Raw genomic sequence first — 70449 nt, forward strand, 5'->3', positions numbered from 1 at the left:
AAACAAAACTCTGTCAAACAATCCAGTAACTGAAAGTAAAAACCAGACCGCTTTCACTGAGCAAGAGAAGAGTGTTGGGCTGCAATTTGCAGTAAATTCAACACAAATTAAAATATAACAAGAAAAGTTTAACTTCTTGTGAGATATTTTTATTGTTTTCAGTGTTTTACTTTTCTCATATTTCTATTTTTGTGACATACACTTTCGAATGATATCTGCCTTTATAGACTCTGTGGAAGAACCTTGAACTAGTGTAAATAAATAGAGAATGCAGAGATTGGAAGAGAGCGAATTAATACTGGTGAATTGTACACCACATGATGACCGAAAGTAAATTGGTCAGTGTTTTTGGTCAATATATTCCACTGTCTGCGTCAATCTTTATTCTTTTTTCATACTAAGGACCAAATGAGTTTATTGCTTCTAATGGAGTATTTTAATCACCGCAAACAATATCATAAGACGGCCTTGATTTTCTGCATCACTGCACACTATTTAAATAAAAAAATAAAATAAAAAAAGCCATAATAAATACACTACATATTTAAATGCGTCTCATCTGGTTGTGCTTCAATGTAAAAGCATCTCTGTATGCAAGTCCTTGTTTGTCATTTCTGGCCTGAGCCATGGGCACAACTGCTTGATCCTGATTTTCCATTGGAGGATCAGGACAGCAGCGCTGCTTTAGGTAGTTGTGCAGCACTCCGATTACACTTATCCACAAGTACTCGTCTGGCTGGCCTCTGTAGTGCATGTTGGTCTTCATTTAGATGTTCCAAATAGTCCATTCTTCTTCAAAAACAGGACTAAGCAGAAGTTAAACCTGCCTCTTTGAAGGATTAATTTAAGCTTCAATTTAGGCCTAGAGTAGCTCTAACCTTCCCTCTTGCAGTCAGCTTAGTTTAATCCAGAACAGGCTAAGTCTAAGACTATTTTAAAATAGGTCTGTGCAAGTCGCTTTTAGTTAAGACAGCTCAAACAGGCATTTTAGTCTGGGACTAGGCTTAAGCCTTGTCTGTGAAACCGGCCCAAAATGAACCTAACCTGGTCGCGAGCAGGATTTCTTCAGGAAACTCAGAGTTTCGCTCTGTCTCCTCCCTCTAGAATATAAAACCCTCATTCGACTTCCTCATTCATTCAGCCCGTCTCACGCGTGGGTTTGAGCGGTTACCGAATTAAAAGAAGAAACGTTGCATCTCTGTGGTGTTCTGACCCCTTTGCAAAAGTATTTAATAATTATAATAAAAACAATCAAAAGACAAATCTGTGTCAAAGTCATCATTTTTAGATTTTCCACCACCACTGCCGAGAGCACTCAAATAAGACTTAGGGTAAGGATTTATTTTTTTTAAACTAACACATTCAGTTTAATCAACATGAATTAAAATGTATGTGAAGTCAGCATCATGTTAGGGATAAAGCTAATGCACATTAAAACAGCCACTGAATGATATTTCATTAGTTTAATATTTAAAATATGATTGAAGTGCTTCCTTGTATGTTTTTTTTTCCGCTGGATTGTTCCTAAATTAATGTAAATTTTAGCTTCCGGTCGTGATTAAGTATTAAATAAATAGACCAGTTCAAACTTGCAAATTTACTCGAGCAGCAGTTTCTTCCCACGCCACTTGTCTCTCTTTTGCAGCTGCAGCCGTGTTACTTTATTTTTCTAAAAACATGCTCTTATGAACGTCCGCATGAGGATTTGGAGCTCCACTGGTGTGACGTAGGAGGACCTCTTTTTGTGTACCGTTGCCACGGTGAATCGTGGTGTCGGGGCTCCATTAATGCTGGTTTTTTACAGTCAGCGTGCATGCACTGAACTCTGGCTGAACCTACTCAGAGTTGATTGAACTAACTCTGATCAGCTGTTCTGGAACCGAAAACTCCGAGTTGATCTACTCTGAGATAGGAAACTCTGAGTTCAGGGTTAGACTCAGAGTTTGTTGAACCTTCTTTGTGAAACGGACCCCAGGACGACAGGTATAATGACGCAGTAAGACGACACATCAGTACGACAGGTATAATGACGCAGTAAGACGACACATCAGGACAACCGGTATAATGACAGAGTAAGATGACACATCAGGATGACAGGTACAATGACACAGTCACACTGTCACTGTTTGGACTCAAACAAAAAGGGAGAGGACCCAAGGTGCAGACAAAACTAAAAGTTGAATAGACAAAAAGACAGAAAGGCAATAAACAAAAGCTTACTGTGAAACAGTCCAGGTACAAATCCAACAAAAATATCCACCTGAAGGGTAAAACCAAAGTCCAACAGTAACATACGGAGCCACAAGAAAGTCCAGGTACAGGTTCAGGAAACAGGATAACTGACAAGGATTCGGGATAAAGACGACGACGAACTGACACTGACACAAGGGAGCACAAAGTCTAAATATACTTGGGAGGTGAAGCTAATTAGACACAGGTGAGACAATCAAGGGCAGGTGAAAACAATCTGAAAGGCGGGAAACAGAACAACAGAGGGAAGTAAAACAAGACATGACATGCAAGGGGCAAGAACTACAAAATAAAACAGGAAACACTAGGAACCAAACTCAGGACTGACAGGACTACAAAGTAAAACAGGAAATTTTAAACAAAACTCAAAGGGCCGGTTTCACAGACTATATATATTATAGTCCTTAGTATGAAAGAAGAATAAAGATTGACGCAGACAGTGGAATATATTTACCAAAAACACCAAACAATTTACTTTCTTTGGAATATTTATCATGTGTGCTCAGGTCTTCATCTGAACTGTCCGAACGGTCATCATGTGGTGTACAATTCACCAGTATTAAATCGCTCTCCTCTGATTTCTGCATTCTCTATTTGTTTACTCCAGTTTAAGGTTCTTCCACAGAGTCTATAAAGGCAGATATCAATCTAAAATGTATGTCACAAAAATATAAATATTAGAAAAGTAAAATACTGAAAACGATAAAGAGATCTCACAAGAAGTGACTGCCATGAACTTTTCTTGTCATATTTTAATTTGTGTTGAGTTAACTTCAAATTGCAGCCCAACCACTCTTCTTCTCTTGCTCACTGAAAGCAGTCTGGCTTTTACTTTCAATTACTGGATTGTTTGACACAGTTTTGTTTTAGTAGAGTTATTTCAGACTCACTAAAGTATTTTGAACAAATTCTCTTTGCCTCTGCCGTTGTTTTATCTCAAGATTCACACCAGTCACGGTGTTTTTCAATTCCATTCCAGGTTTTTATGAGCACAATTAGACCAACAGCATGTGCTCATACTTAACCTAATGAGGCTTAACCCTGGTGTTCTCTTTTAGGCTTACTTACCTTACTCCAGGACTCCAAAGTCACCGACTAACTAAGCTAAACTTAGGCCACGTTCAAGAAAGCCACTTTAATTTCCTGGTTTAACTAGTACACATTAAGGCCTACTCCTGGCTTAATTAAAGCCTTGTCTGTGAAACCGGCCCATAGAGTAATTAGAATTAATTTCAGTCTGTTTTATAACCAGCAAAAAACTCCTCAGAGGAGCTTTAATGAAGTAAAATCATTTATTTTTGAGTCATTTACAGGTGATTAACATGTGACAATGTCTTATTATATAAATAATAACTCTATCAATTATATTTTTGGTGTAAAATAATAAGCAAATACGTTTTAAAGGCCTAAAACAAAGGATTGCATCCTATCAAACTGCAGCAACTGGAGCAGCAGTGGTTACACATTTACCTACTTGTGCAAAATAATATATTTAAGATAAGATGATACAATTTTATTTTGCAGAAAATGTTAAACCTATACTTGACATAAAATGTAAGCTACAAGAACCTTTTTCTTTTACAAAACAGACTCAGACACAATTATAATGCATAGACAAGAAGTTTAATGTAGGCTATGTTTCACTTACATATCTGTTCCAAGCACAAGTCACTGACTTTCACACAGAGAAGTTACCCAACAACCCATGATGCATTGCATCTGTGTATACATTAGGTGCTGTTGTAGCCCAAAACAGCATTTCTTAAAAGGCAACATATTATTGTACATGATCACACTGGTCATCCTCTACAAAGGGTTAATGAGAGATCAAAGAAAAAGCCTTTACAAATCTCTTTCCTTTTGGCCTATGTACTGTAAAATCCATGAATTAAATGCAGGTGCTGTAAATGCGATCATTAATAACTCAAAAGCTGTAGCAACTGATTCAAACAACCTGTTTAGGCGAGTTCAGGATCATTTATTTTTCCTAACTGTGCTTATAGTAACATTCTTGCGTTTCTCCTGCCCAGGTGGTTGAGTGGTGAGGTCATGGGATACTACTTGATTATGTATTTCATCACTTGTTTCATTGCTCCGGAACTATTTCCAGGTTCATTGCCTCATCAGGGCGCTCAATTTCAACACTGTACTCACTTATATAAACTATCCTATACATAGTTAATATTTACTTTTTGCTTTCAGAGTTTATTGAATATTTTTGGGACTGAGTGTGCCGGAAGAATGAGTTGGACAATGTAAAAACCACTGTATATTTATTCAATAAAATTAATCATCATCAGTGGGTAAGGTACAGGAGCTTAATCAGACTGAGAATGAAGGTCGCAATGTGTCATATTAGCGGAGTTGTTTTCGTTAACAGAAGATTAATTGTGATATAGTCAGTCAGCCAACATTAGTAAGAGTGTGTTGGCCTCAACGCCACTGCTTTCCTGTGCTTGTTTTGGTCTTCGTCTGTCACATGAATTTATGAGGCACAGACAGTGTACACTGAATAATCACTCTTTAACTACACTTTACAGTTTGAAACCACCAGTTACACTACTGTCCAAATACACTGCAACACCTACCCAATAGAAATCAATAAAAGCTTGAGAATATGTTTCGAAGCAGCACATTGAACTTGCTTTAAACCTTGTTTTTGCAGCTTTTGTTGCTCTTTTCTTGTCTGAAAGAGAATTTTAAGCCAATTAAGGAATAAAACTCTTCTTATAAAAGCAATTATGTCACGGCAACTTTTACAACATCACAAGTTGTGTATGCGTTATTCATTGTTGGTGAGTGGGTTCACACATTTCAAGCCACATCATGCAAACATTATCACAATCAAATCTTTAAACTGCTGTATCATAGAGAGTTTAAAAAGTAACTGTGGGATAGGATGGAGCGTCAGAGGATGGATGAAGATCTCAGCATCACTTTTACTGCGAGCCATCTGGGACAGTCCCTCACTTTCTGACTGTAACAGGACACAAAGTGAAGTTCAGAGGATTTAAAATAATGTGCATGAAAGTTTCTCTGCGTCTTCTACTCGTGACTGTTTTTTCCTCTGAACAATTTACAGTGCGGGAGTCTTAAAGAGAACCAACACCTGTATGTGTTTGTGAATAAATGTTGACACACAGACAGAGAAACAGCTGATGGGTGAACGTAAAAGATGGAGCGAGTCAATCTGATGCACATTCACACTCTTTAATCCGGGTTCTCTCTGAACAGGCAGCACATGGAGCTCATGTGCCTGTAAAAGAATGTGAAAAGAAAAGGATTGTAATGACGGTTACAGTACATGGTGACAGATGCATACCAAATTATAGCTGCTTTCTTTTTTTTCTGCATTTACACAAACTATTCAATCCCATTTAGTCGGCCTGGACTTGAGGATGGCTTAGCACACTGATCAATGCTTTTTTAAGTTTACAAATTTTGCGCAAAATTTATTGTAGGATTTGTATTAAAATGCAATGATGAGGCTCTCCAGAAAGCATTTAGCCATTTAACCATTGTTTCTTTACTTATTTCGTTTTGTAACAATGATTATTTTTTTATCTATATTAATAAAGAATAACAAAATATACTTGACCGTAACAGCACTGTACTTTACGTGCGCAGGCCTCCCTTCAGAGATCACGGTACTCAACTTTGACACAAAAAGCATAAAACTGCATCTTATAGCTGGAAATGTGAATCATACAAAACATGAAGTCACAGCAAAGCTTAATGCTGCTGAAAGAGACAAAATAAAAACCCCATCACAATATATATATATATATATATATTTATCCTAAAGGCACCTTAGACAAAGATATATCCCTGTGCTCAAGTGGTTAAAGAGGTTTGGGATAAAAAAAAAGAGAGAGAGGGGAGAAGCCTTTTCCTCTCATAAAGCCTAACCTCCGCATGGAAACACTAGAGTGCCACAAGAAAGGCTACATAAGGACTTTTCATTGCATAAACTAATCAGTAACTGATTGTCTAAAAGCATGGCTTTAAGACACAATGCAGTTCTGTACAATTACAAGTCATTTCAAAATGCAACATATAAAAATTCTCTGCCTTCCCACCCGAACAAACTTTGTACACTACTCTCCAGCGTTTGCATCATACTGATGCTGCGTCTCTGCTGTATATATTTTAAAGAGAATCAAACATGGATGGGGGAAACACTCTCCTCATCATGCATCATACAGTGTGAGGTTAAAAAGACAACACAAAAATATGTAAAACAATAAAACAAACAAAGAGACAGGATGAATCATGAGTAAAAACAGAGTCCAACAAGCTCCGTCCTGCTTCTGCAAAAAACAATCCCCCTGACATGCTGGTGGGGTAGGTTATCTTCCCCTCCTTCCTTTGTAGCCTCTCCCTCAATATCAACTCATCCCAAACTACCAGCCCAGTCAGTAAAAGTGATCCGCTCTGGTGCATCATCATTATCATAATCATCATCATCAAGTCTCCCTCATTCTCCTCTTTACATCCCCATTTTATGTCTTCCTTCTCAGGCTGGACAGGCTTGCTCCCCCTGCAGGCGAGAGGCCGGAATGACGCTGTATTCCTAACCAGATGAGGGGGGAGATGGTGCCTCCGGTTCCACCGAGGGGGTTAAAATTGGAAAGTCGCTGGGATTGATTAGACAGGTAAGTGGAGCGGGTGCAGGGATCACACCCTGCTGGTCGGGTGGCAGTGGTAGGTGCAGTTGGACAGATGGTCAACTCCACCATCAAGGTTCTGGGAGCACCCGCCTTCACAACACGCTTCTGGAGGGAGAAAGAGGACGCACTATTAGAACTGTAGCCACACCTTTTCCTGTCTAATTGGCTTAGTGGTTACCTATTTAAAGTCTTTGTGTGTGAGGGAAATTAAAACTCCTGTACCTGCGTCCTGACCTGTGCCCAGCTGGAGACGCCTCATGTGACGAACCACTGCTGTGGCGTTGAATGCTTGCTGCAGAAAGGAAGACACAAATGCATCTGAGTAAATTGTCGAAACACATTCATCAGGAACTGATAGTTGACCTACTGGGACCCTTACAGCAGCCTAAAGCAGTGGTTTCTGACCCTTGTGGGGGGTCCTTAACCCTTGGGATGAAAACCACTGGCCTAAAGATTTGAGGTAGTCCCAAATATTTAATGTTCCTAACAATTTAAAGAAGTTATTTTCCCAGTTAAATCAAAGAAGGCTGTCCTGTGGAATGATTCCTGCAGTTCAGACCATGACAAAGCCATGTCATTTTATTGCAGCTAAAGTGTATTCTTTTTGCACTACAGGGGAAAAAGGATATGATATAAATCATGCATAGAAGAAAAACAAAGCACATTTAAAATAAACTAGAAGTCTGACTTACCTTCCACTTGCTCTTAGCAAAGTTTTTCTTGATCTGAGCACTGACAGACTCGTGGATGTTCTTCTCCAGAGCAGTATCTCCCGCAATCCTGCAAACAGAGTGTGAAGAAACATACGATTTTTACACTGGATTACTATAAAGTGCTAAATCATTGAAATTGGAGTCAATCATCTTTGCAATGTGGGTACATCATGATGGAGGAGTACAGGATCAGTACCAGGGGTGCTGCAGAGCTTGCTCACAGGTGTAACGTAAGTTGGGGTCTTTCTCCATCAGGTGGACGATAAAGTCCTTAGCTGGAATGAAAAGAAAGGTGATATATTAAAGTCTCCTGTTGGAGAACAATGGTCTAGTCTATTTATTTATGAATGCTTAAGCTACAACATCAGTTTCAAACTGGAAACAGCTTATTCACGTCATAATCACTGTAAACAAGAGAAAACAAATCTTGAGTTAATTTCAATATGCCAGAAAAATAGGCTGCTGCTCCAGTTGTATAATTTGTTTTGAAAGGTGATCCTTGCCTACAGCAGGGAAACAGAGACACAGGCCGAGAGCCAGGAGTGGGGAAAAAGAAAAATCAACATAAGTTCAGTGTCTTGGCTTGTGGGATGAACACCTGCAAGGTGACAGGTAAGGATCGGGTGGAAATATTTAGGGGAAAACTTGAGACATTGCTCTCTATATATGAGAAACAGCTTGACTCGGTTATGGAAACAAATCCTTGGATAGGAGTTGCTCTCTGTCTTGAACTCTTGACTTGCTCCAGGTGAGGAGCGTCTACTAACAAGCCCTGGCTGGGGACTTCAGTGTTGGAGTTGTTCCTGCTGGCTGAGAGGGTTTGTGTTTTAAAAAGGGAGGGAAACTTGATTGTTGTACGTCAATAAGCCGCACAGCTGTTGAGAGAAGATACAGGAGAGGACTTGTATTTGATTAAGAATGTCTTATGTGCAGTCTTTCCGTCCTTTGATAATTTATAGTCCGATGAGAGACACTTTGGCAGATACCATTGTACTAGAAAATGTTCTGATCAGCACATGCCTAATGAGAAAACAGATAATCTAATCTAATTTCTGCAGAAGTGATGTTTTGTTTTTTTGTTGCTTTCAATGTCATTTTACATTTTTCAAGGATGCGTGTGGACTCTGGAGTCTACAGCACACATAATCAAAAGCTTTTGGATGTGTTGTGTACTTATCTGACCTTTCATTTGGGCACTCACTGGGTTCAACTTGATCTTACTAGAAGGAGTATACAGGGCCGACCCAGGACAAACTAACAAAGGCTCAAAGCAAAAATGGGCCCTTTGGGTTTCTATAAGGTAGCAGTGGAAATAAAACTCCCCACAGCCACCTGCTGATTCTATTAAAATGATAGATGAGTGAAAGAATTAGACCCTTAATAAAGAAGTGGGAGTCACTGGACAGGAGGGAAACAAAATGAATGGGCACAGAAATAATACCTCTTTAAACACACACTCAATTCAGACTTTAACTCAAACAGAAAACACAGAAAGCCAACTGAAGGCGTTGACTCTCTGGAGACAAAAAAACAACTGGACAGAGAAACCCCAACCTCCTAATGTAGCCTCCCAGCCGGGCCGATTGCCATCAGCTGAGGGAGAACATCACAGGTGCACCCAATAGCTTCTGATGAGCAAGGAAACCTGTGACCTAGATCCATAACATGTCCAATGTGTCTCTGTGAAAAATCTAAACTGTGCTGTTGTGAGAGGTCTGCAGAAAAAAAAACTAGCTGGGTATGTACTGTACCTGATTCAGAGATATCATCCCAGTAAGGGGAATCAAACTCGTACTCTGCCTTCAGGATCTGTTCAAACAGCTTGGCATCGTTCTCGTCATAGAACGGAGGGTAACCGCACAACCTGAGACACACAGCAGAGCACAGACGTCATGTTTCCTCACAGACGCGCTGGAAATGCATGAAATGTACAGCATGCAACACAAGAACAGGATTAACTGACTGACTAACAAGATACAAAGACATAACAATTATATATAGTTTCAAAGCAGAATCGTAATAACAAAAAGTATGCATGCTGTGTAAGGTTCATGTCATAAATAAAGTACACTCACAGAATATAGGCTATGACACCAATAGACCAGCAGTCCACTGCTTTACTGTAGGGTTTCTGGGCCAACACTTCAGGGGCTGCAAGAACAAAACCAGGTTATACAGAAATATAGGTCAGGCAAACATTTAACAATGTTTGACACAAAACTGGTTCTTAGAAACTCTAAAAATGGCTGCCAATTATGTGGAACTAACCTGTATGTGCTTTTTTCCTCAATGATTCACAAGATTGCATTTTAAAACTGAATTAATGAGACAGTATCTGGCGTCTTTACCGACATATCCAGGTGTTCCACACGCTGTGGACATCACACTGCCAGAGCCCTCGATTTTAGACAGGCCAAAGTCACTGATCATGATCTTGGAGTCCTCGTCCATGCTGTAGTAGAGCAGATTCTCAGGCTGCCAGGACAAAATCCAAACCAGAGATGTTATTAAAGTACCGTCATGCAAATCATGCAAAAAAAAAATGAACACACAAATGCAACCTCCATCTGCTAATCTCCATAATAGGATTATATGGTTGTACCGAAGGGGATTACACCAAAGTCAACTTTTGTTTTGTATCAGCAAAGCCACACTCAAATGGAAGATTACAGATACCCAGAAGATGAGTTTCCAGTTCGGAAAATCAGGGATTTTGTTTTGTTTATGGCTCTCTGTCACGCTTATGTGCAGACAGACTTTTCCATCAATTCTCTGACCTTGAGGTCGCGGTGCACGATGCCCATATCGTGGAGGTATCTGACCGCATCCAGAATCTGCTGAATGAGTTTGCTGGCGTCTTTCTCCGTGTAGAAGCCTTTCTCTATGATACGATCGAAAAGTTCCCCGCCAGACACCCTGGATAAAAGGAAAGGTTCACTCATTAAAGTGAAGTGAAGCCTGTGGAATATATAGAACATTAAAGGAGCAATTTGTCCCTGGAAAAAGCTGCTGTCAGTCAAAGCTGGTGTTCTCTGTAATCGATAGAAGCAATAATATTTGAAATTGGCGCCAAAGCTGTGGAGAAAGTTGTACAAACAGCTTGTGGTTTCGGCCATTCTACATTCCTACAACACCCAGCGTGCATTGCACCCCTCCCTCTTAAAGGAACAGCCCATTCAGAGACGCTGGAGTGAAATACTACCATTTCACTGCAGGCAATGGCTCAGAGCGGGACAGAATCCGAAATCGTCTAAAAAATCTTCAGTTCTGCAGTCTACATTTCAAACCTGATGATTCTGAAGGAGACATGACATCGGAGGCAGGCATCCTAGATTGAGGAAGTGTAGTTTAGCAAGCTCCCTGGCCTCCGCCAGATGACGCGTTTTACGTAGTCTGGCGGAGGTTTTCTACCGTAATGGCATTAGCTCCCCAAACCAACTGAAATATGTGGAAATAATCAAAAGAGTTAACTGATTTGTCAATACATCCAATGATTTTACCTGGGGATGGTTAAAAGACAGGAATAATGGGTTAAAGTTTGAAAGTTCTGAACATTTTTATGAATAAAAGACAATGGGTGCTGGTTTAGCACAGTTGATACAGCAAGCGCCCCATATATCAAGGCTACAGTGCTCGTTGCACTCATGGCAGGTTCGACTCCACCACAGTAATGGATGTAAATATTCAATAAGAGGAAAGTCAGTTAGTTTTTTCTTTACAAACACCTCAGTGCAAAAATACAGGCTCCAATAGTACAGATTTTTAAAGTTTTACTTCTTAACTTCATTTCTTTTTTCTGTTTTTTTTCCCATCTGTCCATCTAGCGCAGTTGATACAGCAAGCGCTCCATATATCGAGGCTACAGTCCTTGTTGCACTCAGCGGAGGTTCGAGTCCCTGTCTGCCAATCATTTGGTGCATGTCATCCCCCACTCTCTACTTACCAAATTTCCTTTCTCTCTTCAGCTGTCCTATACATTTAAGGCAAAAGCCAAAAAATGTATCTTTTTTTAAAAAACAGAAAAAGAAAAACTGCCTGACTTTGTGAGGGACAGGGCCTGAGAAAGATGCACCATAGGGACATTTGTTTATAGATCAAAGAAGTAAACTTCTTTAATACACCTTACACAATGTACATTAAATATCTCTCATAAAAAATGCACGAAGACAGAAAAACCAATCCCAACATGACACACAGTGTTATGACTTCTGCTTGGTGTTAGACTCAAAAGCCACTAGATGGAGACATCACTCTGTCTACAGAAAATCTGCAGCAGCTTGAGCCTCCAACATTAGCACACACGCACACGCACACGCACACGCACACACACACACACACACACACACACACACACACACACACACACACACACACACACACACACACACACACACACACACACACACACACACACACACACACACACACACACACACACACAGAACTTGGGAAGGCAAGATTGAAAGATGAAAAAAAGAAAACAGAAAAAAAAGTTAAGAATGAAAAATCTGTACTATCTGAGGTGTTTGTAAAGAAAAAACTAATTGACTTTCCTCTTATTGAATATTTAAACCCATTACTGTGGTGGAGCACTGAGTCACGAAGCAGAGAGAACACAAAACCATTTATGAGGGAAGGCAAATATATTGCCTGGGAATCCAATAACTACTGAGAAGGGAACTACTTTTCCCTTTAGTTTTCCCTTTATAGACATAAACCCTCCCTCTCTCCGTACTGAGTGTTTTTTATCCCTCTGATTTGCCATTGACTGGGTTTAATGCATTAATGATTTATATTTTCTGGAGCCTCTCAGTTATTAGTCCTCAGTCCTCTTTCTCTCTGCTGTGACATTTCAGTGGTTGAGGTGGGTGGGGAGGCTGACAGGCTGCAGGTGTGAGGGCGAACTCCCCACTGGTGTTCATGAGTCGGCAGAGTGCAGTGTTTGCTTGTGTGTAAACGCACATGCAAGTCAGTGTGTTACAGGGTGAAATTAATGGCATGTGACACGCAGTGTGTAAGATGAAGCACGAGCAAGGAGTTTGAAAAACTCACTAATGAATCACACAGGCCCACACGTGAATACTCACAGTTGCATGACAAGGTAGAGGTGTGACTTATTTTCGAATATCTCTTCCAGCGACACAATGTTGGCATGTTTTATCCTGCAGAGAAGGAGAGAAGACAGATACAGAAAGAAGTTGTTTGTTTTATTCATCTTATGATAAAAATAATTCCACTAGTTATTTAGTTAGTGTAGTATTCTACCAGATCTTTCTCATTAGGTGTGTTTTGGACAGTTGGTGTGTGACCTCTGTCCCACAGTCACATCATGTGCTTCTCGCTGACAGTAGAAGAGGCTACACTGTGGTGGCATGCGGCCTTCTAATTGGCTGATCTCTGTGCTCTGCTGCCCCTTGAGACCCGTGGGTGCCGTGACAGAGGTGTGAAGATGACTCACTACAACTAGATTGGTATTGTACTCTGCCTGACCAGTGTGTACTGTTGCCATACCTGTATTACCCCACATACATGCTGTATTGTGTGTGTATAGTATAACAAACTCTGTGAGGGGTTACATAATATTAACATCCAATACTGGATGATACAGCAAACCTTTGTTGTCTCTTTAGAGACTGGTTTGTCTTTCTCAGAGTGACTGTGCTGTATATTGAGCAGCTCATTGCGTTTCAATGTAACCTGTTTTCTGACAATTGCTGTAGTAATTAGTGGCTGTTCAGCGTATTAAATGTGAGGTTTGTAATTGAACCTCACCACCGAAAAAGAGTGTTTTTAGGCTTGATTCATGATGACAAGTGGTATAAGATTTAAAGGTGGGATACTATGCTAATTTCAAGCTTCATATTTCACTCTGTGGTGTCTGTGGAGTAGCTTAGCATAATTCACAGTTAAAAAAAACTCCTCATTTTTCTCACACTGGTGCTCAGTGCAGGCCCTCACACAGCCTCTGCCTGAAACAACTCAGTCAGCTCTGACCCTTTAAGAAACCCCGCCCCCACAAGCCCACTTTCTTCTGATTGGCCAGCTCTCCGAAGCCTGCTGAGGCTGCACTATGTGACGTCACAAAGTGCAGCGTGTAGAAAAAACTGTGTGAAACCTGGCGTTCGCAGCAGCCTGCAGACTGAGCTGAGAAGCCCGGGGATTACTCCGACATACTTTTACCTACAGATTTGAAACTTCACCCATGTTTAGTCTGGACATCCAACATTGTAACATTGTGTATATGTATATATAAAATGAAATGTGAAACAGCACAATACCCCCTCTTTAACTCATTATTTTGGTAATTTTAAATAACTTTATTGAGACTATTTTATTGTATTGCAGCTTGTGTTTAGCCGTGTGGCCTATTTTGTTTAAAAAAAAAGAAGAGTTGGTAGAGCAGGTGCCTCATATACAGAGGCAAAGTCCTCTATATATCAGCCTGTGGTTTGACTCCGACTTCGGCCCTTTGGTGCATGTCATCCTCCCTCTCTCTTCCCCACATTTCCAGTCAATCTTCACTGTCCTATCCAATAATAAAAATATAATAAATAATCTAAGAAATAATCTAAAAAAAGACATGAATGGACATAAAGAAAACATGTCAATATTTCTAAAAGTGAGGTAGAGTCCAGGAAAAATGAAAAATTCGAAGGTCCCCTCTCGAGTCAACTTATGTTTACATTGAGTGTGTTCTTGGGGGGGAAAATTGTTCAATGAAATTTCTCATTAGCATTTGAACAGAAGATATTTAAACTATTTAAAACTGTATAAACTCATGCATTGTTCACATCAATGTTTGTTTACTAGCAGTTCTGTCTTCACTGCCTTTGTTGATGTATTACTGCTGCTGTTGTCAAGTGACTGCCACTAAGTGTGGCTCAGGGGAACACCTGTGCACTTATTTGACCTCAGTACCTGAACTCTGAATGAGTGTCTCAGGATTATTAAGCAGGCTTGAAGGCAGGAAGACAAAGACAACACAAAGCCATGTGTCTGAGCCGTACCGGAGGTAACTGGCTGTGTCATCCTAAGATCATGCTGGATTACCACAATGACACTTATCCGGCTTGTAACAATGCACGGACACCTTCATTCATCTGCTTCGCCCAGTGTGGAGGAGAGATTGACCCAGTTAAGGGTGAGTGAGGTATTAAATCTGCAGAGTGAGCGGACACGTGGGAGAGCGTGTGAGCTCCAGCGTGCACTTGTACACACAGTAACAGAAGGTCAAATAAGCAGTAAAGGTGCTGTGTTTAATTCCTGTGCAGGTGTGTTTGTGCGGATGATGACCTTATGATGGACACTGGTCCTGGTGATTGTCAGAGAGCTGAAAAGTCTATTGAGGGCCGGTGAATCATCTTCTGACCTCTGTCAGCAGCTGCGGGTCTCACAGCTCATCAGAACAGAGAAGTCAGCAAATTAGACACCAGAGTTTCCTCCCGTGCAGCGAGTAATGACTTCAACTGACATCAGGGCGAATCTGGCAGATCTGCTGGTCCTTCAATCAATGTTCTGATGAGTTTCTCAGGATTAAGTGAAGGTGTATTGACTTATATAAGGATCCCTTTGGATAAATGCCTACCTAAAACTCTTCTTGACTCACAGTTGTAAGTCAAAACAAAGCCATGAGTCCTCTGGCATCACTCTTCTTCTTCTTCATATTTTTTGTGCATTTAATTTTGTATTTTATTGTTTTTCTCACAGCTGTGACACAATTTTATGTGTTTATTCTTTTAAAAAGCACTGTCCGAGCCAGTCATAAATGAATGGATGCTTTTAGAATATTTGAAGGACCTTAAACTGACAATCTCCAAGATTTCAGTTTTGTTCTTTGGGCGCCCCCTAATAGAGAGATATATATATATATATAATTGCAGGAGGATACTTCCCAATATAACCAGATGTCCACAGTTAGCTCCCTTTGATACAGTTGTAACTCTTGACTTTCCTCGCTGATGGTCGCTTTCCTTTTTCGACTGTTTGCCTTCATCTGAGTGTCGAATCTGTTTCTTTGGGTTTTCACTTATTTTTGAAGATGTATCTGTTGTCATCGATCTGATTGTATAGCCACAGTAGACTACTGTTTATTCAATTTACAGAAACCAGAAATGTATCCGCTTAGCTCCGCCTACCCTCTCCGGCAGACCAACCACTGCTGGGTGATAGAAATCGTGTCACTAACTGCCAGTTCAAGGCGGGATTATTACGCCTCTGTTCTGCCCCGTCTTTGCATTGCGTTGGAGGTAGGAACAGAGGTGAAACGGCGACAGTGGAGCCAGCAGGGCAGACGGTGCCAGGTGTGTTTGTTTACACAAAGCCCCCTTTTTTACTTTAAACAGAAAGTACCACACTGACTTGCTGTGCTCTGTCTTACACTTATGGGCATGTCATGTTTCATCAAACACTAATTGAAATGGATCGACTTGACATTTCTAGAGACATGTTTCAGGTGTATGTCATACAGCCATGTTAATGAGTCCTGTAAGACTTTTAACAGAGCCTCCACATCAACCTCACACCACCTCCTCTGACTGGCAAGACTTAGCGGAGCGAGATCAGTCACTGTATTTGCACACGTCTGTGTGTGAGTAAATATTTGGTTTAGATAAACGATGGGAAGAGGGGGAAATTAGAATTAAAAAGGCAGTGGCATATAGTTGACTTTTAATCAGGTACATGATCAATTACATGATATTAGGACTGTTGGTTACATCTGGCTTTTGTGTTTAAAGCACTGGCTGTGATGACACCAAACTGGACTGAATAATCCAATATTATTTAAGTTAAAAAAGCTGAATATGAGACTGATAAGAGAAGAGACAAAAATGTAAACGTTAATGTTGCAAATGGTAAAACTCAATCAGCTGACAGACTGACGAGCTGAAGCGGACCGCAGCTGATGAGTCACACCTTTCACATTACATGTAGTCATTTGAGCCATTGTTAACAAAAAGATATCCATTAGCTTATCTTTGAAGTAATGTGTATTTGACATCCCCATGCTCTCTGTACCGAGGGGGAGTTGAAATGAGTAATGAGTCGATACAGACTTCAGACGGAGTGAGTTAAGCATGATTTTCAGGCCAAGTTTACCTCAGTCTGCTCCATTTGTCAGATTTTGCTCTCATTTCTCCATTCTCACCTCAGGAGAGATCATAGCGGAATATTGGCTAGAGTTGTGTCTCCTGTAACCCAGGCAACAAGAGCTCTAAAAATAACTTTAGACCCAATGTAGATCAGCCTTTTTCACTGTGGCCTGTAATTCCCCACAAATAGAAGTGTGTTTTAACCACTCAAAAATGTAAGGAGAGTTATTGTCTCTGGTCTCTGTCTGGTCCTCTTTTTGTAGACACACCTGAGCATATGACATATATCACAAGCAAAACCACTTATATTTGCAACAATACAATGGATGTGCATTTTATTGCGCCCCATCCTGGAGCCCAATACAATGGATGTGCATTTTATTGCGCCCCATCCTGGAGCCCCTCAACTATAGTCTGATGACGATGTAGCCTCTGGGGACAACGATGAAAATGCCGGGCGTGTAGCCAGCAGTTAGCCATAAACGACTTCCTAACTTAATCATGTTCACAGCATTAGCCATTTTTACTCTGCGGTTCCGCCTAAGCGCCGTAATGAAGCTCCGTCCTCATGCCACACTGAACAAAGCAACGACGGACGTGAAGCTGCCCCAGTGTGTGTTTTAAAATAGCATTCAGGTGTTGTGGAAGCAAAACGTACAGCACATGCTTCAAATATACAAACACAGCGCTGTCCCGTGTTAACCCACAGGACATGTTGTCAACCGATTTCATAGGGACTATTTCTTCAGTAGAAAGCTCTGTAATTTCTCCTGTTGGGAAAGTATACAGCATATATGATATCCAGTAATGTGATACAACTTACATGATGCAGTAATGGAGACACAGTGATGAAAAATTAACCATCTCAAACCTTGAGGCTAGGATTTCAGATACAGATTGCTAAACATATGAAGGTTCGTAGATGCAGTACAGACTGGCTTCAACGTAATCATGTATATAGTCCACTTACTTGTGCAGGACGGCTATCTCGTTCTCAATGCTGTTTTCTTTGCCCTCTAACGCCTTCTTGGGGATACACTTGATGGCCACCAATCTGTGGGTCCTCTTCTCCTCAGCCAGGACCACCTCAGAGAACGCTCCCCTGAAACACAAACACACAGGTCAGTCCGTCAGACCTCAGAACATTTATCTTCAGCTGTTTAGGAAAGGCTCTGTGACAATGTGGAAGATAAAAAAAAAAAGAAAAGAGTACTGCTTTGATGTTAAATTGTCCAAACTTTTGTGATAACTTGCCTACTTTGGATTTAAGTGCTGCCAAATGGTGTTTATTTTTAACTTCAGCCTCCTCCTGAAGTCCTGGCTGGCAGTAACATTTTCTTTATCTATGATATGCAAAACACTTTCACATAAATAAATAGTGCTGTTTTTTGTCATGTCTGTGCAGACACTACAAAATGGTTCACTGCTAGGTATTGACATGCTAAAATATGCACTGCAACTAAATCTGCCCTGACACCTTCTAAAATAAATTATATTTCCTTCTCTTTTTCCTTCTGTCTCCCTATCATAATTGAAAACAGGCCAAGCACCAGAACTCAAACTATCAGAAATGTGAAGCATTTTCCCATGACCCGTTTAACAGTAGACGCAGACTTTTCTTATGACCTCTGGCGTTTTGGCTGAGGACCAGAGATTTTTCACAGAGATCCAAAGCAGCACAGTAACTATAAGAACTCACACATATAGGCTTGAACTGAACATTACATCACTACCATTACACAGGAAGGAGGTATGGTACAGGAAGGAAGAGAATCTAAAATTAAGACTAATACAGACAGCAAGGTGTGAAAACAATACTGAAGGTAAAGCTGCATAAGAGCCTACAATACACACAGGCTGCATTAGATCCCCTGCATGCCAGAATAACTTCTATAGTGTCTGATAAAACTGATTAAATGGTGAAACAGGTTTTCAGTGCAAGTCCCTGGAGGATTGCGGAACAGTTTCTCTTAAAGGGCCAGTACGCCAATTTTCAACCTCAGTCCTATCATGCTATTATGGGGAGCTGATGCCATTATGTTAGGAAAAAATGCAATTTGGCTCTGTGCCTTTGGAGGGCGCTATCCGCTTCTCCAATGGGCCCTGGAAAACCTCCGCCAGACGACGTAAAATGCGTCGTCTGACGGAGACCAGGGAGCTCGCTAAACTACACTTCCTCAATCTAGGACGCCCGTCTCCGATGTCATGTCTCGTTCAAAATCGTCAGGTTTGAAATGTAGACTGCAGACCTGAAGATTTTTTAGACGATCCAACGGTATGTTCTCGTTGTATTTCAGATTCTGTCCTGCTCTGAGACATTGCCTGCAGTGAAACTGTAGTATTTCACTCCATCGTCTCTCGCTGGGCTGTTCCTTTCAGAGGGAGAGGCGCAATGCATGCTGGGTGTTGTAGGAATGTAGAATGGGCGAAAACACAAGCTGTTTGTGCTACTTTCTCCACAGCTATGGCGCCAATTTCAAATATTATTGCTTCTATCGATTACACAGAACACCAGCTTTGACTGACAGAGGCTTTTAAGAGGGGCAAATGCTCCTTTAAAGATTTTCTCCTTTTCTCCTTTAAAGGCCCTGCAGGCCAGACTAACATCTGTAGTGTCTGATGTTTTGGTGTGACACACATACTGCTCCATAAAACTGATTGAATGGTAAATATGATTAACAGTGTGAGTGATTAGGGGACAGAGTTTCTCTTAATATCACATTAATATTCCGATTAATATTACAAAATTATTCAAAAATAACATCATTTGCACTTATTATTGTCTATCTGATGCATTCATGAACCCTAAATATCATGCTTTACTACACAATAGGGGAGGCAAACACTTCATCCTTACTTTAAATTGACTTGTACGGCCATCTTTCCCAGACGAACACTTAATTAACATGCCCTTTGGGTCATATAGACACAAGGCATACAGAACTATAACAGAATTAAGGAGCACTCAGGTGTTTACTGTATAAAAGCATTCGAGTAATTAGCCCACAAACATGACTTTATGCTGCGTTCAGGTTATGTGGTAAAGATTGTCATGTGTGTGCAGGTGTTCACTTCAGAGCCGGCCATGCGAGGGTTAAAAATAGCGAAACATGAAGTGGGAAATGAGCAAACTTTTTCTTGATTTTACTCAGAACCAAAAAGTTGGTATGTTATAATATCAAGGAACGAAACATAATTTTATTTGTAAATCACAATATTTTAGGCTGCTAACCGATATCTATTCTTTAGTTGACAAGAAGACGTGCTGCTGCATCAGGTTCGATGTTTGAATTAACTACCTTCACCTGACTTAAAAAGTGTCGACTACAAGGCCAATGAAATCTTATTTAAGATTGTACATTTAGTTAAGCCTTGTGATATGAATGTGCCGGATTTGATTAATATATTTACAGAACTTAGATATTGCCACATTAAACTAACTACAGAAGGTAAACACTCCTTGCTCTTATTTAATAGCTCAAATAATGGCAGTAGTTTCACACAAACCTTTATTTTTACAACCATCTTATTCTCATGGTTCATCTCATCAGAAGGGAACATTGTCCCTGCATGAGTGCAGTTTCTGTTTTTACAGGGAAGTTTGCTTATCAGATTAAACTGGCACTTCCTGTAATGTTTTTTGTGATTCACTCTCCATCAACTCGTGATCAAGTGTTTGTTTTGGAACAACTGTTATCTAATCAGTGTGCGAACAGTGCTGCCAATAAAGGCTGGCAGTATCGACATGTTCAAGCACATCTCTGTCTCCTCAAAACATGTGGCAGGAGGGTAGAGGGAAGGTTTAGAGCTGCGATATGAACCCCAATGCACTGATACAAAGACACAAAGACAAGGCAACGATACACTGGATCGTGTTGGTACTGTACATGTGGTATGTGTGTGAGTGGTTGGGTGAATGTCAGCTGTCAGTTTGTGCCTTACAGTATCTCTTCTGCCACATATAGCTGCATGTGTGGGCAGAGAGGAACCATTACTGTCCAGTCACAAGGTTTGCTGATACTATATCAGCTTTGCAAACAAGGAAGGACTGAATAGCGTTGTGCCAATGTGACCACAAAAGAAAGTGACATAAGGATGACAGCTTCTGCTTTAACAATGTCCTCTTCAGGGTGTTGAGGCTGCTTCCTACAAACAAAGTAGAAATCAATGAGGGTTAACTCAAATGTGTTTGTTTTTACGACTTCAGTATGTAACCTGAACACTTACATACATAATGGGAGTATTGATCCAAAGCGATCCATGCAAATGATATTTCGCCTTCCACTTTATTTCTGCAGGAGAAAGTTCTCCTCAGGCAGAGCTTCTGGGTGCTTTCACAGGAAAATAAGTGTGTATTTTCTGAAAGCGCACCACGCACACAGCATGTGCTTACTTACTTTTAAAAGTGTATTGTAGTGTAAACAACATAAAACTTGCCTTGTGTGCTCTTGAAACTGCTTCTGCGTTTACACTGGCTCCCTGAGCAAACAACTAAGGTGGGTTTGGCTGTTCCATCCATCAATGAGTTTCAGTTGAATGTATGTGCAGAAGAGCTTTCTGCCTCTGAATCTTTTTTGCACTTTATTTTGAAGGGCACAACAATATCCAAGAAAACAAGATAATGAGTGTCCCTGACCGAGAGGTCCAACAAGGGGTCCCAACCATGAGGTCAAGATACTCAAGGCATGTTTAAAACGTGTCTTAGGGAGCAAAGAATGATATGGCATATGTGAACCCATCCCTGATCAAAGTAACCATTATCCTGGGAGTGAGGCCTCGTGGTGACAACTCAACAAGAAAGTAAAAACTATCACAGAGAGAAAGGCCATCAGCTTTGGCAGGAGTCCAGCTGTGTAGAGGAGGCTGTCCGTGCAGCAAATTCCTCTGCAGCATCTGGAGGATTTAGTTGACATTCTCCATGCACCCACTGACAGGCTACAGGGCTCAGGGGAAGTGTCACACAGTGGTTCACACAAACACTGGGAAAATCCAAGAACACTAACGTGTCTGTGACTATGGATAGTCCCTTTGTCTGTTTGTTGTTTTGAAAGCAAACTCTCTTTCAGACCTTCTTCTTTCTGATGTCAGTGAACTGTAGGGTAACATTTTCATTGTGTCTACCATGGAGTATGTAACACTTAACATAAAAGCCCTTTTTGCCTACGATGATGTTTATTCTAGGCATGATAGCAGTAATTATATCACCATTGGCTGGCAATGGTCTGTTCTGTTCTCCAGCCAAAAGATATATTTGCTTACAATAACAACTCACAGTTGCATTATCCAAGCGATAAATTCTGAGTTTAGAGAGGTTTTTACAGACACTGATGAAGAGGAGGCTGCTTCCCTTCAGCCCTGTCCTGTCTCTTATTTGCAGCGTAGGGCATTTCATCCAACTGCATTTCTACAGACCACATTGTGGACAGCCATTATCTCGCTGCTGGTAAAAGACCTTCTGAAAGGCGTGCTTTCAGCTGTGGGTCGGATGTAAAACTAACCTCAATAGATTACTTTATATCTCAACATAATTTCCCAGCAAAAAGAAGACAACATTGCTCGTAAAAGCCAGAAAGACGGGGCATAAACTAGCTTCAAGTGTCAAAAATGATCCCACTGAAATGAGCACGTTGATGAAGGTTTATTAATGCCGATTGTCTCTTTTCCCATTGCCAGTGGAGTATACCGTCGGTCTCTTTTCTGCTGCGTCACCGTCTGACGTCACAAACGCGCCTGAGACAGGGTTAGTAAACAGTGAGGATGTTACAGTGGTCAGGTCTTTATTGTATCTATTACTCATTAAGTCTGTGTATCAAACTGTGTGACAAATTTGGAACGATGTTCGAGCGCTGCTCGGACGGAGACAGGTTGAATTTGTAGCTGAGATGACAAGGAGTCGCAGAAGTTACAGACGGAGCATAGCATCGCACCGGAGAGGGGGCGGAGATTAGCGTGTTCACACGAGTTTTGTGTTCCCATCAATGCCGATTGGAGCCAAGGCGATCATTTCCTGGGACTACTGCAGAGTCATGTGACCTGGGTCTGAATGCAGATTGTAACCGTTCCCCTGTTTTTTTTGACCAGTGGGAAAGCGGCTTCAGTCTGTTTTTTAATTTTGCCACTGACTCAGTATAAGCATATTTGTGATGAATATTTGGTGGGTGCTGAGAGGTGTGTTGGGTTTGCTGAGAGCTTAATCCCTGCGTTGGTTTTGACTGGATCATAATATACACAAGTGTGTTTACTGAGCTGTTCCTGTTCCTAACAGGACATTCTTATCACCACCATGGGACCTGTGTCCAGGAAGAGGATACACACACACACACACAGCACCGCGCTGCTAATAGCCACGCTTACTTACACTATGCAAACATTAGGTGTGTTCTCCACTGTGCAAACACTTTAAACAAGAGTTAATATATAGACAGGCACGGCATATCATTTACATGCGTGCAGCTTCTAACAGAGTAAATATTTACCTGCTGATGAAACTAGATACACTGAACAAAAATATAAACGCAACACTTTTGTTTTTGCTCCCATTTTCATGAGCTGAACTCAAAGATCTAAGACTTTTTCTATGTACACAAAAGGCCTATTTCTCTCATATTGTTCACAAATGTGTCTAAATCTGTGTTAGTGAGCACTTCTCCTTTCCCGAGATAATCCATCCACCTCACAGGTTTGGCAAATCAAGATGCTGATTAGACAGCATGATTATTGCACAGGTGTGCCTTAGGCTGGCCACAATAAAAGGCCACTCTAAGATGTGCAGTTTTATCAAACAGCACAATGCCACAGATGTCGCAAGTTTTGAGGGAGCATGCAATTGGCATGCTGACTGCAGGAATGTCCACCAGAGCTGTTGCTGAATTGAATGTTCATTTCTCTACCATAAGCCGTCTCCAAAGGCGTTTCAGAGAATTTAGCAGTACATCCAACTGACCTCACAAACGCAGACCACGTGTAACCACACCAGCCCAGGACCTCCACATCCAGCATCTTCACCTCCAAGATCGTCTGAGACAAGCCACCCAGACAGCTGCTGCAACGATCGGTTTGCATAACCAAAGAATTTCTGCACAAACTGTGAGAAACCGTCTCAGGGAAGCTCATCTGCATGCTCGTCGTCCTCATCGGGGTCTCGACATGACTGCAGTTCGTCGTCGTAACCGTCTTGAGTGGGCAAATGCTCACATTCGATGGCGTCTGGCAGTTTGGAGAGGTGTTTTCTTCACGGATGAATCCCGGTTTTCACTGTACAGGGCAGATGGCAAACAGCGTGTATGGCGTCATGTGGGTGAGCGGTTTGCTGATGTCAACGTTATGAATCAAGTGGCCCATGGTGGCGATGGGGTTATGGTATGGGCAGGCTATGTTATGGACAACGAACACAGGTGCATTTTATTGATGGCATTTTGAATGCACAGAGATACCATGACGAGATCCTGAGGCCCATTGTTGTGACATTCATCCACGACCATCACCGGAGAAATAGGCCTTTTGTGTACATAGAAAAAGTCTTAGATCTTTGAGTTCAGCTCATGAAAAATGGGAGCAAAAACAAAAGTGTTGCGTTTATATTTTTTGTTCAGAGTATATTTCAGTGATCGCCTTTGTGCTGCTCTGCACAAATGTCTTTTCCAGACGCTTTGTACCATGCCCAAGCAGAGGATAAAAGGCAGCCGTGTCTATCCATACCGAAAAAGTTCAAATATTAGCACAGTTCTTTCACTCAGTTCATGTCTGTCTCTTGTCTGTCTCTGAGTCAGCTGTTTGCTTAAAATACACACTCGGTGTTGCTGGGTTCCTGTCGCTACAAGCAACCTTTTCATGTGAGCATCCCACGACGCCTCGCTCGGTGCTTCAAAGGAATTCAAAACCAAGGAATTAGGATCTCAAATGCCATCATGCATGCATCTGTGCTCATTTACACACACACACACACACACACACAGGCACAAAGCATAAATGCTAACATGTACTTGCAAACCACTATAGAAGGCCGTGGGTACATCTCCTACTATAAACATATTTTTAATTATCACTGCCACTTTTACAATAATCACATTTTCAGTCCTTCAGTCCTTTCTCTCTTTATGAACATGTTTTCTTCCTCGTACGCTGAGGTGTTTGGAGAACACAGAGCTTCCTTGACTCTCTGCCATGTTTTTTTTTCACATATTAATCCCACGTTTTTACTGCTCCAAACAATCGGGCCATCTGTCTCCTGCTGAGAAGATGGTGAAAAAGGTAGAAAAGCTGACGACAAAATGGTGACTGTGGAAAGGTCGGAGGGACATAGGGAAGGACCATCTGGTCCAATCAGAGCTGAGAGATGCCCAACTGAGATACTGGCCCAAAAACATAGAAAGACCATGTTTGCTCTGTGGGCCGTCCAAACACAAAGATCTGTAAAACCACAACACAACATAGTGCATTACAACTTAGTGTAAGCAACCACGATGAGCTAGATTTCATTCTCTGATACATTACTTGGAGCATATTTTTTTGATTAATAAAGGGAAATTCAAAACTGTAAGCTCATAATAATTCAATTTTGTTTCTCTATGTGAAAAGATGTGACCTTAAAGGAGCAAAACTCCGTGGATTAAATGACTGCGTGCTTTGTCAAAGGGGTAACTGTACACTGTCCACTAACTGCCAGGCATCAAACTAGAAAAAAATCTAGTGACAACCTCCTGAATATAGTTAGTATTAAAGACCCCCCCCCAAGGACAGGCTGAACAACACGTTTTCAGATTGGCAGGTTTGAGACGTCACAAACCTAAGGAGCCAACTAATTACTACATATCAAGCTGGCTAAGTTTTAAAGTTTTGCGACTTAACGATGGCAGACGTGTTTTGTTTTTGTGATAGAGGGGCTGGTTGGAAACTTGCATAGTGGGCGGGGACCAGATTAAGGACTTTATAATGAGGGAGACAGAGGAGATGCTTTGGGAGGATTTTTACAAGGTAATTAAATGCTGAAAAAAACATATCTGACACAATTTATTATTTCAAGCAGAGCATTTTATACGTCTTAAAATATCACTGGAGCTGGTCTTTAAGCTGCTATACCAGATTTCCCCCTTGAGTTGGTAAAAAACAGAAGTGTGAATATTGGACTTGACAAAAAATATTGGACATGTTGCTGTGCTTCCAAATATCTGTGTTAAGACAGTAAAAAATAAAAAAGACGACATTTGTTCAATTTGTGCTGATGACAGAACAGTATACTGCTGCTGAAGCACTTTGACGTAGGCTTTAATGCTGTGTGTTCCTATAAACATCCATGTGCTGTGATTGTTGCTTTGATTGTGCTGAAAGTTGAAAATTGATCCTATTACATAAAAAATATCACAACTATAAAATAAGAGGGGACACATCTATTCAGCTTTTATCAGAAAACAAACCGCCGTCTCACCAGGTTTCGTTCACTTTCATCTTAATTATCCTTTAATATGAGCGTTGCCATGGTGCTGCGGTGACTCACTGAAAGTAACTGTGAGCGCTGGCTGACGACTTCAGTGCACTGAAAAATATGTCTCACAGAGAGGAAGAGTCAGGAGCACGGACAGAAATGTGAGCATATAGAGCTGTACGGGTGGCAGTGAAGTACCTTCAGATAAAGATCGCCTCTCGCATGCTTGTGTGCCGTTTTCAGTTTTTAAATGGGGGCTGGATTTCGACCTTTGCGCCCACTCTTTCTCACAAACACTTCCGTCCATCTGTAAATCTGAATGTGGAAATGACTAACAATTTACATTTGGACATCTGGTGTGTACATCAGATACCATGAACTATTAACAACATCTGCTTTTACACGTTATTTGTAGCGCAAATAACCTTCAAAATCTATATGTGTTGAACAGTTTTGACTTTGTTAATGACCAGCGTGTGGCAGGATCTTAGCTTGAACTCTCTTAACTGCTTGGGATAGTAACAAAATTTGTGACCTAGTTTGAGTCAGAACTATAAGTGGAAAGAAGCTCTAGTAAAGAAAAAATCCACTCTGCATCTCTTCACACATTCTTCGCCATATTTAGCTCATTGTTCTGGTATCATGTTCTGTCAATTAACTAGTTAATTCCAGCAGCAGGTCAGTCATTTAGCAAAAAAAAACCCTGTCGGACATACTTAGGAATTCGCTTCTAAAAAATGTTGAAAAATCTCAGTCGCTAAAGACAAACATTTTGCTCAGGAGTTTGTCGAGACAGAATTGCAGCTAAATGCAGAGCAAATGTTTGACTATCAGGCGGCTGAAAACACCAAAGGAGGGTAGTGTTGCTCCGTGGTGTTAGCAATTGTGTGCCAACAAATTAGCCGCTTAGAAGGCTTAGCTCAATTAATGCCACCTCAAGTGCTCTAGAATAGATGCCGCTCTGCATTGTTTTAAGTCCACTTAAAGAAGGGAATCCTTTGGACACACAAACTTTAAAAGACATTGGGCCTCATGCAAGAAGCGATACACGAAAAAATGTCTTACTTTTGATCTTGTACACAATTTTTTTCACCAATGTTTTCTTATTTTTGCTCTCCTCTTAGGTAAGACAAAGTTTTACGGTTGGTGGAGAGCACTCTTACCAAGATAAGAAAAAAAAACAGTTGAGAAACTTAAAAAATGCATCATATAATCAAATTTAGATGACTTTATGTTTGTAGGGGAATTATAATGATTGGAGTTCCTGATGTGCCCGGCAGTGGATCTTCGTCTGTGTCGGGGGCTTCAGAAACTGACATACCCGGAGCATCACTGTCGAGTGGAGCATCTGACTGCACACCTTAGAAACATGATATCCCTTGGATTTTTATTTGTGTCTTGATAATCAATTTCCTGTCACTGCCACCTCTCCAATTATTTCCTGGATTCTTTGGTCTGTTCCCGAGATCACCACCTCCTCCTGTCATCCTCCAGTTGTCGCCATGGAGCGCTGGGCTTGAGCAATACGCGTTACTGCTTCCATCTTTATATCAAACCACTTTCATTTCAGTAATGGTGCGTCCCTCGACACGGCATTCACAGCATCACAGATCTATACAGAATGGCACTACTTACGCTCTGGAAGATGACATGTTTACTTTGTTTTAGTTGATTTAAAAGAAGTACTTCCGTTTGGCTACAGCTGTAGTTCTTCTTCTTCTTCTTCTTACTACCCTTTTTCTGTGGCATTTCATCTTCTCCTTGTGCCCGATTTGCACATGGCACAACACGCACCTGCCCTTATATAGTGTTTAAAGGCCGTTACCTATGCTAATTACAAAAAAACTTGACTTGACTTCTCTTATTTTTTCTCTTCACAGAAAATTAAGAGAAATTTAGAAGACTGTTGCTGCATGAGGCCAAATATCCCTTACCAAACCGTAGTGATTTGTAATCAAGCTTCAAAGCAAAGCTTCCCTACGGCTCCCTAAGAGCTAAAAAGCAATGGGAAAGTGTTCTGAAGCCAGTGTGCTGATATGTGGACAGCTTGTCATGAAGAGGGTTATGGGAAATAAGGGATTATAACAATGAAGAGTGACTGTGGGAAGATGGACATGACATGCCTGTAGTTAGAATTGTTAGAGGGGATATATTGCTGTGAGCACATGGGGATTCATAAGTGGGCCAGACAGTGGGCATACATGTGTGTCTGTGTGTGCGCGTGTTGGTGCGTGTGTATTCCAGGAGCAGCAGGCTATGCCATGCTGAGCTGTTCTATGCTGAGACCAAGGCTTCTGTTTGAATTAGGTCAGGCCGGGGCTGAAGGGCTGAGGGTGCCATAAGCGGGGATGGATTTTCAGGATTGGGCTGGGAGTTGGAAACAGTCCCAAGTTGTCACTTTTCAAAAGAAGGGATAAACTCTCATCGCTTAGATTGCCAGAGTTGCATCATAAATCTGATTGGGTCTCAGAAGCTGATTTATTTTCATTGCTGTGATGTATTTGGACAATGCTCGACAGCTTAAAAGGTGACCAGAAGGGCATCTGCACGCAAATAATATCTGAGAGCTGAGTTTAAAAAGATGCAGAGAGAAGACATGAGTAGCCCATGACTATAGAGAGCGAGAGAGTGAGAGAGAGAGAGAGAGAGTAGCATGCCACAGGCCTTACTCATTACTCCTGTACAGTCTTAGCAGTGGCTGAGACGGAATAACAAGGGCAGACACCGTAACATGTTGTCCTGCGCTCTGAGATCCGCAGGGCACCGTATAATGAAGGAAGGTCTTAGCTCTCATCCAGCAGCTTAGACACTATCAAACCCTAATGACAAAAGAAGTGATAAGAAAAGCAAAGCAGGGAGAAAGAGAAGAGAATACAAAGGGATAAATATGGTGATCAGTAGTAAATGATGAGCAGAGAGGGAGAGTAAGTGCAGAGACAGAAAGAGAGAGGCATGGAGGGAGATGAAAAATAGATGAAGTGGGACAGCTCTCATGCTGGGAGACTCATCTGCTCCATGAAGGTGGCTCTTTCCCTTTCTTCTCAACTACTTTGTTAATCACCAGTTTGAATTCATTTGATTCTGGCTGCGCATACAAACACTGAATAATGAAAAAGGGACAAAAATAGCAACTAAAAAGACAGTCTGGGCTAAAATTTGCTCAAATCTCATTTCTGGTCTCCTCGCTGTGCGTAACATCAATAAGATGTTAGAATTGTAGCTGACACAGAATGATGACTGGGCGATACGTACTTTTCCTACTCACTATCTGGAAATCAAGAAGATAGGCATCACAGCAAGGAAGCAAATGAAGTTTAACAATAGGGATGCAGAGTCCTCGGCACGTAAGCTGCATATACAGAGCTCTCTGTGTTAAGGTGCTTTTTTGTTTGCTGAATTGTGAAAACAGTGAGATTTAAGAGAAAGATAGAGGGTTGAAGGGGTGTCATCTAAAGGCAACAATTTGACGTGCACTGTGTTTTTTAGCTGCGTCACTGAACACAGACCGAGGCAGGAGCAACAGCATGGCAGCAGGTGAACTTTCAGACCCATCAGTTTCCTTTACGAACAAGGTTTTTAACAGTTAGAGTTTTATAATAATAACAACTGTATTTATAATGCACCTTTAAAAACCAAAGTTACAAGGTGCCTCACAGGCGGACATTAAAATACAAGGAGTAAAAACAGGCGGAAAAAAGATATTAAGATGTTAAAATAACCTTACTAACCATAAATAAATAAAAAAGCACACCAGTTAAGAGAAGGCCCTAAGATAAAAGAAAGTCTTCAGTTTAAAAGAGGACAATGACTTAGCTAATCTGAGATCCTCTGGCAGGGATTTTCCAAAGCTTGGGGGAGGCCCCGTCACCTTTAGTTACAAGGAGAGATTCAGGAAGTTCCTGCTGCCAGAGGATTTCAAACAGCCATCAGGCACGTAAAAAGTTAACAGATCGAAAATATAAGGTGCTGCCTGCCTGACCACGTACGGTTTTAAAAACAAGCGCTAAAATCTAATCTATTCTAAAATGTGCTGGTAACCAGTGAAGTTCAGCAAGAAGTGGAGTAATGTGCTTCTGTTTGAACCAATTAACTTTGTGAATAAAACACTGAATTAAGCAGTTTCACATTAAAATCAAGTGTTTCTCCAACGTTCTTCTTCTTCAGACACAGGAAGTCAAGGGGGTCTGGGAGCAGAGCTGCTACTAGCTTGTTTGATGGTGCTAAGCCTGTTTTTATGTTACGATTCCCTCAGTGCTCTTGCTCCAACAGGTTTACTGGGAGCCAAATAACTGCAGAGGCCTCCACTTCTCCAAAAACAAGCAGATCTGATTATTGAATTATTGAAAAAAGCAGTTTCAGGTTAAAAATAAGTCTCCAACACTCTTTGGTTGGGCTAGCTCAGCATCCAACTAAGCTGTCGCTAACTTTAGCTCACTAGCAGACTAAAACCCTTCATCATCAAGAAAACTAGTCAGCAGGAAACATTTTAATTTCCAGTAAAGAACCAGCATGCATGCTAACACATCCCACACGTGTCTTTCAGAAATGCATCAGCTCATACAAGTGCACGCACGCACACACACACACACACACACACACACACACACACACACACACACACACACACACACACACACACACACACACACACACACACACACACACACACACACACACACACACACACACACACACACACACACACCAATGAGTGTGGAGTTATTGAACCTTTCCACTCAAAGCAGAGAGCCCTCAGAGCCCTAAAGCAGTTTAAAACCTGTGTAATGTAGCACAGAGGGAACAAGTGGAGCAAAAGGTTCCTCTTTTAACCGGACTATAATGTGTGTATCACTAAACAACAACATCTAGGTGGATTATCAGTGATTCTGACACATTTAAAGCATGTAAAAAAATCCCATTCAAACAGAGCCTGAGCATACTGGACTAATAAAACAACATGCAACAAAAAAAAATGCCTGAGAACGTTTTTAATGAGAGCTCTTCGGTCAAAAACAAAAATAACATGGCATGGGAAAGAGGGCTTGTTGTTTTGTAGAAAGAACAGGATGTGTGATGATGAATGGGTGCTATGTGTTCATTCAGAGGCGAGCAGAGAAAGAGGAAAGACATACGCAACTTTTTCTTGAGTCAAACTTTTTTGCTCATAAACATACGAGACCAAAACAGGTGTTGTTGCTGTTGTTCACCCTTTGCCCTTCCCTCTTTCTGGCTCACCCAAACACACATCCCTCTTTCCAAATAAATCGTGGCCCACAGCTGATCATACAACCAGCGAGGGCAGGGTACTGGGTCACTCTTCGACCTGAGTGAGAGAAACAGGCGAGGGCCAATCCATCAGCCGTAATGATTTTAGATGATTACACCACGCTCCCTTACACTCGCCCTCCACTTCCTCCCATGCCCAGTCGCTTGTTGCTCTATCCACTCTGTGTTTTGCAATGTATTCTGGGCAGAAAATGCAGAGAATTTCCCCTCTTGCTGCTCACGGCATGAGAACCAGTGCAGACTTTAAAATGGAAACATGGCCCATACGAGCAGTTAGTCATCATTAGAGAAAACCTCTCTGAGCGTGGAAACGATGACGAATATCCCCAACAACAACAATAAAAGAGCTGCTGTTTGTTGTTCTGATTTGTATAGTTTTGTAGGGTCTTCAGCAACATATCATATCATGTTAATGGTTCAAATATTCTAAACAATGTTCCTACAGACTTCATCCACAAGCTGTTCAAGATAAAAATGAATAGAATTCGTACAATGCAAAAAAAAGTCCCTGCTGTCACGTTACAGAATTGCAGCATTTATAAAGAAATAACAAATTCCCCTTATTGGACCAGTGAATCCATAATCTGCCAGGTTTGAATGATGACATACTGAACAACATATGTGAGAGAGAGCAGGGGAGTCAGTGTTTGAAATACAGCCAAGGAAAGCGCCGCAGAAGCCAAGGGAATCAAAACATTCCAAGAACAAGGTCTGGATGGCTTTTTTAGTTTGTACGGAGTATAAATATGATTTAACTTACATCTCTGATTTGTGTTTGTAAACAGAGCTAGTTTTGGTATTGCAAATGGTTGTAAAATTGAGGTTTTTTAATTAAATAAACAATGTAATTGTGAGAGTATATTGTGATTTGTCTCAATACTGGGGATGGGTATTTCAAACTAAAATACTGTTCAATATTCACTGGGAATTATTCAACTTTTCTTTAAAGATCGCCCCTCCCCCAACCGTGCAAACACATAAGAAGAGAGAGAGCGTTTACTTTTTCACACCTCTGTTGGTTTTAAGTGTGTACTGAAAAAAATGCCATTAAAACACAGGGTATAATAAACTGTGCATCTTCCCTACATAAAGCCCTTTCCCACTGGTCAAAAAAAACACTAACACCATCGAACACCCGGCCTTTTTGCCTAATGGGAAAGGCTACAATCAACATTCAGACCCGGGTCGAATTACTCTGCAGCAGACCCAGGTAATTACAGGGCGTTCCATTTACCTCGGAAGTCGGAATTTGGAGCTGGGAATGACGTCACACTCGAGTTGACTGCGTTCCAGTACAACAAGTTGGAAAACCAAGATATTGACCCCTCCAGTAAAACTGTTGTTGTGCTTGTGCTCTCGGACTAGGACAACTACAGAACGAATATGAGATAAAACTTTACACATTTTTTTAATGACTGTTCAAATATTCAAAATTCATGACCCATCCCTACTGAATACCATGTCTTATTAAAAATAACTATGAAGACTTAGCTCTTATGCTGAACACAAGGATCCCTATGAAAGCAGAGAGCAGGTGAGAGGGTTAGGGAGCCAAAATGGAGCTGGATTTCTGACAGCAGGCATGTGGTTTTTGTTGGGTTGGGTTGGATAAAAATAAAAACAGGAAGACAAGAGAGAAAGAAAGAGAGGAATAGATTAACGTAAGTCAGAGGAATGAGAAAAGAAGGAGAGCTAAAGAGGATTTGAGTTGATTACAGTCAAAGTGCGGTTGCCTGCTTGTGCATTATTAATTCCCATCTGTTTTGATTGCAAAGACATGTGGCGGCAGCTGGAGATTCACAGCACAGAACCATTAATGCCTTTTGTATGAGTGCACGGTTATTTTTAAAGAAGTAATAAGAACTATTTGTCATATTTCACATGCACTTAAAACGCATTTATGAGTGTACATCTAAAAATAGAAACAACATAATGAGTTTTTAACTTTGCATGCAGGATCACATTTTAATACAGTTTTTCTTAATAACTTCTACTAATATGCTGCAAAGTACGCCGTTTTGAGACTGCATAATACTGTTTTTTAAGTATTCTCTACAATATTCTGGAAAGTTAGACGTTTTAAGTTTGCCATGTGATCAGCATCTACATTTGATTCCCTTCATGTTCAAAATAAGAGCGAGACATGATTTAAATTCGACAGATCTGCCTGTATGTGTGTGTTTTCTTCTAAAAGACACAGCGAGTTTATTCCTCGCACAACACACACATATGCGCCCGGTGAGGATTATTAATAGCAAATCAAAAAACTTTGTTTCCATAGTGACTGTTTGAGTCCCTTATGGAAAGTGTTCCCTGTTGTTACCAAGACAACAATCCAGCAATGGCAAACGAATGTGGCATGCAGCTGAGTGATGCGGTGAGCTGGTGATCTCTCCATAAACAAGCTCAGCGGCAGACAGAGGGCAGGTGGAAAACTGGAGGGGAGACAATGAGAGGGGTGAAAGGAGGGGGAAATATTTTCATGTCAGTTGTTCTTATACATCTTTAAAGTGGCTTGATGTTGCAATATTTACCTGAACAGAATATCTCACTTTTTATATATATATATATATATATATAACATTACAGATACTGCTACAAAGGCTAAATAAGGCTGGTTCAGCATCTGATCGCTGAACCCCTGCACCTCTTTTTGGACCTCGTTATGAGAGTGTTTATCGGAGAGATACACAGGAAAAAGGGGAAGTGGCCAAACAGCTTCTCTGACTACTGTGGTTGACTTACTTTAGATTTTAAGTCCTTGTCATTATGTGCTTACAATAGTGTTCAGCTCTCTCTACATCAGTGACTAAAGAGCCTGCGGATGGTTTCTTAAACGTAACAAAAACAAGCTTAGGTTTCACCTTGGTTCACAAGGTGTTCACACAACATCATCCTGGACCAACAAGGATGTGGGTGTGTGTAAAAAGTGACACACCTTGCCTAAACATTCTGTCTTGTGACTCTCAGCATCCATGATGGAGGATTATATAACAAACAAAGTACTAAGGATTAAGAGTTACGTTCAGCTGCTGGCTACTCTCGGTGCAATCTATCTCTGAGAACAAACAGAGTCCAAAGTGCCTCCGACAGTTTGGAAGAGTCGGACGAACGCTTCACTCGGGATGGAAAGCAGGAGCGTTCACAACACAGGAGTTAACCCCTGGAGGAACTCAAGAGGACACACACACACATATGCTGTGACAATGCACATAATGTTCTCCAAAGTTTAGATGTTTAAGTTTCTAATACCAAGTAAAGCAGAACAGCAAACAGGGAGACATCGGACAGACACATCGGACAGAAGTCAGGACAAAATACCCCGACAGTATTCCTCTGCCCAGTAAGTACAGCTGATGCTGCCAAAGTCCTGTAACAAGCCAAGCGCTATCATACACTGAGGCAAAAAAAACAGACAGATGTGCCTCCTCACATAGACTCAACTTGTCCTTGTCCTTAAAATAAAAATACACTCATCCCTTACAGTAAAAAAAACAGCCCCACCCCCTCCCCGAATGTCTCACACTCGCCAGATATGCAGACATAAACACTGTGAAAGACAGAGAAGCTACAATCCAAGGGTAGAGCTCATGTGTAGTAAAATAGTGCAAACACTGTAAAGACTCTTTGTGCATGTTTTTTTGGACGTGAGCAACAAAAACGCGGATATTCAACTAAGAAGTTTGACTAGTTTGACCTCAAGTACAGGTACAACAGGATTATCTATTATTGTTTAATATTAGGCCTAAGAGTATGGTGTCACTTTGATTCGTATGGGAGATCCTTGAGAGGTCATAGTTTCCTGTACAAGCTCTACAATCTGATGTAACCTGATCCAGCAGCCGAGCAATAACGCCTATCTTTGCGAAGCGTTCGTGTTCACCCTCAGTGTCAAAGGTGTTGACTTAACTCCACAGTATTTTATGGCAGCTGTATATTGAGTGGAGCTCTTTCATTGTGAACGGCATTTCCTTAAGAGGTGTTCTCTAAAGTTCTGTGTACAATCATTTACATGCAGAGCCATCAGCCTCTCTGTGTAATAATTGCCGGCTGGTTTGTTGACGCTGTGTCCGAGAGGTATATTAAGCGTGTGAACATAACGAGGTTCTCAAAGATGTATCACAAAAAGGAGTGCTGTTTTATTACAAAAGAAATAACTGCAAGGTTATTGAATTAAACAGCATTAGACTGCACACACTGTACACTCCCGATTCATCCTTTTGGTTTTCCAGAGAAATTGTGTTTGGAGTTTTGCCCAAACAAACGTGTCACATCCTGCAGACAACTCCTGCACACACAATGGTTTACTGGATAAATGTTTACCAGCAGGTCTGACTGTCTGAGTTGCTTTAAAGGTGGTGTTAAAAAAAATGTCACGCCAAAACAAATACTAAACCTCACTGGTCTGCATTAGTACAAACTTGTCTGTGCCCCTTAACCTATCGTGTCGTGAGCAGATTGGTTTAGAGTCATTAAACTACTAAAGCTGACACAGTAAGTCTAGTATACCTGGCCATGCACATGTGTGCAGCTAGCTCCACTTCTGGATAACTTGTGAGCCTGTCATGTCTGATTAGGCATCAAGCTGTTTATATATGAATATTGACTGGAGCAGCACCACATAATAACACTTCAAACAGTGTCACATTGACAGAGTAAACAAAAACCTTGTGAGGAGGCGAGTTTCACAGTAATAAATTCAGATCCAATAACACCTAAGCAAATATTCAGTCATCGTGTAGCCAAACTTTCCTTCAAAAATACTTGCATCAGTCTTTTGTCCATCTGAGAGAACAGCTAATATTAAATGTCCCATTAAAAGTGGACAAACCCACACCCATGTATTCAAATGTTTCGCAGTGTGTGAAGAAGCCATCATGCAAAGCTGAAACATGAGCGGTTTTGTTTTTTTGCTGTTGAATCTGCGACACTTACGTTCCCAGGACCTCTTTGAAGTCGTACTGATCCCTCACATCAGTGGTCTTCTTTTTCCAGGCATGGCAGTCGTCACCGAGCGGCATCTTCTTGTTGTTACGGTCTAAAACAATGCTGGAGGAGAAGAAGAAGAGGAAAGGAGGAAATGCTTATTAACGCCAACAGTTTAACTGCCATGCTCAGTGCTGCTCACTTTGTTTATATGGTTGATTGTATTCAAGGGAATATATTACAGGATTTGTAACTCCAATAGTGGAATAACTATACCACACATCTGACCAATTGTGTAAGGACAGTCAGGTATATTTGTAAAGCACCTATCAAACACAGAGGTAGGTTTCATTGCTGTCTTTGTCCGAGTGTTGTTACAGCTGGGATTTGGGTAAATGTCATGATGTAAAAGGATAAGTCCTAATTCACACATTCAGGCTGGGAGCTGCACTAACCTAAACAGTGACAATTTTACAACCAGCTCGACAAAGAGACGGTGTCTCAGATGACTAAAGAATGTGGTAAACCCTGCTTCTTCCTCTACAAGTATTTTCACACACAAAACATATCACATAACACAGGGGTATTGAACACAGGCACAGGCTGCATTTGATCCACTATAGAGTGCCTTGTCACTGGATCATCTATGTTAATGTGACTCCTGCATCTATACTTCAGGGTGCGGCAGCGTCATTCAAAAGCTGTGGTTATTTTGAACATGGCACACAGTGTACAGGATTCGATCTCAACGTAGAGAACATCTTTTTATTCCCACCAGCAAAGAAAAGTTTTGTCCTGCAGTCGTGTTTAAGTATCTTTATGGTCTAGAGTGGGATTTATGGTAGGGCAGGGTAAAAGTCATATCTTTTAGGTTAATAAGTAAACTTGAAGTTCAGTCTACAAACAAATACAGCGGTTCCTATTCTTGTGCAGCTGAGCTGTCAGACCTGCTTAAAGCAGTGGTTGTGAGCTGTGCTGTGGATGCTGGTCACATAACTAAGGTTGACAAATTCCTATATGAACAAGAAGCAAAGGATTTTCCCTCGTGCCTACTTGCTGTAACAATAATATTGTTCAACTAACAGTAGTGTGACAAACTATAGGATGTCTGAAGACACACACTGTCCTAAAGGAGCTAAATTTAGCAGTCTGTGAAATAACAGCTTGTATGTAATGCAACTTAAAGATGTTATTGCAAATATATCAGTTTCATTCTCTTTGGTGATAAACAGTAAATGAAGGACCACGCTTCCCAATTTAACCAGACGTCCACGGTTGGCTCCATTTGTTACGGTTGTAACTCTTGATTTTCCTCGAATTTGTTTCTTTTTCGTTGGATAGTTTTCTTAGTTTCTTTCTTTGATGGCACTTATTTTTGCAGTTGTATCTGTAGTCATCGATCTTGTCTTTGTTTGTTCAGCCATAGTAGATTACTGTTTACTCGCAACACTTGCAGAGACCGGAGACGCAGCCGCTTAGCTCCGCCTACCCTCTATGGCAGACCAACCACTGCTGGGTGATGGAAAATGCGACACCCAGTCCATAATAATACTATATACTGCAAATACAAAGGCTTTCATCAGTGGGCCACAGGCTCAATCACCATTGTGTTACCTCATTCGGCGATAGATAGTGACTTAACAAACATTTATTTACAAAAAATGTTCGAGATTATATCTTGAACTAAGCTTGAGTGAAGTGAGCCAAATTAAATATCCAAGCTATAGATTCTAAAAACATTCCCGCCCATAAGAGTCAGAAAAAAAAGGAACAATGTTAATTCTTTTTTAAGAAGAAGTTAACATGCAGATGTTTGTCTGCACCATAAAGAGGATCCTGATTTCACAGCTATCTTCCTCTAAACCCAGAAAGTGCCTTTAACTCGAGACCTGAAGGACTAAAATAGCCCTGTTCATATCAGCATGCCTCCCTCCTCTCTGTTCCTGCTGCCTGTCTGACGACTTCACAGTCTGTCTACAGATGATGCAACAATACTGTTGTAGGTTGTAGAGCTGTTTTGTTCAAGACAATATGATAGCACGGTTAATAATTTCACTATCAGGAGTCAACCCATTTAAAGGCTAAATTGTGTGTATTAGTAGCATTAAAAGACACACACACACACACACACACACACACACACACACACAGAAACACAAAGTCTCGGTCCTCCTGCTGCCTTCACTAATGTCAGAAGTCGGCTTCATACCTGTTGTCATGGAAACCCAAAGGAGCTGCTATGGTATCTGAGTCTCTGAATTGCTTTAGTGTCTAATGGCAGGTGGCGGCTAAGGTGGGATTTATTCTGGTCACTTTGATGCTGGCTGCAGGGTGATATGAGTATAAAAATATGCACATCCGGTGTGTGGCTACTGAATATTGATTAGAAGGTTACATCACACACATGAGGCAGCAACCTGATCAGGCATACATACAGTATTAACAGTAGGTATGCTTCTGTTTGACCAGAGAGGAGGTGCTGTATGATTTTAAACGCCTTATTTATTCACTTTACTTAGCCACGAAAAAAATGTTCCACTACTGGATTGAGGTAAAATCTGGCTTACTGAACAATATGAGCATAAGTCCAAGGAACAGTTGAACATTTAAATCTACATCTCAGTCATTCATCGTTTCCTCCATTGCATTTTGCATGCCATTTAAAGCAACTGGGGTAAAAGGAAGTTTCACTAAATTAGGCATGTAACAACAGCACGCAAAGTAATGTGCTTTGGGGAAGCAGTAAAGAGGAAGTCCAGTAAAATTTGTGTAAAAGCTTTGCCGGTAAACCTGTCTTTTTTGGAGCGTCTGTTCCTCAAGTCTTATCACGACTGTCAGGGGACAAACAAACAATACACAGCAGACTGTAACTCTAGTCCTGAGTACATCTTTAACTTGACACCAGGCTCTTTCTTTGGATATTGAGGATCCATTACAGAGCATGATTTTTTTTACCCTCAATGTTTTCATGGAAAAATCATCTGGAACACGTCAACACGTACTGATGAAAAAAGAAAAGACATACAGGACAGTATCTGTGACAAAAAGGGGATTTTTTCCCATATAGTTTGATTTTGAAGAGAAGATTTTTAAAAAGTGATTTGTATACTATATATTAAAGGGCCAGTTCGTCGATTTTAAACCTCAGTCCTATCATGCTATTATGAGGAGCTAATGCCATTATGGCAGGAAAAAAAATCTACTTCTCCAATGGGCCCTGGAAAACCTCCGCCAGACGACGTAAAATGCGTCACCTGGCGGAGGCCAGGGACCTTGCTAAACTACACTTCCTCAATCTAGGACGCCCGCCTCCGATGTCATGTCTCGTTCAGAATCGTCAGGTTTGCAATGTAGACTGCAGACCTGAAGATTCACCGGTATATTCTCAACGTACAGTATTTCAGATTCTGTGTCGCTTTGAGCCATTTCCTGCAGCGAGCAATATCCTTGACTGGAAAACGGTAGTATTTCACTCCAACACTCTTGCTGGGCCGTTCCTTTCAGAGGGAGGGGCGCAATGCACGCTGGGTGTTGTAGGAATGTAGAATGGCCTAAACCACGAGCTGTTTGTACAACTTTCTCCACAGCTATGTCGCCAATTTCAAATAGTATTGCTTCTATCGATTACAGAGAACACCAGCTTTGACTGACAGTGGCTTTTTCCAGGGGCGGACTGCTCCTTTAAAAGATGTATCAAGAAGGATAAAGTAAAAATAAAAATAACAGCTCTACTGAGTCTCCTGATCAGCAATATTTAAGCAGGACATCACGTGTCCTGTTTAAAGACAAACAACCTTTAGGTTAAAAATAACTGCAGCAGCACTAGCCCGTTTTGAGGACACAGAAGCTGGAGAAAGAGTGTAAAACCCTCTCACGCTGCTTGTTTGTAGCATCTCACCTTGCTCGTATGGAGATTCATGGAGATTCATGGTAATTCATGCACTGAGAATGGGTGATACTCAACATCAAAGTCCTTTAAAATCCATGAATGCAGCAACCTTTTCTTGTCACTGGTTATGGTTTATTTTAGAAACCTACAGGAAACCAACATGCATCTAAATGCACTTTCACAAACAACTGTATGTGTTTTACATGAGGCATCTTCACATCACATTTCAAATAACACATTTTCAAGTAATGGGACGTTTAATGACATTGTCAACGTTGAGCAAGGGGCACTGTTTTTCAAACAGGAAAATGCTATAAACAGCAGATTGAGGTTCAAGTTCAGGACACGCAGGGGCAGACGGGGGCACGTTTTATCAATATGTGGGAGAGTATAGAGGAGAGACACATGCAGGTATCGGGTGAGCATGTAGAGGGCGAGGACAGCCCCTCCATGCCCACTGATGACATGACTTTTGGCTAATGGGTGAAGATAAGCTGCTGAAAAAAAACCCAGGAAGCAGCAGGATTGAAGAGGCTTGAGCTAGGGAGATGCACTCTACCATGACCACATTCCCTGTATAGTACGTGACATGCAGCATTCACCCTCGTTTAAGGTTTTACACAGAAGAGAGCCGCTGTACTCACTGGTTTCCCATTCCTGTGATGTGCAGTGGACAGAAGAAACACACGTAAACACAAACACACATATACACGGCCAGAGTCAAACGTGACGAAGTGACATGTGGTTAGGAGCTTTGAGCGTGAAATTTAATTTGCAATGGTGTGAAAACTTTTAGCAACACTTATATGCACATGCACGCACAGAACATCAAACAGACACATTTTAAATCACAAACACATACCGGAAGTTAAATTAGAAGTGGACCAAACACATCTCTGCACAAGTCCACTGTGCCTTGATAAAATGGCAAACTAACACACTGACAAGGAGGTTCTCTTTTGTCTTTAAACACTGGCAAATATTGATTTTGGCTCATCTTTCCTAGCAGCTCAAAAACTGTGAGGACTCCTGCTGCCAAGTAATAAACAAAGACTTGAGCCATGCCAAAGATTGCCTTCCCATTAAGGCAGATTCACTACAAGCCAAATGGTTTTTATAATGATTAGATTTTCCTGCTTCTTTGTAGGGATGCACGATATTATCGGCACCTTATCGGTATCTGCAGATTATGGCTTGAAAACGACATATCAGCATCGGCAGATACGTTGTTTTGCTGCTGATATTTTCCGCCTTAAAATAACAACGCTTTAATTCTGCCTAAATGCTCAATGATTGCATAAAAAAGCTTGATGTAATGCTACGACATTAACTCGGCGCGAGTGTGCGCGTGCACTGCATGCACCGCGCCTCTTCCATCAAGCGTGAAGAAGGGTGCCAGAAGTCTGCGGTCTCCGAAAGAGACAGCAAGGTTGCTATTTGCAATGGTTGCGCAGCATCGGTGATGCGAGGAGAGGACAAATCTCAGCATCCGAGCCCGTCTAAGTTGTAGGAATATAACAGATTTATTTGAAAGAAAATGTTACATACAAATAAATATGGCATTTTGTGCATAACCTAAGTTTACTTTTCTTATACTGCCCAGTGAATGTGTACATTTAAAAAGCACTGTTTTATGTTATTTCTGTATGTGCCAGTGGACCACTACAATAAGAGTAGGCATGATATCAATTCCACTACAGGGGAGACTTGATGTTCTCTGCAATTAGGTGGAAACATGTGCCTAATGTATCGGTATTGACATCGGCAATCGGCAAAAAGGGTTGGAAAATATCGGCATATCGGACATCGGCAAAAAATCCAATATCGTGCATCCCTGCTTCTTTGCAGGGCTCCGTTAGGTCAGGCACATTCATAGCCACAAAAATGTATGTATTTAATTTATTTATAAAGGGACATACACAATGTGAAATATAAATGTTGGTATTAGAGCTGCAAAAGGAAGAACCCTTCTGAGGTATTAAATGTGATACAATACAATGCATTCCTTAATGACAGTAACCCTTTTCCACCTGCCAACATTTCTCCTTGTTAAGCTTAATGGCATGTTTCTTTGGAAACCTGGAGTATCGCAGGAACTTGTAGACAAGTAGAGAAAGGTGTGTTGACCTCATTTAAAATATGCACAAATAAAGAAGCTAGGAGCAAACATAACAAATCTCTATTCACACATTTAGTTCATCAAATAGCAATGATTCATTGAGTCAAACTCTGTGAGCTCTTGCAGTGGTAAGCGAGCGCCTTTTGCAAGCCAAGTGCAACATATTTAAAGGTAGATCCACAGAGGAAGCCGTGGAGAGCCAGTTCATGATTCCTTGATTCTGGTCTTGCTACGTCTCTCAACATAAGCTCCTAAGGGAATCAGAAAACTATCCAACTAATCTGCCCAGCCTATCCAGAAACTGCATGCCCCCTCTATCAATCGACTGCCCTGCACCCATTGGCTGGCCGGCAAACACAGAGAGATTTACTAACTGTCTGATTGGTCAGCTGGTGTCAGTGACGCACAATAAATCGCCTCTCAAAGTGGGTTAATTAATTGATAAGCAGACTAACTTCTCCTTACATCATCCCACTGACAGAGGAGGCAAGGAGGGGTGTGTGTGTCTGTCAGTGACTGAGAGAGTGGAAGAGAGAGAAAGGGAAAGAGACACAGAAATGGGGAAGGAAAAGGAGGGAAGGGGTAAAAACTAAAAATACTAAAGCAGTGGAAAATTACACATCCCTTCATGTTTACTGAGAAAACCTGCTGGTGTAATGATGAATAAAAACATTGCTATTGCCTGTCTTTAGACACAGATGAGAGTTATTTGTAGGGTAGACGGGCAGACAACTGCCTTAAAAGAACTTAATTACAATGACTGATTCACAAAGCAAACTCGTCGTACATTTTTTTTTAAATATAAATAGACAGGTAAGCTTTCACTTCAGTATCTCTAAAACTGCAGCTTCAGTCACTTGGGTCATGTTGATGTGAATGGGGTTATACTTAACGCGACTGACGGGTGCCAGAAACTTCAGCATTGTACCTTATAGTAAAACGACTCACAGTATTAAAGTCATTTAGCTTCCTGCAAGAGTTCCTTTAAACCAGAAGTCCCGTCCCCTGAATGTACGTTAAAGCGACCGTAAACGTCAGCTGAACGTTGCTTCAAAACGAGCTGCCAAAAAAACACGCGCCAACATCTATCTTGCCATTTGACGGAGTCAGAGTTAAAAGTTTTTTTGTCATGACAGCGTGTCAGCTTTCAGTCCTACCTGAAATGTAGCAGTCAGTGAGGTCCAGCAGCCGAGTCCAGTGTCCGTCAGTCTGTCTCTCTCTCCAACTCGGAGCGCTCTCACCGGAATCTGTACTTGGCAACCCCACCAGCAGCAGCGCTCCTCATGACGTCACCTCAGGGCGGGACCAGGACGGCTGACAGACCAATGAGCGCCCGTGCTGCGGCTCAGGTAAACAGTTCTGCTACGTTATTGGTCACCTCTCAACACCCGTGACTCTCATGCTGTGCTTAGGGTAAAATGCTTGGAGGTATTTAAACGTGCAGCTTTGACAGGCTGCAGGCTTATACCCTCCTCGGGCATTTTTGTTCATTTTTGTCAACTTTTTTTTTAATTTGGTGATCATTTTGGCTGTGTTACAGCTTTTGGCATGAATTTTTGCAAGACCTTTTCTTTTTAGTCAAATTTTTTTGAAATCCAATGTCTTTTACTCTAACATGTCTTTTATACTCTCTTGATGCATTTTGCTCCCTCTGGACACCTTCGTGGCAAAAATGTACATATACAAAAAACTGCTATTAAATCATAATACATCAATATTTTTTTCTGCTTTTTTCCCATTAATCACTTAAACAACTTCAAACCTGCTCAAAACTACCAAACATTCAATCATTTTCAGGATTTTAACCCTTTAAATGCCAGTTTCATTATTTGAATTATTTATTACAAAAAAACACACAAAAAAAAATATTTTCCATATAATAGACAGTCGTGGAGTTGGGCTTTGGTGGTGATGAGAGTCTTGGATATGTCAAAGATTAGCAAAAAAATTTTGATTGCATTTTTTATGTAGTGTCAGATACTCCCTCTGGACACCTTTGTGGCCAAAAATGCCCCATTAACTTCCATTAAAACCACATTTTTTAAATCTCACTGCCATTACAAAAAAAACATGCATTCTAGTGATAGTGATATTTGACACGAAGGTGTCCAGAGGGTATTTCAGGAGGGCACAATGTAGGTATGAAGATTTTAAAGGAAGATATATATATATACACACACATATTTCAAGACATTAACATATTATGTAGGCTATGTATATGTATGCAAAAGCCAAAAAGAGCAACAGTGACAAACAGCATACAATGTCTACAAGCAATTGTATGAACATGGAAACATACAAACAATACAAGGAAATCATTAACTAATATAAGAGAAGTACATGACGGTGTCATTAAAAGTGGTAAACTTCTAGTGGTTGTACAATGTAGAAATGGATACTGGGTATAGTAGTCACATTAACAATAGCAATGGACTTGCAGCTCTAGGTAGTATATCCTTTAAACTCTGGACCACATAATCAGTTATTAAAGACCTAGATTTACTATCAGCCTCTTTCAGTTGTGGACTACTACCAATTTTAGAATTGTTTACATTTAGGCATATGCGCCCTGTGTTTTCTCTTGTTGATTTTTTTGTTGTAACTTTGAACAAGTGAGTGAGTTGTAGTAATATTGTTTAATAACAGAAAAAAGCTAAACCAAACCAATTTGGACTTCGGTTCAGAATATAGGCCAGAACAAAGTCCACACAACTGACTTCTCAGTATCCACAACTGTATTCTTAGTATGTGGTGGTCCAGTGCTCCATCTAGTGGAGCGCATGACCAAAAACAGAGAAGTAAAAGTTCAAGGCAAGTTCACAGAATTACTACTTCCAAAAATCAATTTTGGTCATTGTTTTGGGATTTAAAAGCTAAGACATTACAATGTTACAACAGTACAATACATTACTGAAATATCATGCCAGAAAATTGAATGAATGAGGTTGCACCAATTCGAGGGTCTGGTATTGTTTGTGCTGAATAAATGAAATGGGGAAAAAGGGTAAATTACATATATGTTATGATGATACCCAGGTTTCTTATAGCCTAAATAAAGACTAATCTCAAATAAAAGCAGAGTATGAAGAGGGAATGGCCTTTAAGGGGAGGAGAAACGGAGCTTTTAATTACGATTAAGATACAATTGATATTAATATTAATGCTTTACTGATATTTTCTAAGGAGTAAAAGTGGCAATTTTGCAATAGATGCATAGTCTATCAATTAAAATTAATGTATTTTCAAAGCTGTTAACAATGAAGAGGTAGCAGCGCCCCCTGTTGACTGTAAGAGGAAATGAAAAAGCTTACAGCACCTGGTATTCCCAGGCGGTCTCCCATCCAAGTACTAACCAGGCCCGACCCTGCTTAGCTTCCGAGATCGGACGAGATCGGGCGTGTTCAGGGTGGTATGGCCGTAAGCGATTATACTGTAAACAAACAAGCTATTTAAAGGTGCTATAACATAATATTTTTTGTGTAAATGTAGCAACTGAGTAATGTCAAGAAAACAAACAAACTGAGCAACTTGTCTCTGGTCTTGAACTGTTGAGGGTTTACAGTAAATTAAACATATAGAGAGTAACATATAAATGTTTGCATAGCTAATATTCATAATTGTTTGCTCTCTCATAATATACCAGTTTTAAATAATGCAATAGCCAGTCTTTGCTGCCGTGGCTGCGTTCTGTGTCCCTGTGATAAAGTGCAGTGACTTGATTTAGCCGCTGAGTGGCGCTGTGCTGTAGACGGCGCTGTGTTTAGGTCCTGTTGGACCCTCTCTCCATCGTTGACAGTGAGCTGCCAGTTGCCTAGTGACGAAAAACTATCGATCGCTGTTAATTTCCTGCGTTTTCAAAATCTCTTCGCTGGCACTGAGCTAGTGCGAAGTTTTCCTCGCCTCTAAAGCTGTAGTATGGGACGAAATAAAACCATCAGTCTTGATGGGGATGTCTTGTAACGTTTCAGCGCTTCAGGAATATGCTAAATGATGCGTTTTAAAGAATGATGAATAATTATATTTTCATAAGGGTCGTTGGGAAAGGCAGCTATGGAGAGGTTAACCTGGTGAAACACAAAACAGACCGAAAACAGGTGAGAAACGAAAACTATGTGACCAATTCAGTACAGCCCACAACCGTTAAAACTAGCATAGTGTAGCGTAAGCAAATGTGGCCGCATGAAATGTTATAATCAGCAGGCTCCAAGCTACAAGACCCGCTAAGGCTTAACTAGCTTAAAGTTAGCTAAAGTCGGCTAAACACTCACAGATTTGTAAACGCTCTTGTACATTCTTGAAAGATTAATGTAGTGATCATAATTATATGAACACATGTGCTAGAAGACATTAAAACAAAGACGTGTTAGTAAAGGTAATGTACGTTGGTATTTGCAGGTCAATAACAGCCACTTTGACAGTTGATATAAGGAGCATCCTACATGCAGTTGCGAATCTAATTAAACCTTACACACTCAAGCTACTTTATTAATAGTCCTTACCATAACTGTTATTGAAGAGGAGGTTTTCCAGTTGTAGTTTCATTGTCTACATCAGCTACGAACTCACATATACAGGGTAATAAACATTGCAGATTTTCCTTCATTAAAAAGTCCTCACATCTTTTTTTGCCAGTATGTTATTAAGAAGCTGAATTTAACCACCTCCTCCAAGCGGGAACGTCGAGCTGCAGAGCAGGAGGCGCAGCTTCTGTCCCAGCTGCGACATCCCAACATTGTGACATACAGGGAGTCTTGGGAAGGAGATGACTGCCAGCTGTACATAGTGATGGGTTTCTGCGAAGGCGGTGACCTTTATCATCGACTCAAACAGCAAAAAGGCGACCTCTTAGCTGAGAGGCAGGTGGTGGAGTGGTTTGTTCAGATAGCCATGGCTCTTCAGGTATGTTGAAAGATTTAATGTGAATGTTAGATGCAGTCAAACATAATTTTATTTTCTTTATAAGACTGCAGGACATCCAACATCACTGTTCTGTTTTGCAGTACCTGCATGAGAGGAACATTCTTCACCGGGACCTCAAAACACAAAACATTTTTCTGACAAAGACCAACATCATTAAAGTTGGGGACCTTGGCATCGCACGAGTATTAGAGAACCAGAATGATATGGCCAGCACACTCATAGGGACCCCTTACTACATGAGTCCAGAGCTCTTCTCTAATAAACCCTATAACCACAAGGTAATGTGGTTATTTCTTAAGCTGTGTAGTTTATTTGTAAATGCTTATATGCATTGCTTTACAAATGGATGCTGTTTTTCTCCAGTCAGATGTATGGGCCCTGGGCTGCTGTGTGTATGAAATGTCCACACTAAAACATGCCTTCAATGCCAAGGACATGAACTCACTGGTCTACCGCATTGTCGAAGGAAAGGTATGTTGATCTTTTAACCTATATTTTGTGAGAGATTCTGTTATGGTCAAGTGTGAACAGCTTTATTTCTAATAATTTCAATATTTTTATGCATTTTCTGGTGACAACAATGTTATTTAGTTGCTGAATTTGTGAGTGTGTCAAAAACACTATAATAAAATGGTTTCACTATGTTTTAGTACATTTGTCTTTTCCTCATCAGCTGCCACAGATGCCCAGCAGGTATGATCCCCAGCTGGGAGAGCTGATCAAGAGCATGCTGTGTAAGAGACCTGAAGACAGGCCTGATGTCAAACTCATCCTCCGGCAGCCCTACATCAAACGACAAATTGCCATGTTCCTTGAGGCCACGAAAGAGTAGGTGGCGCTGACAGCAGACCTCTCTGCTGTTATTTCTAATTTCTTTATAGATATTAATTTTTTATATACAGCTTACTGGTGCTTGTTTGTTTATCTTTTGCTGTCATTTTTTTTTTCTTATATGGCCATTGGAATCACTTGCGACAGTCAGTGTTTGCATTAAGTTGAATAATACATATTTTCTACATTTGTTTTGTTCTTACCAGAAAAACGGCCAAGTCAAGAAAGAAAGCTGTGGGTGGCGGTGGTGATTGTAAGGCCAACAGTGCGTCACCGTCTGTGATGTCATCTCAGCCAAAACCTGAGAAAAGTCCCCTGCATGAACCAGCCAGGGGGAAACGGGTGAGTAACTGGAGATTATCTCAGCTGGTTTAACACACACACCTCATAGTAACCGATTTTTTGTTCAAGTCAGTCAGTATTGAGCGATTGTGTTGTCATAATTGAAATGGATTCTATGCTTTCTTTTAAGATCTTAAATTAACCTAATAGTAACATTCTGTTTTGCTGTTCTACTCAACAAATATGTTCATCCATGAGGAGGAAGACGTCAATTTACTTTAGCAAAAAAGCCAGTGTATTTATCCTCAGTATTTGTGTATAATGATCCTGTAATCAACGTTTTTTAGATGTCAAAAACAGTGAATTATTTATTTTTAGATCATGGTTTTTTTTTCATCCTCAGAAAGAAGAGAAATCACGACAACAGAAAGTTCAGAATGGCGTCAACTGCACCCCTGTCCAAACTCCTCCGCCTCCCAAACCCTCCTCACCTGATGCCCTCAAAGCCAGCATTGTATCGATGGCAACCATCAGCAACGTAAATATTGATATCCAACAAGAGGAAGAGGAGGATCTGGTAAAGAGACGAGAGCAGGGGCCCGACTCAGTTGTGTCACATCACCGTGCAGGTAATGAACCTGTGACTCACAGCGTGTCCAATGAACGCAAAGGAAGAGGGAAACCAGATCCTTCTCCTCCTCTGTCCCCCGTCAAGCCCCCTCTGAAGTCTGTATCAGGTGCTGGCAGCAGAGGAGGAGAGCAAGAGAGGAGGGCCTCCAATGGAGTGTTGGACATTCATCCACAGGCCAAACCGAACCCTGGGGAAACATTTTCTCTCTGTGGAGAGAGGCAGGTGTCACCTGTGGATGAAAAGGATGACACCATGGAGTTACTCAAAGAGGCTGGCATGCAGAACCCAAAGCTAGAAGTGGAGACAGATGCAGATGTTTACACCTCTGAGAGGAGATCTGCACAAAAGTCCAATGTAGAAAACAGTGGAATTGTTGTGGGAGTGAAAACAGACAATATAAACGACACTGTTACCCTTCTGAAGGGAGCTCCGACTTCACACCATACCTCAGACGTCCAAGTAAGTGCTTTTAGTTGAGAAATGGTGTTTGTGGGTTTTTCCTCAGAAGTATTTGTTCATGCGAGTTCATTCATGTGTTCATAGGACAACCTAGAATCTACTGAAAAGCTGTTAGAGCCGTTCCCTCCAACACTGGTAAGCATTAAAATTCATGCTCTCATTCTGTGAACTCTTGCCTGAATAAAGCCCCTAAGCTTTCTATGGAGAACTGCAAACATCCAATGAGGTGTTTCTCGTTTTTATGGGAACATTTTTCCATAGTGTAAAAAAATGTAACTGTTTCTATTTAGGAACCGGTTCAGGAGGAATCTCCTCAACCAGCCAGGAAGCCTGGTCTGACCACTCCAAGCCAAACTCCCCTGTACCTTCCTTTAGACTCGTCTGGATTACAGCAGCACAGAGGGAAGGAGAAAAGATGGAGACATGAGGAGCAAGACAAGGTAAAGATACAATACTAAATCAGAGGTACATTAAATTCAGGACCTTGAAGTGCAAAGATTACTGGGATATCTATCAAAAATACAATACATTTGAAACAAGTATTTTAATTGATCTTAAAGGCTAGTACCTAATGGAGAGGCGTTGTATTGCATTTTTGAATGGATAGTCAAAATGATGCTGAGATCTAAGATGACGTCAAGATACGCTTATCCTCTTTTACAGCTACATCTTAATGCATGTTGGTACAGCCAGTAAATATGACAAATATGAGGTTTAAAATAATTAATTGATAATTAATTGACTCCTATTCATCTTTTTTGTCTTCTGTTAGTCCAAGGGGGCTGCTCCTAGGCCTTTACCTCCACCTCCTGTTGAGAGCTCAATCATAGAAGTGAGGAAGAGGAGCAAGAGGAGCACAGAGAGTAAGAAAGCTGGTGGAGATGCAACCTCGACATCAGTGAGTTCCTGTAAGGCCGGATTCTTACCCCTGCCACTGGTGAGACTCCTCCTCTTTTCACACTATGCATACAGCCACATCTATGTGTTTTTGCATGTTTGTCTATTCTCAATGAAATCACCAGATTTAGTTTATTAATCTCTGAAAATGTGGTTTCCAGGAACGTCCTCTGTCTGCCAGAGAGAGGAGAAGACTGAGGCAGTCCCAGGAGAGCGTCAGCCAACCAGGTACTTACTGCCTTTGTCTGACTGATACCACAATATTATGATTGAGAGTAAAACTAAGTAGTTTGAATGTCAAAAGAAGTGGTAGGTAAATTACTCTCCTGCTACATCCACAGGTGTTAATGTTGTAAGAAGGGCATCATATGATGTCACTTCTACCAAGGATGAGAACTACAAGACCCCAGTCAGCAGATCTGTTTCCGACACTTTCACTGAGATCAGTGGGAAGGTACTTATTCTGCATGCTAACATCTGATAACATCAGAATTTAAAACACAAGTCTGTGTTAAATCTTCTTAATGTTCTGTTCTCATTCTGTGTGATGTGTTTCTTTACAGCAAGATAAGCTGCCGGAGCGAAGATCAGATGAAGACGAATGCAGCTCATCCACAAGTTCCACAGAGCGTTCAGAAGGAGACTGCAGGGAAAGGTAAGAGTCCACAAGACAGAAAACAACTGGCAAGTCTATGCTGACATACTGTATGTGCTGTAATCCACGACGTGTTATCTGCAGGAAGACTGAATCCAACGACATGCAGGATCTAGTCACCATGATGACCCAAACCTTAAGAATGGATATTGGAGACGGCGTGAGTGAGGTGGACAAAGGCAGATTTGGCTCCACTGCTCTTCCAGAATTTAAACTGAACAGGAAGTACAGGGACACCCTGGTGCTTCATGGGAAGGCTCGAGAGGAGACAGAGAACCTGTCAATCGGTGAAATACCAACAGGTCAGATATTTTGACAACACTCAATGGTCATCATTCTGCCAGTGGTCTTGTGCTTAACCAGCATGTGTCTCCAAAAGGCTCCACGTCCGGTCCAGCCAAGATCAGGAGAGCCATAGAGCACCTGAGGACGGATGTGGTGAAGGGCCTGGGGGTCAAACTGCTGGACAGAGCCCTGGAAATCATGGAGGAGGAGGATGACACTAAACGAGAAGTATGAGCACACCAAATTGTGCATATACTGCACCTATGGTATAATAATTCGGATATTTAGGTGTTTGAAAATGTTCAAAACAGTCTATGTGGAACTCAAACAGAATTAACACATCTTTTGTTTCCAAAATTATAACATGTTTTCTTTTCTCTCCCTGCAGCTGTGCCTTCGTGACCAGATGGGTGATGAAAAGTACCAAGCTTATGCTGTGATGGTGAGGCAGCTGAAATTCTTTGAGGATATTTCCTTTAAAGTTTAGAGGGAAATTTAGAGGGAGAGATCTTGCATAACAGGAAACTTTATCTTTGAGAAACTTTTTTCCTTTCAAGTATAAAATTGTCCTGAAGAGAAAACGGGTTCACATCGTCCACGAAGATACGTTTGTTTCCTATTAAATGACATTGCCACATTCTTCCTGCTGTTTGTATGCAAAGTACCATCTATGCTCAAAGGTTTGTAAATGTATGTTTAAAGTTCTTTTTTACCTCATTGAAAGTACTTCTGTAATTTTCAGGATGCCTATGCAAATATTTCTTTTAGCATCATGTTTAAGCACTCCATATCCTTCTTTTCTTTGTTGATAGTTCTTTATTTATGATGTGAGCCAGACTTTCTGGAATTGTTTGCTGTATCTTTTGAACCCTAGACCCTTTTTCTGCTGCATTTTATTTTCTTACACACAAAATAATGTAATATTGATGCATTGTAGATACTAACAATATAATTATTTCTAATAAATCCTAAATGTACTTTCTTGTGTTTACACCCATTATTTTAACAAAACACATTAAAACAAACATTTCAATAACGTTAACAACAACAAAAAAAACAGATGTTTATAATTTGGACAGATAAGTATTTTATTATTGGCTTATAAACACTGTAACAATGTTTCTTCCCAAAAGCTTCAAATGTGAAATGTATGGAAAAACTAAAAATTAGTCCCAATATAAAAGGATGTATTAACAGCAGGGTGGGGATTGTTCAGAGTTACTTGTGCTTTTTCTTCTTGAGACTTTCCTGAGGTTTTTGGCTGGGCTCTCCGCTGCTCTCTGGTATAGCTGGCTGCCAGGACAGAGGATTCTGTCTGTACATGGGCCATGGAGGCAGGGTCAGCTGAAGTCAAGGACAGGAAAGGAGGAACATTTTAAAATGTTGGATGCTTCTCTTGAGGCATACAACCTCAAGAAAGCCATTAATGTGCAAAAAATGTTGTCTAATCAATGGCTTCCTTTTGTTTTAAAGAAAAGGGTACAATATATTCTTGGCTGCACTACATATCTACATATTGTTCGTTCTCCACATATAAAGAAGAAAACAAACTTACCACACAGGACACAGCAAAGCCACCCAAAACTATGTACACTGTCCACCCAAACTGTTCAATGATCAGACCATACACGAATCCAATTACCTAGAAAGACAATATACATGGTATCAGGGAACCTGACATCAGAAAAAGGCAATTGTGTTTTTTCCTGGAGGATGTATGAATTGGCAGTTTGCGAGTGTCATGGTTAGTTACCGCTGAGATTAGTATTATTCCCTGGAAAATCTGTTCAGCCAGCTTCTGGCCTTTGTAATCCTGTAACACAAGGGGTGGGGAATTGGCATTTGAAAGGTTACATTACCAACAAAGAAATAATCAGTACAGGTCATCCATCCGTGTAAAGTAAGTAAATGGAGAAACTATAGCCCGACAGCTTTATTTAACAGAACAGTAAACTCAGCGAGAATAATTAAATACAAGCTTGTAGTATTTAAGTAACAACAAGCTAACGATATCAAAGAAATAGCTACTTCGCATTTTATTTGTTACACCTTACAGGGGATCAGAAAACTCCGTTGTGGCATTGGACGAATGGATGGATCATAATGTTAGCTAGCAGCTGTTTGCAGAGCACTTGCTAGCTAGGAGCTGACGTTAGCATGATAGAAACGCATGGATGCATGGTTATCTGGCAGATAAAAATCAAATAAGCAAAATATCCCTCACCATATGCGTCGGAATGGACTTGAATATAGACAGCATCGTTCCCCTTTATATGAACAAGAATAAACGGACTGGACCACTAAACCGAGGCTATTACACTTCCGGTTCCAAAAGATACGTCGTGTTGTGCAGGACCCCTCCAACGGTTAGCTGCGCAGGTTCACGTATCTATAAGCAATAGGGATTGGGTTAAGCGCTGACTCTTGGTGACACATTTGTTCGAATATTAGTGGAAATCTTTGCCTGCCTAAATGACTGCCCGTCTATACATTTATTTGATTTTAGCTGTACTATTTCAAGCGTACAAATTTAACTTTGTGTCTTCATCAATTCAACCATATAGACATACTCAAATAATCTATTAACTTTTTTAAATTAGTTAGAAACAGCAAGTTTATTTAGTTTTACAATCAGGCGGACGCACGGGCATCTATTTCTACGTGCATTTGGATAAACTTATTGATGTTGAGTTGGCAGTTTGGCTCAAGCGTATATTACTTTAGCCGTTTTACGTTGTCTCTGTTTAAAGTCGGCTGCACTTGAGCGTTTTATTTATTTTTATTTTTGGCATATAAACACACGTTGAACGCCATCAGTTTGCTGACGGTCCCGTTGTGTTTTTACTCGGTTGCCACGCAGCGGTGCAGAGACAACTCGGGTTCACCCCAGTCTATTAGCTTGCCTGGTTTTACATATCACGCTGCACCTAGATAAACTTTGAGCTTTTTACGTGTTTTTATTTATATTTTTTTTAATCAGACGTTTGGAGGGACGTATGAGGTCGTTACCATGACACTGAGGAGAGGTGAGTTATTTTGCATGGAATCGTTGTTTATTTGCATCTCTATAACATGTCTGTTTTTATATTTAGATAGAGTACAGAGTTAATGGAAAACAATCGTTAAATATGGATTTAAAGTGGACTAACACTGAGACAAACTGGCTTCTTATCAATTATTAATTTCCAATATATATGTGGCTTTCACAGTTCCCACACTGAGACTGTTGCTCTGTGTATATTAATATCAGCTGATCATTTCAGTAAACGTGGTCATCCTTGTGCTGCTGGCTGTGGCCTTCCTGATCATAGTTCAACGGAATCTCCTTAACCTCAGTGACTTTTTACACAAGGAAAACCCAGGTAAATTTATCTTCAGATGAAAATATACTGCATAGTTATCTGTCTTCTGAGACAAATTGAGTGGATTCAAATGAAACAATGGAAGCAGTTTGTGAAACTCAAAGTATGTCTTTATCCAGATGCAGGGATGATACTTCCCTTTGAATCCGAGCTGTCTCCAGACCTCAGACTGGAGTCTGTGAGAAAAGGAGAGGAGATCCCTGTTCTCATCACTGCTGCTGAGGAGAGACTCGGGGCTGTGGTTGCTGCCATGAACAGTGTCTACCAGAATAGTAAAGCCAATGTAGTCTTCACCATTGTGACCCTGAACGACACAGTGGATCACCTGAAGTAAGACAATGGAGCACGTCTATCCTGCTACATCATGCATACCATTATAATGCATAGGGCATATTAATGAATAGTCTCTTTGTTTTTACAAAAGCTAAGAGGAATTTGTGCAGTTGTATTTGATTTAAGAACCCTTTCTCCTTTTTTCCACCTACAGAGTGTGGCTCAGTAAGACAAAGCTAAAAAACGTCAATTATAAGATAGTTATTTTCCAGCCTGAGCTCCTAAATGGGAAGATATCAAAAGATCCTGAGAAGCTGGAGGCTGCCAAACCGGTGAGACAACTACATGTTTTGTTTCAGTGGCAGAAAAAATGCATACTATTGTTAACCTGCAATTGTCTCTTACAAACATTGTTTTAACTCTTCTATTGTGCAGTTGACTTTTGCCAGGTTTTATCTACCTGCATACATACCTGAGGCAGAGAAAGCTATCTATCTAGATGACGATATCATTGTACAAGGTAAGACACCAACATATAATATGAGACTTAATTTGGGTACACTTTATGAAGAAAATTTTACAGCTACTTGTCATTGCAAAATATTTTTTAAATGCACTATTTAGGCCATTAACTCACAAAAATGTGTGTGTGATACCAGTAAGAGAAAAGGTCCTCTGCTAGGGAGTTAATGATGGGATTTGTTGTTCTGTTGGATCACAGGGGACATTCAGGATCTTTATGAAACCAACATGAAACCTGGACACGCAGCTGCCTTTTCAGACGACTGTGATTCAGCGTCTGCTAAGGGCATCATTAGAGGGGCTGGAAATCAGGTGGGCATCTCTTGCACAAGATGACTATTTTAAGTTATGGTTTCAAAACATGCTTAAATAATGAATCTTTCCCAATAGAATAACTACATAGGTTTCCTGGACTTCAAGAAGGAGGCTATCAAGAAGCTGGGGATGAGGGCGAACACATGCTCCTTCAACCCCGGTGTCATCATCGCCAACCTGACCGAGTGGAGGAACCAGAACATCACCCGGCAGCTGGAGCATTGGATGGAGCTTAACACACAGTATGTTACTCTCACTGGCTTAAAGATGGCTGAATATGAGGCCTTTTTTTTGGGCTAAATACACACAAACTAATCAATTAATTGATTTTAATCTGAATTTGTTGGTTTCCTCAGGGAGGATCTGTACAGCAAGACACTGGCAGAGAGTATCACAACCCCCCCACTTCTCATAGTTTTTTACAAACGTCACTCCAGCATCGACCCCATGTGGCACGTCAGGCACCTTGGTAAGTTCTGATTAGTTACTGATAGAAACATTAAGAGTTTTAGATCAAACAGAAAGATTATTTTAATGTGGCCAGTATGACATAAAGCTATGTTGTTCATGCAGGCACTACAGGTGCTGGGAACCGCTACTCTCAACAGTTTGTGAAAGCTGCCAAACTCCTCCACTGGAACGGACACTATAAGCCGTGGGGGAGAACATCCTCCTTTACTGACGTGTGGGACAAGTGGTTCATTCAAGACCCCACAGGGAAATTTCACCCTGTGAGAAGACACACAGACTGAAAATTTGGTTACAAGAACTTTTTTTTACCAGCCCCGTCCCAGCAGGACCACGCCTTGTGATATCTCAGGAACTAAGTAAGGCCTTTTCCCTTTCCAGCCCTGTACTTCAGTTCTTTCTTCCTCCGACCATGTTGACTTGTGTACTCTCACATTCCCTTGAACGCACAGATTTTACCTTTACTAGAAGCTATTGCGTGGAGCACACATAGAGGTCAAATTTCTTTTGTCCACAAACTCTTTCCCTTGAGTTTGCTTTCAACCCACGCTTCTTAAAATTGCTGATAAACTGTTTTTTAACTTGAGAAGACTGTTTGTCTCTGCATGCATCTGAAGGAGCCAACAAAGTTACAATGTGCCGAGACAAGCATGGTCAAAGTAACGGTTCCTCAGTTACGTTCACATTCAGCTTTATACCACATTACATTATATGCATACACAAGTAGTTTATAAAGTTACCTTCGCTATTGGCCCCACAGTTTTAGTAAGTTCATTGTGAATTGTTTTTAGCCGTGCAGATGCATCATACTGTTACCTCAATTCAAAACTTCCTGTGGAAAAGTAGTAATTTTTTTAATATAATAATGCACAAAGGCCTCTTAATCAGATCAATTTGACATCTTAAATAGGGGTCGTTCAGTCTTTCCATCAAAAGATGTTTACTTCTTCTACCTCTGTTATTAAATGCTCAGAAAATATGAATTGTTAAGTGCAGCTACAGTCTATTGCAGTAAAGTTAATGATGCAACCATATTTTCATTTGCCCCTCCAATCAATTAGCTATGTCATAAATACTGTACTGCCTCACATACTGAAGTTTTTTTTATAGACCACTAAAAAAGTCTCTGCCAAAACTGAAGAACAAAATGTTTGCACATTTTCTGCTTTATCCCCGTCAGGATTTTTATATAGGTCAAAAAGCATTCACCTTGCTGGTGTAAATGTCATCTTTTGTATAGTGAATGAAATAAACTTACATTTTTATCAATTTAAGCGTGTGATTTTATTTTACCAATGATCTGTAATGGACCTGGTGTTGTCATTTCCAAATATGGGTCCAGGTGCCTCATTTTACTAGAATGGATTTTGTATTGAGAGCGCCAAAGAAACGCAGTTAAAGATACTAGAGCGGGAATTTCAGCAGTTGTAATGTAAAATCATTAAAATATACAATAAGAAAACCTGTAGAGGGACATACAAATGACAGATTTAGTATTTGTAGAGGGTTTATTACATTTATAGTACATTGTCTATATACATTATTTTGCATTGACACGAAATATTACAAATGACCTCTGGACATTTAAAATGGGCTCAATTTCACCAAAAAAACAACAGGGCAAAGAAGTAAGTGGACATATAACCATTGAAAAGTCGGAAGGTTCTTAGTCATTCAGGTCATGGTAAATCTAAGCTTAATCCCAAAGGCAACTGGACTTGGTTGAAGTTCTTTAAAACGTTTCACCTGTCATCCGAAGGGCTTCTTCAGTTCTAAACTGACTGGTGGACCGAGCTAGAAATATATAAACCTCTGTAGGTCATTAGTATGCTAATAGATGTGTAATCAAGGGCGAGTCGTTAACTAGGTCAACAGCTCAGGTTGACCAGAAGCCTTTTGGATGAGACGTGAAACATTTAAGAACTTCAACCAAGTCCAGTTCCCTTGGATTAATCTTAGAATTACCACTGAAAAGCTTAAGCCCATTTTCTGACCAGGTGCTATTTCTTGACAAACAAATGTTATCATTTGAAAGATATCAAGTGAAAATACAGTCCAGGATAAAGGTTAGTCCTGGTTTGGAAACTGTCCCAATATCCTCCACATTGAAAGTTTGAAATAAAGGCACCAATCACCAAAGAGTAGCCTTAAACCACTCAACTGGTCAGTGACTTACAAACTGATTCCAACCCTGGCAGATCCGAGTCTGCATGTCCAACAGACCACATGAGCACATCAGAAACAGCGTGAAGCAAAGCTCATTTAAAATCTGTGTTGAAGTCGTAGGCGTCATCTGTTGTGGCTGCAGAGAGGCTGATGTCGATGGGTACTGACTGGAACTGCACATGTGCGGGTTTTTCTGCGGACAAAGGAAAATATTATAATAAAACCAAACAGATGTAGATTTTATCAAAGTTATTTAAGGACATTTTGAAACACTATTTACTTTTGAGAGATGCCTTCTGTGGTTCCTCTGGTGCTTCTGATTTATTTTCCTCCTCAGCAGTTTGTTCAGGCTGCAAGAACAGAAGATGTTTCACATATTAAACTCCAATAGTCAAGATGAACAGTGATTTTCACTGACAAAAAAAGGGTCCAGCAGGCAGGATCAGAGTTGGATTAGAAGTCTTCATAAACAAATCGAGACTTGAATGTTTGTCCTCATTTCCAGGAGACCAGACTATTCTTCTAAAGAACACAAATACACATCCATAGGTACCTTATTATTCTCATCGTTCTGCTCTTCTTCTGCGTCTGTGGCTGCAGCACCAGGTTTTTCTTCTGAGATGTCGCTGACACTCAGCAGCCCTGCAGTCAGGCCTTTAGTGGTGAAGCTTATACTGCTGGCCTGGTTCGGAAATTTAACACCTAAAAAGAAAGACAAAAGTTGTTTCAAAACAGAAAAACAGGATAGTGACTAGATATGCTTAGACAGACAGTCCTCTGTGGGATTTTGCAGCCATGCACTCAAACAGAATGTAAAGTTTATTAACTTTTTAAATGGACTAAAGTAAGGAATCAGGGAACACATTTTTTATTTTTAAAGCATAAAAATTAAAACCCAGTACCTTTTAGAGTTTCCTCGTTGCCTGTTTTCAGGTGGTCTAAATCCCAGCCGCTCTTCATCTCAGCCACCACAGCATCAGACAGGTAGGCAGGGAGGCTGTGCTTCTCCTGTGCCTTACAGTAATAGCTCAGCTTGGCCCTGAGGAGACATCAAACCACAGATGCAGATTTCTGTTAGATCAAAGACTGACAAAGCACTCCCTCAATGAATCTACATATTTCGTTTACAGTGTTGGGATCAGAGTTGGATTAGAAGTCTTCATAATGAAATCCAGAATTGCGTTTTTGTCCTCATTTCCACACCAGTGCACTACAGCTGCCTATCTGTCATAATGGAAACACAAAAACTCACCCTGTCCAATCAGCCAGGAAAGCTGTGGCCGCCTGCTCTGTGTTAGGGACTCCACCCTTCTGCAGATATCCACGCTTTTTGGCGAACATTGTCAAAAACTCCAGCGAGTTTCTGAAGTCGGGGACATTATATTGAAGCATGATCTGAAACAATATTCAAACACTTTAATATTCAAGAGAACATCTACATATATCCAACTAAATCACAAATTACTCACACACACATTTCTCCTGTGAGGAAAACTCCTCCTACCTGGGTCTTGTCACACTGCTTGAGCAGAGTCCTGACGGCCTCCAGCACACTCTCCTGACCCTCCTCCACCCGCAGGCTTCTCAGAGCCATAGATGCTGGTGGGTTGGACGGGGACGCGAGGACTCCTGGGCTGTCAATTAGCTTGACATTCTTCAAGATGTGCACCTCCTGCATGGATCTGACCGGATGGTAACAGAAAAGATTTGACTTTAGAGGTAAGCTCCAAATATGAAGGCCTTAGGAATATTTGAGAAAATGTATTAATTTTGTTTATGTCTAGAATTTATATGCTCACTTTGTGATGCCTCTCTTCACACCAGCATTGCACGCAAGGATCCCCTTCAAACTGTTGATGATACTGCTCTTTCCCACATTAGGAAAACCTGAGGGTAAAAAGAGATTGCATTAAAGATTAAAATTTAGACTGCCTTTCAAAAATCCAAATAAAATGAATCAATTCATTACTTCTATAGGACAAAGCTTCAAAAGAAATCTTAGGATTTTAAGTCTTAGTGGAACTCAAAACATCTAATTCTGCAACTGACCACCTCAAAAGCTGTACTCACCAACTACGCCGACTTTGAGTGAAGCTTCACTCTGTGTGTTTGCAGCAAAACGTGAAAGGAGTTCGGTGAGACAGCCGTTTCCAAAGCAGGCGGCTCCTCTGGATTTGTCCAGAACTTCATTGGAGGCCACGATCCTGCTTTTCTTTGCTCTCTGTTGAAGACAGAACCAGACACGCACTACGTGAGCGTATTGCATCATTTCCCTCTGCTACTGTATTGTCCTGTGCCGTTTGTAGCTGTCGATAGAGCTTGAGCTAAATAAATTAATTTGCTTTGATTGTCATAAATGCGGTCATTAGGCCTCTGTGCACTTAAACATACACTAGTTATCATCAAGCACTCTCGTCGTTACTTTCGCAACTTATCTGCTAAACTGTTTAACTTAATACTCGCTTAACGGTTAGCTTAATCTATTGAAATGGCTTCTCCCTCTCCTGATCTGCCATGTTCGGTGTGCCAGATGTTTAGTTCTACCTCGACCTCCTTTGCGGATAAGGGGACTTTTATTAAATGTAGTATTTTTGGAGCTACGGAGGTGAGGATAACGGAATTAGAGACGCGGCTCCGCACCTTGGAAAACAAAACATCGCTAGCCGGTGTGGGTTGACCTAGTGTAGCTTCTCCCCTTTATATTGTGTGCTCTTTCTGTTAATTGTCTTGAGGTTGCGATTTGGCGCTATACAAGTAACATTTCATTATTGATTTTGATGTAAAAATACTATGAAGTACCATCCCCAACTAAACACTCACTTTTTTTGGGGTTACACTAAATGGTTAATACTTCCTACTACTCACTGAACTACACAGCATGCACATGTTGATAAACATATGAAAAAAACACATTTTTATTTACAAACAAAAAATACACAATATTAGCAATGTTCACAAACGCACACATCAGCTCTGCTTGCGACAGAGCCAAGTAATACTGCGGTTTGAATGTTACTCTTGGAGGTTATAACCAGTTATAACAGCACTACACAGGCTGCTCAACCTTCTCAGTCCTCCATATTACAAGAAAACACCCACAAAATTTGTTACACTGTCTGCCTGAAGCTGAAAAGTTGGTACCTTTTTAATAACCCTCAATTATTTGGGTCAAAGCTTGTAGTTTAGAATAATTTTTGTTGAATGCACAAAACAGTTGACAGTAAAATGCACCTCCTACCACTGTTTTGTCCTGGATCTGTGTTGATGCTTTGAACGCCACAACTGGAAACTCCAGTTGTAGACACTGTATCCATCTCTCCACATTTTCCTTTGGCACCAGATCTACAACACAGAATATGAATATCATATGACTCTAGACAACTTCACAACAGACCTGCTCATCACTGCATAACCAACTATAACTGTACAAAAGTGTCTCGTGTCCATTTACCTATTTTGCTTAAAACAAAAAGGAGTTTCTTTTTGCCATCACTCTGCAGCACCGCTTCCTCAAGCTGTGGACACCTGCAGCCCAGTGGATCACGAGCGTCAAGGACTTCTATCACTACATCTGATGCATTTATTACCTGAAAAGGTACAGAGGGAGATTACAATGGAGATTATCTGATAAGTCATTCCTTTCTACCATAAATTTTATATCTAGGATTTGGTGGTTTTACCTTGTTTAATTCAGCGCACTGATACTGTTTGGAGGTCTTGTCCGGGCCAGTCTGTTTCTGTGAATGCTTCTCCACGTCATCCTATGGAAACAAACACAGTAAGTCTACAGCAGTGATACATTTCTGAGCACACTGGTTATTGTAATATCAGCTTTTTACCTGCCGAGCCTTCTTGGCCTTGGGTTCTGTTTCTTTCTTAGGATCTTCCTTCTCCTTTTTCCTCTTCTGAGCTCGCTCCTCTTTTTTAGCTTGTCTTTTTTTCTCTTTTTGTTCTTCAATCTGTTTGACAAAAACAATTTTCAATGAGTAAAACTGAAAAATTAATTAGATAATTGGAACTGCCAGTGATTTAAAGGACGTTATCAATGCAATGACATGACACACTGTTTGTATCCAAGGTAATTGACACAATGAGATGCCTTAGAAGAGCAGCTAAATGCCAACCTGTAGCCTCCTCTGCTCGGCCTCCCTCAGGACCTCCTCTTTGAAGGGAGCACTGCTGGGCACCCCGGGGTCTTTTTTCACTCGTTTGCTCACTCCTTTCTTCTTTGCCTCTTTTCGGAGTTTTCTGGCGTGATCCCGGACCTACATTTCCAACACCAAAACTCAGTTTATCGTGGCCATGAAGATAAGCTAAAACAGCTCTCTCATGTCGTTCACAAAGGCCTCATAGTTAAAGTAGCAGGTAATAGAGTCAGACGCTTACCTTCTTTTGTATTTTATACCGTTTGGAACATGACATTCGCTTACTAGCTTTCTTTAACTCTGAAAACGAAAGATAAAAATAAAACAGTGTAAAGTTTGTTGATGAACATCAGTTAGCTTAAGACGAAGCTAAAGCAAACGGACAAAATACTGCTGTTAGCAATTACACACAGTTACCTTTTAAGATAGTTTGATTATCTAAACAATAAAGCCTAGTCGTTATAAGCTGTAAGCTCTAAAGCTCTAATGTAACTTTAAATGTCACATCATGAACAATGCTCACTTACTTGGTCGTTTCATCGTGGAGCTGTGGTTCTGCCAATGTGACTGCTGCGCACTCGCACGTGGAGGAGTGAACGAGCTTGATGTATCGTCATTTCCGGTTCTGTAAACATAATTATCGCCACCTGCTGAGCTGGAGTACTTTATGCTTCTTCTGCGAGTGGGTCTCCTGCCGGAGTTTAACCATACAAACAAACAAAAATGTCCTCTTCTTGATCGCGTAAATATCGAATCTTATTCCATCACACAATGATTTGTTATTTTAAATGTTGAATTTAAGTATTTTCCACAATACTAAGATATTGTTATGATGATAAACTTGTGTGCAATATTACTTTTCTATAACTGGCTATATTATGTTCATTATGTGCATTAATACTTTTCTGGCCACATTTGTATTCATGTTGTTATTTATAGAATGCATAATCATGTGCAATACTTCCGCTTATTTATTAGCAACATGTGCAGTATCAGGAGCAATTATGAACAATTACATTCTATATCATGCACTATCTTTAAATTCATAACACAATACAAGTTCTTACTACGTAATAACTCTCAATACTACTGTCAATTTAACAGCCACCATTACTTCCTGCCTACTTCTGTAAATAACTATTGTAATATTGTTTTTCTATCAGGCACAGTCTCTTTTGCATTAACCCATACACTTTTTTTATTTTATATTTTCAGTTATAGTTGAGTAGGGTTTTTTTTGCATTTCTCTAAATTTTAGTGTATTTTTTGGCACTATCAGGCACTTATACATCTTATCTTATCTTATCTTATCTTATCTTATCTTATCTTATCCACACATATGGACACTTGTAAACTATATTAATTTGTGGAAAGGAAAGTATAGTGCTAGATAGCTCCAAAATACAGTACAAATTAAAGAAATCCAAAAAAAAAACTCAAATATAAGTGAAAATAAAAATATAAAGTGTATGGGTTAATGCAAAATAGACAGTAGTATTGAATATTATTACTTAGTAAGAACTTCCTTTGCACAAGTTTATGAATTTAAAAATAGTGCATGATATAGAATGTAACTGTACAGTAAAATTAAAAAAAGATTATATTTCTCCTAATACTACTACTATTTTTACACATAGATTGGCACGTTTTTCTCTGGGCTACATGTATTTTAAAGCCCTACCTGAATTTAGTTGCGTTTGTGACTTTTTTTTGCCAAACAGCAATTTGCTAAATGTTGCAACTGTCGAAATTAGGGTTTGTTTTCCTGTTAAGATTATAGTAGTGGGAGTAACACCACAATGTATGACCCATTAGATTATGCGTCCTGCTTTCCCGAATTTAACATGAACAGGACACCTCTGCTACAACAAAATATAACCTCATACTCTAGAATTTTCAGATTTTGTGGAGTCAATAAGAAGAAGGAGAAATGAAGAAGAAGAAGAAGAAACTCAGGGTCACGTGATTGGGTCGAGCATCTTTTTTTGGTCCATTTTGGATGGTAGCAAGACCTCCGTGCAACCCAAGAAAATGACCAAACTTCAGTTTTTAAACGTCTTTTTGACTGAGCGGCTCATGCTAGCTGCGCAGGAGATCTACAAGTCTGTCGAAGACACAATTTTGGAGTACCAGGAGGAGATAGCGATAAGGGAGCGGGAGAACGACCATCTGAGACGCAGACTGAGAGACGCAGGAATTGAAATATGGCCAGGTTAGCTCTGCCGAAGGCTAACGGGGCAGCTGCTCCCCTTTAGGTCTTATCAGTCGAGTCTGTGGGGTGGCATTAGGTAGAGTCATTGGGCTGACTGCTACAGGTCAGGCGTAACAACAAAATAAATGCCCTTGGTAAAATTTTACTCCACTTTAAAGTAAAGTTAACTTTAGCCGTTAGCGCGCTAGTTGACGTTAGCTGCTGTTGTTGTGGAGCGGCTAGCACGTTAGCAACCTTTGTTCGTTAGCCAACCAGCCAGGTTAGCCGACTAGCTTACACCCATGTTAACATTAGGCTAGCTTTCTATGGAAACTTGTGTATATTTGATGTAGTCATTGTACCAGTTCATGATCTATTTGACAGGAACAGCTACAAGGCAACAATGACAAGACAAACAAACTGTACGCCTGTTGTGTCACATTGTTTGTGTTAGGGTTTTTACTCCCAAGTTTAAAACTCTCTAACTAGATAGACCCATGGGTGAAACATTCACGTTGACAAAAGTGCCATTTTTTTATGAGTCAAAACTATCGTGCACGCTTTCTTTACGTTCTTACGGACACTTGAACTGCACATCAGCCATTACTGTAAGCTATGCCAAATATCCTAGTTACAGCCACTTTAATTAATATCTTAAAACACTTGTCCAAGTTGTTGAATACTATATATAGGCATCCCATATTGTATTATTCACCACTGTATATATACAATGGTCAATATACAATGGCTTTTTTATAGCACAGTGAAACACACATCATAATTTCTCTAATTTAGGTTTCTAGTTTGTAGAAAACTGTTTACTTGTGGAATCACAGGCACTGTTTGTTGACCAGATTAGTTAGACATGTCTATCCCTGCAGCTTAGACAGTTGCATTATTATCAACAAAATTAGTTAGTCCAAGTCAACAAGGTTTTGATGAGTTCAGTTGATGAGTTTGCATTTTTAATAAGAAAAGGGTAAAGGCATGTTTTACGTAAGAACCAAAAGTTCTCAAACTAGCATTGCTCTATGTCATGGGCTCAGTTGAGTATGAAGCAATATAGTCTGAGCCTCTTCTTTCTGTTGTGTTCTCAGATCGCCCGTCCATGGCACTGTTGGATGAGGAGGATGGTGAGCATCCACGACGTGAGTGGAGTCCCAGCATGGGGCACGAAGAGCGCATCCCCATTCAGATTAAGGATAAGAGAGATCTGCGGGGCAACCAAGGTGATGATCAGCTTCGTGGCCATGGCTCTTGCGGCACACCAGAGAACATGTTCACTCCACCGCGTGTAGGAAACGAATATCCCCAAGACGGCCCCCACACATCCAACCTGCCTCAGAATCAAGGTGTAGAGAACAGGGAGAGGGACCCTGGATCTCGAGGCTCCTCGAGGCATGTGAAGGTAGAGAGCGGAGGTGCCCACAGAGGCTCTGCTTCTTCCAACAGCGGCGCCCAGCCCCTTGCACCCGTCAACCCAAACTGCTCAAACGAGAACAACATTGACATTATTGGGGTGGAGAATGGAGGACAGATGGTTGGTGCAAAGGGACCTGGAAATGGAGCTAACAGAGGACAGGCCTCTCACATGCGTAACCAAGCAGCCAATCCTGTGGACTGCCCCCATCAAAAATCCCCCATACAGGGCCACATGTCGACGTTTTGCTGCAAAGTTTGTGGCGAGGCGTTCAGTCACATTGGCCACTTGCATGTGCACGTACAAGTGCACACGCGAGAAAAACCTTACCGCTGCGGAGTGTGCGGGAAATGCTGCAGTTCCTCCGGCAGACTCCAGGAGCACCAGCGTAGCCACACAGGAGAAAAACCTTTCCGCTGCCAGATTTGTGGAAAGGGCTTCACACAGATGGCTCACCTGAAGGTTCACATGAGGATCCACACTGGAGAGAAGCCGTACAGTTGCCCAGTGTGTGGCAAATGCTTTAGCCGCTCTGACAAAATCAAAAGGCATCTCCAGACACATAGCCGCGAGGGAACCTATTTTTCAGGGCAATGATGAAAGTGTGTTGTTAGACAACCCAGTTTGTGAATCATGTTCATGTTGGGAACTTTCCTACAAAAAGCTAAAATTGCTGCCATTAGTACAAGTCTTTTTTTTCTACTTTTCAAGAACTAGGGATTCTGATACTTTAAGTATTAAGTCTTATCTAATACTTCTCCAAACCATAGTCCCTCATTAGAGTTTATATTAGCCAGTTTAGAATGTAATTTACCTAATTTTATACTTGTCACCGAGCATTAAATCTCTAAGACATAATTTGAGTTAGTAGCTAGCCTTTCTGAATTATCTAGCCTTTCCTTAGTCTTAATTAGCATGATGAAGTCTTCCACACACTTGAAACTGAGATGCATCAACATATGCAACAATGTCCAGAACAGTCATTGGCTTCTCATCAACCAGTCATTTCATTATCCATATGTTTACACCAGAAATCCCTCTTGTAATCATTATTTTAACAACTAAAATGAGGAGTTAGTTTATGCACAAAATGTACTCTATTTTTCTCTAACTAGACAATTGATGGCCAGACAAATAGAGCCTGTGTGTCATGTGGCTCAATCTAACACTGCCAGTGTATTTTTGTTTAGTTTTTTTATGGGCGTCTTAAAGAATGACACAGGCAAAGCTACCAAAATGCCCCTGTTAAACTGTGGACTCCACCAGGCACTTATCTGAATTTTTAGACATTATTCTTAGTTCCCTTTTCTTCTGGGTGCTGTTACATTTCTGCAGAGCTAAATACTGCCATCTCTTCATGGTGTCCTTTTAAAATACGGACAAATCTATTGTGAGACTGCTCCACTATTTTGTGAAATAATGTGATACTCTGTAAAATACCACTAGTCTCGATCTAACATGCATTTAGAATTTTGTAGTGTCCTTTTTTATGTCATGCACTATGGCATCTTTCTAAGATGATGCAGGAATTCACTCTATAATAGGGCCATACAGTATTAGCTGAACCTTTCTGTGGTTTTTCAGGGGTCTCAGTTTGCAAAGATTTATGTTCACCTGTATGTAACAGTCAGACACATATGAGGTATTTTTTGGAGTTGCCTCAGTTGTGGTTGATTTTCAAAAGGGATGTTTTGTTATCATAGAATCAGGTACTTCCTCTGCCAACCTTTTGGACTAAACTCCTTAAACAGTAGACCCTTCAGTTACCTTTCTCCTCTCAGGACCAATGCTGCATACATAACACGAGGGCATACCAGAAATACTAATGTCTGACTTTAACAGCTATTTTAAAAGTCAGAAACTCAGGGCTTGTGAGTTTTCCCATGGAACCTGACCCTGCTCTTTATGGGAATATAAAGGAATTTAAAAAATGCGTCTGAATGTCTTGCAAAAAAATGAACTCAAGAGATGCTTTCAGAGTCAAAGCTCAGTTATGGCTGTAGGATGCACACAAGCGATGCCGCCATTATGAATGCAGCATTACACACTACAGCACGTCCTCACAGCTGACCAGCAGCCCCTCACTCACAGTCTTCTCTGGGACGCCTTTGCTCCCGCTGCACACACTCTACTGTACAGTGTTGTATCATTGTGTAATAAATGTTATTTTTTAATAAAGTAGTAATTGAGTATCAACTGTGATTGTCTTGTTTTATATGTTAACAAAGGTTCATGGATAAGTGCTTTTCTACAGACTCAGAGGCTAACCGACAGTCGCTTCATGTGTAGATTTCTGTGTGCACACTTTACTCTGGTTATCTCAGAAGTACAGAAGAAGTGTGCATTAAAAACACCAGTTCAGTTGAAAGTGGACAATAAGAAAGAGCCTTTCTCAGAATCAATTTACAATGTTAAAATCAGATCTGCATTCTTTCAGATGGGCTGGATTGTACATAACAAGAACTGAGTGACCTTTCACTTTCTTTCTGTCATTAAGTTAAAGCACAGGTGTTACTAATTACATTAACGATGCTTCTTGAAAGGTTAATCAAGAGGAACTTTAACAGGAATATCAAGAGAAACTTTAATATACATCACTGGTAAATATTTTTGAGCCTGTTTCACACATTTTGACATGATTGCAAAAGCAAAAGTGTGAACAAATGTAAATGAATGATGATATTGTGTATGCTGTCACAGTCAGCCTCCTGGGACAGATGTAATGGATCTGATACAGCTCTGGAAAAAAAATAAAAGACCACCCCAAATGTTCCTCAAATCAGCATCTCTCTCTACACGTCATGGTCAGCCCAATCCAGATGTGAACCCCTCTGAAAACCTCCTGAATGTGATCAAGAGAAGATGGATGGTCACAAGCCATCAAACAAAGCTGAGCTGCACCAAGAGCAGCATAACGTCACCCAACAGCAATGTGAGAGACTGTTGGAGAACATGCCAAGGTGCATGAATGCTTCCATTAAAAACCAGGTTATTCCATCAAATAGGCTATTGATTTGTGAACCCTTCCTGAGTTAACACATTAGTTTTGTGTTGTTTAAAGATGGACATGAACTTGTTTTCTTAGCTTTTTTTCAAGGTCTGAAAAACATATTTTTTGCATCTTTTTGTTATCTTAATCAGTCGTCATTTTCTACAAATAAAAGTCCTTAAATGAGAATATTTCATTTGGAAGTTAGAAAGAAATGTTTCATACAATAAAACAAAAGCTCATTTTACTCAAACACAGACCTTTAAATAGTAGAAACAGAGACAAACATATTTTTGCAGTGGTCCCGTAATTTTTTCCACAGCTGTATCTTTTAATTATAACACCTGTGATTCTCAAAGTATTTTTGATTTTGATTTGATTTTTAAAAATCAAGATCCACACTTTTATTTGTAGTAACACATTTGCAACACCTGGTGGGGTACTTTCCTTTTTTATTGTTTTACAAGCGAGTACGTGAAATAATCATCACCTGCCAGGACAAGTATACTAGCTTTTAACATGTATGTTTATCCAAGTTATTGGTTAAATGCAATCATTGCATTCATGACAAGCATGTGAGGAATTATTCATCTAAATAACTGGAAACTGGAATTTTCCTATGCCACCATCATATACGAATATTTTTGTAGTATTTTTTAGTTGTTTTACACGGTATGAAATCAGTGTCAACTCCCTCCTTATCTTTGAAAAGGTTACATCTATAAGCAGTGTTGTGACCAAGGTATCTTTGCTCAAGTCTCAAGTCATTTTTTCTTGAGAAAGTCAAGTCAAGTCACAGGTTATGTTAAGTCAAGTCGAGTCCTGAGTTAAAGCAAGTCACTTTTTTTCCACCCAAGATACAGCACTCTTACCTGTAGTATCCGGTCTTTATAAAGAGAAAAGACAAGGTGTTAGTAGCTCGTCTAATAATGATATTATTGGCCAATTTATATAACCTGTATAAAAAGTATGACAATGAATTGTATCTGTATCATAATTATTGATATTCAGTTAAATAAATGTCATAACAATGTAACAAATTTCCCTCCCCATCAGATTTAAACAACAAAGTACTGACAGCTAGACTACGACATCAAACAGACAAACACATACTTGATAGTTACACAGAAACTTGAAAACATTAAATTATACCATTTTATATTTAAAAAACATTCAAACTTATGAACACACAAGTCATCTGAGTCAAGTCTAAAGTCATTTATTTTTTGTCAAGTGAAGTCATAAGTCATCAAAGCAGTGACTTGAGTCGACTTG

The 70449-nt window shown here is 40.5% G+C and overlaps 6 protein-coding genes and 3 non-coding genes across 9 annotated transcripts; 3 read left to right on the forward strand and 6 right to left on the reverse strand.

The window, feature by feature from the left end:
• Window positions 1-5444: 5444 nt before the first annotated feature.
• camk1b (calcium/calmodulin-dependent protein kinase Ib) lies at window positions 5445-43595 on the reverse strand. Its single transcript, XM_069678021.1, has 12 exons — window positions 43521-43595; window positions 36365-36478; window positions 17693-17824; window positions 12721-12795; window positions 10411-10549; window positions 9982-10108; window positions 9709-9784; window positions 9385-9497; window positions 7830-7908; window positions 7613-7700; window positions 7143-7212; window positions 5445-7025 (listed from the first exon to the last, which is right to left on the reverse strand). The coding sequence occupies exons 2-12, from the start codon at window positions 36448-36450 to the stop codon at window positions 6928-6930; spliced, it is 1083 nt and encodes a 360-aa protein (XP_069534122.1). The 5' UTR covers window positions 36451-36478; window positions 43521-43595; the 3' UTR covers window positions 5445-6927.
• Window positions 43596-45667: 2072 nt separating this feature from the next.
• Window positions 45668-45786, reverse strand: LOC138606632 (5S ribosomal RNA). The gene has a single exon (XR_011309358.1). It is a non-coding gene; the product is annotated as a 5S ribosomal RNA (ribosomal RNA).
• A 1347-nt stretch (window positions 45787-47133) lies between these two features.
• Window positions 47134-52295, forward strand: nek4 (NIMA-related kinase 4). Its single transcript, XM_069678109.1, has 15 exons — window positions 47134-47262; window positions 47364-47561; window positions 47647-47754; window positions 47957-48111; window positions 48321-48456; window positions 48800-49486; window positions 49571-49621; window positions 49777-49926; window positions 50259-50423; window positions 50545-50611; window positions 50725-50837; window positions 50947-51038; window positions 51123-51340; window positions 51418-51551; window positions 51712-52295. The coding sequence occupies exons 1-15, from the start codon at window positions 47149-47151 to the stop codon at window positions 51808-51810; spliced, it is 2487 nt and encodes an 828-aa protein (XP_069534210.1). The 5' UTR covers window positions 47134-47148; the 3' UTR covers window positions 51811-52295.
• Window positions 52296-52386: 91 nt separating this feature from the next.
• Window positions 52387-53654, reverse strand: spcs1 (signal peptidase complex subunit 1). Its single transcript, XM_069678108.1, has 4 exons — window positions 53548-53654; window positions 53077-53136; window positions 52879-52965; window positions 52387-52667 (listed from the first exon to the last, which is right to left on the reverse strand). The coding sequence occupies exons 1-4, from the start codon at window positions 53581-53583 to the stop codon at window positions 52542-52544; spliced, it is 309 nt and encodes a 102-aa protein (XP_069534209.1). The 5' UTR covers window positions 53584-53654; the 3' UTR covers window positions 52387-52541.
• A 457-nt stretch (window positions 53655-54111) lies between these two features.
• Window positions 54112-57492, forward strand: glt8d1 (glycosyltransferase 8 domain containing 1). The gene is made up of 9 exons (XM_069678575.1): window positions 54112-54349; window positions 54587-54685; window positions 54805-55015; window positions 55173-55290; window positions 55394-55478; window positions 55680-55792; window positions 55871-56037; window positions 56152-56264; window positions 56369-57492. Exons 1-9 carry the CDS (start codon window positions 54334-54336, stop codon window positions 56545-56547), a joined length of 1101 nt encoding a protein of 366 aa, XP_069534676.1. The 5' UTR covers window positions 54112-54333; the 3' UTR covers window positions 56548-57492.
• Window positions 57493-57774: 282 nt separating this feature from the next.
• Window positions 57775-63161, reverse strand: gnl3 (G protein nucleolar 3). The gene is made up of 15 exons (XM_069678107.1): window positions 63102-63161; window positions 62816-62874; window positions 62554-62694; window positions 62269-62388; window positions 62110-62190; window positions 61881-62016; window positions 61668-61771; window positions 60500-60650; window positions 60229-60316; window positions 59934-60111; window positions 59682-59824; window positions 59332-59468; window positions 58983-59131; window positions 58710-58779; window positions 57775-58622 (listed from the first exon to the last, which is right to left on the reverse strand). Exons 1-15 carry the CDS (start codon window positions 63112-63114, stop codon window positions 58522-58524), a joined length of 1671 nt encoding a protein of 556 aa, XP_069534208.1. The 5' UTR covers window positions 63115-63161; the 3' UTR covers window positions 57775-58521.
• On the reverse strand, window positions 59555-59629 carry LOC138606640 (small nucleolar RNA SNORD19). The gene has a single exon (XR_011309365.1). It is a non-coding gene; the product is annotated as a small nucleolar RNA SNORD19 (small nucleolar RNA).
• LOC138606642 (small nucleolar RNA SNORA47) lies at window positions 61375-61508 on the reverse strand. The gene has a single exon (XR_011309367.1). It is a non-coding gene; the product is annotated as a small nucleolar RNA SNORA47 (small nucleolar RNA).
• Window positions 63162-64605: 1444 nt separating the features above from the next.
• LOC138606221 (uncharacterized) lies at window positions 64606-68361 on the forward strand. Its single transcript, XM_069678685.1, has 2 exons — window positions 64606-64786; window positions 65863-68361. Exons 1-2 carry the CDS (start codon window positions 64606-64608, stop codon window positions 66780-66782), a joined length of 1101 nt encoding a protein of 366 aa, XP_069534786.1. The 3' UTR covers window positions 66783-68361.
• Window positions 68362-70449: the final 2088 nt, after the last annotated feature.

The sequence above is a fragment of the Semicossyphus pulcher genome, unplaced genomic scaffold (assembly GCF_022749685.1).
Source record: "Semicossyphus pulcher isolate SPU_LCO1_2020_fin unplaced genomic scaffold, fSemPul1.0.p SCAF_3, whole genome shotgun sequence".
Lineage (NCBI taxonomy): Eukaryota > Metazoa > Chordata > Actinopteri > Labriformes > Labridae > Semicossyphus > Semicossyphus pulcher.

Bases quoted from the DNA above. Each gene is read 5' to 3' on its own strand.
- camk1b (XM_069678021.1), bottom strand. From the start codon at position 36,450: ATGCCGCTCGGTGACGACTGCCATGCCTGGAAAAAGAAGACCACTGAT. The intron at 9,498-9,708 runs GTGAGTGTACTT...TGTGTGTCTCAG, and splicing joins GGTGTCATAGCCTATATTCT to GTTGTGCGGTTACCCTCCGT. The intron at 7,026-7,142 runs GTACAGGAGTTT...TTCTCCCTCCAG, and splicing joins GGGCACAGGTCAGGACGCAG to AAGCGTGTTGTGAAGGCGGG.
- nek4 (XM_069678109.1), top strand. From the start codon at position 47,149: ATGGGTTTCTGCGAAGGCGGTGACCTTTATCATCGACTCAAACAGCAA. The intron at 47,263-47,363 runs GTATGTTGAAAG...TCTGTTTTGCAG, and splicing joins AGATAGCCATGGCTCTTCAG to TACCTGCATGAGAGGAACAT. The intron at 47,755-47,956 runs GTATGTTGATCT...TTTCCTCATCAG, and splicing joins ACCGCATTGTCGAAGGAAAG to CTGCCACAGATGCCCAGCAG.
- spcs1 (XM_069678108.1), bottom strand. From the start codon at position 53,583: ATGCTGTCTATATTCAAGTCCATTCCGACGCATATG. The intron at 53,137-53,547 runs GTGAGGGATATT...CTTGTGTTACAG, and splicing joins AGTCCATTCCGACGCATATG to GATTACAAAGGCCAGAAGCT. The intron at 52,668-52,878 runs GTAAGTTTGTTT...CCTTGACTTCAG, and splicing joins GCTTTGCTGTGTCCTGTGTG to CTGACCCTGCCTCCATGGCC.
- glt8d1 (XM_069678575.1), top strand. The intron at 54,686-54,804 runs GTAAATTTATCT...GTCTTTATCCAG, and splicing joins TTTACACAAGGAAAACCCAG to ATGCAGGGATGATACTTCCC. The intron at 55,479-55,679 runs GTAAGACACCAA...GTTGGATCACAG, and splicing joins TGACGATATCATTGTACAAG to GGGACATTCAGGATCTTTAT.
- gnl3 (XM_069678107.1), bottom strand. The intron at 62,191-62,268 runs GTAAAAAGCTGA...TTGTTTCCATAG, and splicing joins AGGCCAAGAAGGCTCGGCAG to GATGACGTGGAGAAGCATTC. The intron at 59,132-59,331 runs GTACTGGGTTTT...CTTTCTTTTTAG, and splicing joins CAACGAGGAAACTCTAAAAG to GTGTTAAATTTCCGAACCAG.
- LOC138606221 (XM_069678685.1), top strand. From the start codon at position 64,606: ATGACCAAACTTCAGTTTTTAAACGTCTTTTTGACTGAGCGGCTCATG. The intron at 64,787-65,862 runs GTTAGCTCTGCC...TTGTGTTCTCAG, and splicing joins AGGAATTGAAATATGGCCAG to ATCGCCCGTCCATGGCACTG.